This window comes from Impatiens glandulifera, chromosome 1, assembly GCF_907164915.1.
Source record: "Impatiens glandulifera chromosome 1, dImpGla2.1, whole genome shotgun sequence".
In the NCBI taxonomy this organism is placed as follows: domain Eukaryota; kingdom Viridiplantae; phylum Streptophyta; class Magnoliopsida; order Ericales; family Balsaminaceae; genus Impatiens; species Impatiens glandulifera.
The window spans coordinates 145485606-145557694 of record NC_061862.1 but is presented as its reverse complement, the minus strand read 5'-3'; the positions used below and the strand labels follow the sequence as shown (position 1 = coordinate 145557694).

Here is a 72089-nt window from a genome sequence, read left to right as displayed (position 1 = left end):
CAAACCGATTTCTTATAACCTGTCAAATCAAACTGACATTCAACCAACAACAAAAAGATGAAGATTTTACAAAACAAAAATAAACGACAGATCCGTTAAATGGATATTAATATGCAAACCTCCAATCAAACCAAACCTATCCAATGTGTTGCAAAATAATGAACTTTTAAAAAAATGTTACAAAAAGTTAAATCATATCCTTTTTTTACTCATGTGTAACAATCTTTTGTACAAGAAATTAACACCTGATTGATCTTAATCTTATGGAGTAAGTAATTTACAGCGCCATTCTATTCTATCTACCCCAAAACTTATCCCCATTTAATTTTCTGTCTCATCAAAAAATTACTTTAACCCTAAACATATTTACACCTACCAAAAAAAATGTAAGTTTTTTTTTCAGCGATTAGTTTCCTTACTATATGATCTGTACTGGGCTTTCAGGTTCCTCAAGAACTCAAGTGTCTCTGCATAAGAAGGATCACTCCGGCTGAGTGGCTTACACGAGTTAACATGATCCGTCGAATCCAATACCTGTTTCCCATATGATCACAGCCAAACAAATTACTACTAATTAAGAATGTTTTGTCCTTCCAAATTTGTTAATCTAATTACTTACCACAAGCTGGCCGAAGCCTGGATATGCAGACTCAATCGCTACGATTTCCATTCGGAAGGCCCAACCTCCATAACCCTCAACAATTGGAGTTACCTTGGTCTGTGAAGAAACAGTTATTTGGTTAAAAACTATATAGAACCAATAAGAATTACATCGTTAAAAAATATCTGTAACTGCTTGTCTACCTCACAGAAACTAAGAACTTCCAGACCCCTTTTGTGTAGGCGGGCGAATGAAATCATTAAGTTCTATTAGTCTAGGTGACCCACTTCTTAGCTCTCCTATCTATCCAATGGTCAAGAATGGTAAAACATTAATAACAAATGAAAACATATCATTAACATGGGGTTTTCTTATGGTAAAAGAATTTTCAGATACTAACCGTGGGAGCAGGACGAAGTACAAGGCCCATTTTCCAGGGCATGTCTGCTAGTCTGCTACCGAAATGTGGGCAGCTGTAGAAAATCTAAAAGAAAAAAATTTACCCATTTCAGAGTGAAGCAGAGAAGAGAAAGGAAATTTTGTATTCTCTGTAGAATGAAACGTACAACTCCAACAGTGTTGTTGACAATGTTTTCCTTGTTCTCTACTTTTGCTTGGTATAGAATCTGCTTCACAACCAGCCCTCCCATGCTGCAATGGTTAATGAGATAAGGGTGCTCAAAATCACATGAAATTGTTTAATAATCAAAGGAAGTTATGCCCATAAAAGGTTTTGAGCAACTAGATTATAAAAATGTAAAAGAAACCCAAAATAGAAAAAGATGAAATCAGAAACCTGTGAGTCACAAAAACAACAGGACGGTCTCCAATGCCTGCATCGACCAGCTTCTCCAAAAGCATGGAGCTCACTTCCTGGACAAGTGAATATGTCACTAAAATTCACATATGGTAGTTTTGTGGAATATGAATCAATTAAGTTTCAGTAAGAGAAGCAATTTAGTAACAGAAATGTCGCATTGTTAATGACGGAAACTATTCCAATCATTAAAGAAAAAAGTTTTCTTTGAAACCCCACACAAGTTCAAGGTTCATTTAAAATGAATATCTTACAGAAGTTCAAGGTTCGATATACATTTTTGGCCATTGTATGTTCAAAGTCGTTATTTCTTTCACGAATTTCATGAACTTATTTCAACAATTTCTACAATAAAAAGTAGAAACATTCTGTTCAGTAGCAACTGTTTCATTTCCTAATAAAGTTACAAGCCAAGAAGGTGACATGAAACCTTAAATAAGTTATGCACATCATTTCAAGACAATTTTAGCTAATTTCTTTGCACATCAAGCCTATGTGTTATCACATTTATGATCCGAAAAATCAACATTTGTTATGTTACCAGAAATCAGAATGATTTATAAAATCATCTGGATCATTATCTAGAAAATAACCTTTATACCAAAAGAAACAAACAATAATCTGGATTATGATTCAAAAAAAGCACACTTTAATCAAGATGATGATAAAAAAAATAATTTGTATAATGATATAGGAAACAATCTTATGCCAAACGGAAAAAGAAATAATTATTCAATTTTAGTTTGATGTTTTCTAATTGAAACATGATTGTGCAGAGATTGTGATAAAAGGCTCATCATTTTTCTTAGTTCCATTATAAACAAGCCATGGACTTTTTAATGCTGTGAACACATAAGTTCTTGTGCAATATGCCACCAAATGTAGAAACAAAGAAGACAACAATAAATACTTGATAAGAAAGTAATGCTGAATTCAGGAACTTATTGGCACAAACCTGCATAGGAAGCGTAGCTCCAGACCATTGTGTAAGATTTGTCTGCAATATAACATGTAAAAATAAGTTCTTTCCCAAGGATTTGTATCAAAGGTAAAATATCCAATATCTTTCAAAAGAAAAATATGAGGTAATGCACGATTAGGCCTCAATATTAGAAAATCCCAAGTTATGAATCAATAATACCTTACACTTGGACTTTGTTTGATGAGAGAATCAAAATAACCCCTTATCCCATCCAAATCATCAACTAAAATACCAAATTACCCGTACTTTATTTTTTTGTAACATTTTAAATATTATATACGATATTTTAGTCATTTAACCCAAATAATTCACTTTTTCATCTAACAAGATTTTTTTCTAAAAATAAGATAAAAATAGATTACTTCAAAACATCTACATCAAACAAGCTCTTAATCACCAATTGCACCAATTTCAAGGCGACATTATATTGGAAATGGATAAACCAGACCAAGAATCCATAAAAAATAACAAACCTTATATTTGAGACTAAATATCCGGGCATGAGGAATATCAGCTGAGATCCATTTGAACCTATAAGTGTGTGACCTCATAGGACCCGATTATAATAGTTATAGGTTTAACCCCTTTAATTGTAGTTGGCTTCTAGCAAAGCACTACGACTCCTAAAATAATCGGATTAAATTATATCTGTTAATTTGTCCTATCCAAGTTTAGTCATTGCACATTAAATTAAAGGACACCATTCCTTCATCCAAAACAAAAATAGTGGGATTGAGTTTTGACTAGAACTCGACCCATCCACCTAATAACCTAATAACCCATTTTTTCCGAAATCCCCAAACTAATCCTATAACCTTCTATATAAACCATCCTAGCCTTCATAAATAAAGGATGTGGAGATCATAACTTCTTACTTACCTACTTCTATAGAGAGAGAACCTGAAAGAGCAAGGTAACCGCTCCCAACCAAGAAGAGGACGCCTCCAACGAAGCTCTTCGATGACTGAAATATTTTTTTCACTTCTTCGAGCTTCTCCATTGTTTCTATTATTAATATAAGGCATCTTTAACCTCCTTTTTTCATTATAAACAGATTGTTCAACATTGCTTAGGTTAGTATTTGGATCCCTCAAATCTGACCTTTTAACGATCTATAAAAACACAATAAAATAATAAAACAAGAAGACACGGATTTATAGTGGTTCACTCAAAAAAGTTATATCCATTTCTAGATACCCCCTTATTTCACTATGAAGAAGAATAATGAACACAAAGTTTTTTTACTTCACACTATTTATCTCTCTAGAATTATGTCTTATCTTGTAAAACTCTTAATAATAACATATTTATAGGGTAAATATTCATGTAATAAAATCTAAATAACCCAAACATAAACTAAATAAACTCTAATTAATTTTTATAGAGTTTATTATAAGTGTAGGCTCCATAACACATCAATGATAGTTTCTGTAACTACGTTGGCTACATCATTTTTATCATCACTGTTTCTCTTCGGTACTTTGTAATTCCTCTTTAAGTGACCCTGTTTACCACAGTTTCAATAGTCAAATTTTCTCCCACACTTGGATTAACTTCTCATGTTCCTCGACATAAAATTGTTCTTACCTCAGTTGAAATTTCTATCATTACCTCTGCTACTGTTTTCAACATTTAGAGTAGAACTTTTAAACGTTTCACCAAAATCAATTTTACGAATCTCTTCAGCAAAAAAATCTATCTCTAACTTCAATCAACTTCAATTTAGTATTTTCAACTAAATTACTAATTTTTTTCCCTCATAGGTTCTCAACTATTTGGTAGAGATGCCAATAAAATTAGGGCACTAACTTCGTCCCCAAAATCAATTTCAACATACAATGATTGATTAATAGTTGTATTGAATTCGTTCAAATGAATAGTGACAGAGGTACCATCAACCATTATTAAGTAAAAGAGAATTTTCATTTAATATACCTTTTTGTTAGTAGATAGTTTCTCATACATATATCAGAGAGAGTTTTCATCATACCCATGGTGATCTTCTCATTTTCTATATTGTGAGCAACATTCTTGGCTAGCGTAAATCGGACAACTCCCAAAACATGTCTATTAAAGAATTTGCATTCAGTTTCATCCATTTTTTATGGTTTCTCACTCAAAGGAACATGAAGCTTCTTTATATATAGATAATCTTAAATTTGCATCATCTAAAACAAATAATTTGTTCCATTGAATCTTCCAATGTCATGTCCTATACTATTTTCATCTACTATCATTTCAAATACTCTAATCTAGCCTAGCAGCTCTGATACCGATTGTTAGGATTTAGATTCCCAAAATCTAATCTACTTGAAACTATCTATAAAAACGGAAGAAAATAAGAACACAAAAGACAGATTTATAGTGGTTCACTCAAAAGAAATAAGTACACTTCTAGTTGTCACATGATTTCACTATGAAGAAAAAGAAATATAATATTTTTTGCCTCACACTATTTATCTCTCTAGAATTGAATTTTTTTTCTATAAAACTCTTAATAATAAAATATTTATATGATAAATATTCAAGTAATAAAACATAAATAACTTTTGATCGGGCCCAAGTTTAAACCCAATAAACTATAATTAATTTTTGTAGGGTTTATTATAAGTGTAGACTTCACAACTCAACAATTTATCAATGTCTAGTTCATTTGAATAATTCTTTCAAAGCTTCGGTCTGGTTTATATAAATGATATGATTATACGTTGAATGGTGATATACTAGTTTGGTTAACCATTATCTAGTAGAACAAGGCTTAGAATAGTTTCGAATGAGGCTAATCTTGAATAGAAGTAGGACAGAGCTTTAAATTCACCGATCAATGTTAGTCGAATTGTCTTGTTGGTCACTAGAGGCTAATTGGTGAACTCGGAGTATATGCGTTGTTAGAATATGTAGACCAGATTATAGAATAATAAAGATGAAAGATGAGAGAAAATAGTTCTTGTTATTAGATCATTTAATTACAATGGTTGGTTCCTCTTTTATAAAGAAATCATAGGCTCTCTTGAATCTATACATTGATAAGATAAGGATAAGATAAAAAGAATATAAAAAATCCAAATTTGAGTTTGAAAAGAGATCCTTTTGACCAACCGTTGGATAAGGTCTGAAACCTTTTAAAACTTTTTGATCAATACTCCTTATCTTAGCCGATTGTTGGAGTGAAGGCTATGTTCGAAGCATCCATGAGTACCACCGCATTACAAACCTTATCAAGAAAAAATCTTTCGGGGAAAAACCTTGATAAGGAAAAAGGGTGTGGTCTTCACGAATTAGGAAAGCAGATCAAGTTATCGAGAGATCTACTAGCCCAAGTTTGTTGTAATTGTTGTTGTAAATCTTGAGACTGGCGGCCTTGGTAGATATGTCAGCCAATTGATCTTTGCTCCTTGTAAAACATGGCAAAGTTACTCATTATTCAATCTAATCTCTTAATTTGTTACATTCAACCTCTATATGATGTGTTCTCTCATGAAAGACTGAATTTGTTGCTATATGGATTGTCGCTTGATTATCATAATACATAGTGATTAGAGTTGATGATTTTATACCAAATTATTTATTAACTTCCTCGTAGCACGTATTTAGCTTCAACACTTGAACAACACACCACCTTCTATTTCTTTGACTTCCAAGTAACCAGATTGCCTCCTATGAAAGTGCAATAGCACGTGGTTGATTTTCTATGAATTGTGTCTCTAGCATAATTTGCATTATAATACCCAACAATTTAAGCATTTTCATTCTTTCCCATCCAAATTCCTCGACTTGGTGAGCCTTTGAGATACCGAAGAATCCTTTCAAACATGTTCCAATGCCTTATGTTGATCCTCCTTCATGTGTTGGCTAACTTGGTTCACATCAAAACATATGTCAATTCTAATTCTAGTGATTTTCAAGTAAATGATAAGTCTCTGTTATCTAAAATAAGAGTTATATTTAGTAAAATGTCATCTTTGATGAAAATTCTATAATTAACTCTATTTTGAAATCTATAGAAAAAAAATAATATTGTTGATAAATATGTGGAGTTAGAAATTTTTCTATAAAAAGAGAAAGAATACCACGTTGAGGCTCAACTACTAGAGCTTGAACAATTAGATTCTCAGTCGTCTCAAGTTATTAATTTGAGTGTAGTTGAAGGTTGGTTAAGGAGGATTAGAGTTAGACCACCTCAGAGATACGGCTATGAGGATATAGTTGGTTACGCACTATAAATTAATGTGAAGGAGGTGGATACGTTAGAACCATCCACCTACAAAGAAGTTGTATCTAGTTATGAAGTTACACGGTAATTTGCAGTAATGAGAGATGAGATAGAATCACTTCACAAATATCATACTTGGGAGTTAGTCTCATTATCTTTAGGGAGAGAGATTATTAGTTACAAATGAGTTTTCAAGAAGAAAGAAGGGATACCAGTTATTGATGGAGGAAATTTTAAGACTTGAGCTCTAATAAGGGGGTTCATTCAAAGAGGGAGTAAACTATAACAAGATTTTTCACTAGTGGTCAAACATACTTCCATCAGAGTGTTGCTAGAAATAGTGACACATCAAAATTTGGAGCTTGAACAACTTAATGTGAAAAAACTTTTCTAATTGGAGAATTAGAGAAGGAGATATACATGACTCAACTACATGGTTTCCTAGTTTCAAGAAAAGAAAAATACGTTTGTAAGTTAAAGACCGAGCGCTATATAAACTCATGTCATAACCCTAGTTTATTATGTCATTATTTCTCTTTTGGTATCATTTTTCCTCTAGGTGTATGTAGCTAAATTTTATATTGGTGAACCACGTTAAATATGTGTTATTTCTTTATTGTTTATATCATCTCTCACATTTTGTTCTAACCATTATTAACCAAAAATTAAATTTTGAATCATCCAAATAAAAATAACTAAATTTTAAGTACTTTAAATGCAAGTTGATTTGGTAAAATGTAAAACTAATTGAGAAAACTCTAATATTGACGTAATTTAATTATTTTTTAAGCATTAAAGTTGTCTTTTGTATGTTGAAACTATATTATAAAGTTTTCTTTGATCAACATGAGCATACGCAAAATAACCACAAATTCTCAAGTAAGAATAATTAGAGGGAATACCATACCATACTTCTTGCGGAGTTTGTTTATTAATTGTAGTCAATGGAGAACGGTGATGGTGAAATAAGCTAAAGTTGCAGCTTTAGTCCAAAAATACTTGGATAAATCAATATTAAGGAGCATATTGCACCTTCTCCATCAAAGTTGTACTTTTCATCTCCGTCACACAAGGCATTATGTAGTGCCTTACAGTTCCTTAAGTCCAAAATAGAGCATTAAACTCTTCATAATAGAACTTTAAGACCATTATTAGTAACCAAAAGTTTTATTGCTTTTCCCATTTGTTTCTCAAACATAGTCTTCCACTCTTTAAACTTAGAGAACACATCACTCTTTTGCTTCAAGAAGAAAGCCCAAAATTTTTAGAGAAATCATCGATAATCGTCAGCATATAATAAGAAACTCGCATAGAAGACACCCTAGACGGTCCCCAAAGAATATAGTGAAAATAATAAAGTATTCCTTTAGTATTTGGGATGCCTTTAGAGAACTTGACTCATTTCTACCTACCAAGGACATAATGCTCACAAAACTTTAATTTGGTAATATGTTGCTCATCAAGAAGTCTTTGTTTCTATAATATCATTCTCACTCATATGACAAAGTCGCATATTCCACAATTTAGTGACATCGTCATCATCATATAATGAAGAGGTGACGACAATAACACCGCCCAAAATGGTAGAGCCTTTCAAAACATATAGCATATTAGATTTTTTTTCACCCTTCATCACAACTCAAACTTTTTCTCAAGATATCTTCAACCCTTTTAAATTAGATTTCTCTTCAAATCAGGAACATGTCTCACATCACCAAATGTCTAAGTATCTTTATCAAACATCTAGATTTTTATTGTTCATATACTCACGACCTTACAATATGAGCTATTTCTCATCAATACAACACCTTTGGAAACTGTATCATATGTTGAAAATAATCATGATTGGAACAAATGATACATACAGCCATAATTGAATATTCAATCATCTTGCAATCTTGCATCGCAAACAGAAGTCATGAGGAGTTCACTATTTTTGGCTTACGCAATACTAGTTTGTCCGAACTCTTCTGTTTGTTTTTCAATTATAATACATCATTTAGAAAATGTTATGAAGGTTAATGCATTTCAATATTGAGTTAGAGCTCTCAAGTGCAACCCCTGATTTTAAGACCTTTAAATTAAATTTAGGCTTTTCTAATTCGAGGTGAATTGATCAAATTCACATTGATAGAAAGCTTTTAAATGACCTTAAGATTAATTCCAAATCTTCAAATCCGAAAATTACGCATTATATGAGAGCTGAAAAACTCAATTGTATATGAAATTAATTTTTTTTGTAACTTGAATTACAATATAATTGATAACTTACAACGGATTGGAAATAACTTGTACGAAGTATTTGAAGCTTTTGGGTGGATTGAATTAGCTTCTAACCCTTTCCATCAAAATTTTTATAAAAATCGAAGTTTAAAACTTTAGCTTTAATGGAGGATTTCTATTTATGAATAATTGTTCTTCCTCATTTTTTCCTTGTCCTTTAGAATGACCATGAGTTCCCTTTTATAGCCGATCTTAGCCTCGCAAGTGGCTAAGGTGGTTGTATTTGGGGACAAAATCATTTATGGCTCGTATTTTCCTCAACCGGATTTTATCTTTTCTGGCAAGTTGAAGGCCTAGGTTTGTAAGGGATCACCAAATCATTTCGACTTTTAAATTATCAGATATGGTCAAGTGGAGGAAAAGGTGGAAAAAAATAATTTCTGCCATATATGCTTGCTTCCTTGCTTTATTTGCTTGATGTTGAGGTGAGGAAGAAGACAGCTTAGGCATGTTTGGTTTGGATTATGCCATGTTTATGATTTATTTTATTTATTATTTTTTTTTAAACAAATATAAATTATGTTGATGAATACATTATCATAAAAGTATTATTTTTAATCTCAAAGACCACCCAATTTTCACTTAAAACAATTAAGAAATCTTGCTAACTTTTTACATTTCAAATAATAAATTAATAAAAAAAAATTACTTTTCTCTCTAAAATATGAAATGATGGCCAAAGTGGTAACACATTTCTATTTCTAATTCCTTTTTTAAAATATAATAGAAAAGGTAGATGAAAATTGTAGGTCATATATATAATGATATAGTATATAAATACAGGCCACTAGGATGCTAAAGGGAAATTGTAAGGGAACGTCCTAAATTTAGGACGAATGAAACTTCCTTTGCAAAATCAGGAAAAGTGTGATTTTAAGTACAAACAATAAATATGATTGATGTAAATATGACTAAAATTTTAAATGAGCTCTCAAATTTTTGATTGTCCAAATTTAATATTTTCTACTTTCAAATAAGTTGGCCCAAACGAGTTATGGCCCAAAATGTCATTTGATGATTTGTCTAATTAAATTTGGACTTTTTATTTTCTTATTTATATTATAATGAAAAAAACGAAACCCTAGATATAAACCACCCTTATAAATAACAAGTTACAAATACCTAGCCGCTGCATTGAACAACTTTGTCAACACAAGTTGATTATTCCGAGAAAGGGCGAGACTTGTGCACATCAAATCTGGCGACAACATCAAGGAGGAATATGAGTTGAAAAAAATGTTCCAATGAATACGAATAGTCTTAACCGGTGTTTTGTCAGGTCAATGAAACTATGTGTGAAATCAAATGGGGTATGTGAGAAATGTTAATATAGTCCTTAATTCGTGCTCTTATAACATTGATGTTAGAAAAAAAAATGTCTTTATAAATGTATATGATAATTGTTTTACCAATTGAGTAAGAAACAATATCAACAGCTATTTTTGTTCTCATCATATCAGGTTGAATCCATCTTTTCAAGAGTGGAAGAAGAGAACTTTCATGAAAAAGAAAGTAAGTTTTCTATGTTCCTTGTACTATAATATTTATACTTTCATATTATTAATTATACAATAACAATGTTTTTCAATTTTGTTTAACAGAAAACTATTTACTACATATAGACTTATTACTATAAGTTCTCAAGTTTGATTCTCATTGAATATATCATAAAGGGAGGATGAATCCGTTCTAAGAGATTACTAGTAGATGCGGGTAATCTCTTTCATTTGTTAGTAGATGAGGTGTATCGATATATTGTAGCTTCATCTATCATAGTCCAAATCCTTCGACTGAAACAACTATCCACATTGATGGGCATTGGTGTTTCATTGGATAATCTAATGAATGTTTATAGTTAAGAATTCCGCGAATGGATAGAATCTTAGTAGTCGGCGACGGGGCAGCAGAGTATTGTTGAATAATCGCATCCCACCTTCTTTCACTCTCACAGTCTAAAGGATCGTCACTCTTAATGTCCATTGTAATAGAATACCTTTAAGTGTGCTCAAGATTTAGAGAAGAGAATGTGAAAATGAGAGACAAAAGTAAAATGTAATGTTAGGTAGTTTATAAGTTTATTTTGTCATGATTTGTAATTTAGACTATGATAATACAAAAGTTATTGTTCTTTGGTACAAGAGATCATATATGAGATAAGGTTTTGAAAGTTTACTAAGAAAAATGTGATAATACAAATCTAAGATGACCAAAAACAAAAGGCTATAGATTGGAGTTCCTTTTTATTATTATTATTATTTTATTTTTTGTATTAATAATTCGTTGCAATATATCACTTATTTAAGAAATTGAAAAGATATAAGATTGTGATAATAAATAAATGTGGTTACGAAGATTTATTGGAAAAATGGAATGACAACAACTAATCTTGGTTAAAATGAGGGTTTAAATTTGATGATATTAAAATATATGTAAGAAAATTATTTCACCATTTCAAATTATGTTTTGTTTTAAGAAAAATTATAAATCAAAATTATCTCTTATACTAAATTTAGGGGTAAAACAAGTTTGTAGCTACACTAGGGATTACAATGGGTACTCGCATACACGATATTGTGGCTACCTGATGGTCAAGTTCGAATATTTTAAATCGGGTTCGGGGATAAGAAGTGAAAAATGTTACCTGATCGGGTTCGGGGTAACAAATAAGGAGCGTTGAAAATCCAATCCGATACCCGAATATATTAATATTAAAAATATATATATTGATAAAATTTAAATGACTTTTCAAATCACATTTTAACCATCATTACAATAAATATATTATTTATTTTCTCCTTACCTAAAATCACAAATATTGACATTTGTAATAAGTGTTTCCCTCTCATGAATCTTCACTCTTCATTTTTCATCTCTTTCAACCTTACTTTTATCTTCAACATTCTCTATTTTTTTTTCTAACTTTAAGTCTCCAATAACAAAAAATTTATTATATTTTTTAACATCTACCACATAACTATACAAGTAAGTTCCATTTGTGTTTTTAAAATTTCGATATTACTATTTTTAATGTTATTTATTATTTAATAAAATTATGTTTGTTTTTCAACTTTTATAATCTTATACTTATTTATTAACTTAAATCTACCACATAACTATATAAGTTCCATTTGTGTTTTTAAAATTTCGATATTACTATTTTTAATGTTATTTATTATTTAATAAAATTATGTTTGTTTTTCAACTTTTATAATCTTATACTTATTTATTAACTTAAATCTTTAATCTTTATTTCATAGTTTCTTCTTTCATTTTGTAACAACAAAGTTGACATCTTCTGTAACTTTTACGAGGCTATTCAAGAAGGGTGTGTTTTTTTGTTGAGAAAATTATGTTAATGTTTTTTTTTAATATTTGAAGTATGTGTTTAATTAAGTATTATGTTCTAAAGTTTATTTATATTTTATTATGAGAAATGATTAGGTGAGGGAATTTGGTGAGGGAATTTGGTGAGAGAATGACTTGGCATAATCTTATTCGCTGAAAAAATCAAATAATTTCTCTATTTTCTCTCTTTCCTCCCACTTTGATGCCAAGTCATTCCCTCACCAAATTCCCTAACCATATTCCCTCTCTCTATCACTCCTCTTTTATTATAGTATGGAAGAATTTATATTATATAGTGGATAATTAATTGTCTATTGTTTAAGGATAAAATATTTATTTATATTTTTTGGTTAATTAATTTTTTTAGTAAAATATTAGTTAAAATATTAGATTTATAATTATTTTATATTATTTTAGTTTAAATGTGTTAATTAAATATAATATTTTGTATATTTAGAAAATAACAAATATAATTTCACACTTTAAATACGTTCGAGTTCGAGTTGTAAAATAAAAATTAGATATGGGGATGAATATTTCACTATCCGACAGGTAATTAAGGTACCCGTTGTCATCCATGTACACTAGACTTTAAAATCTCGGAGTTTAATTTAGGTTTACTCATTATATATATATATATATATATATATATATATATATATATATATATATATATATATATATATATATATATATATATATATAACATCCTCCTAAAACTAACTATTTTAAAGTATTGATATTTTTATATTATAATTTAAAAAAATATCTTTTCAATTTAAATTAATAATTAAGATCATATTTTTCAAAAATAATTTTAAAAATATTCAATTAAATTAATAAATATTATATGATCAAGGATAATAAAATAAACCAAAAAAAACATACAATTAGTATAGTAAAATGATTAAAGAAAAGTACCATAAATAAAAAAAATATATTAGTTAGTTTGACAAGATAAATATATTAAAATTTGTAGTACATAAACAAATATTTTATCTTCTTTTGAATGCATTTATAATATTTATTATACAATCTTATAATTTATCTTTTAAAATTAACGTTCAAGTAAAAATGACAATAAAACGAATAGAAAATCACATAATAGGAAAAGAATAATAAAATCGATAAAAAAAATATAATAGTCACATACACTAATTGTTATATTTTATTTTTTGGAAAAATTAAACATGTCAATGTTTAAAATACTTAGACACCTAATTTACCTAGAAGAATCATGCTTATGAAGAATAATGTATTCTCATATTTAACATTATATATAAAAGATAAACTCTAAATTTTAAAAGAAACATAAATACATAAGTTATTTTTCCTACCAAATACATACATGTAAGCATCAATAAGCACCAAAAAAAAATCTATCTAATTTATAAAATTAAAATAATTATTTTAATTTATTTTCGAATAAATAAAATTAAAATAATTAACTCTAATACTAAAAGTTAATTAAAACAGTTAATTAGATAAATTATTGTGATAATTAAAGCCTAATTAATTAAGAAAATGTCCAAAAAAAATGATTTGGGATAAATGTTGTACTTATTTTATCTTAAAATAATTTTAGAAAAAATCAAGAAAATAAAATAAATAATTTAAGATTAAATGAAATACCCATTTCATCTCTAAAAAAATATTTATTTAACCCTAAAATATACCCAAAAAATTGAAAAAATATTTATCATGTTTATTTTAATAGTTTGTGTATTTTAAAATATCAAAATTAAAGCGAAAGGGGTAAAAGAAAAATTAATTTAACAAACCTTAAAGTTTTCAAATAAAAATAAAATCGTAATCGGGTGTAGCCGAAACCTTGGAAGAAAGCTACAGCTGAAACCGCGTATGTCGGATGAGCGCTAGATTTTTATCCAACGCCCTAGATGCGTCCGGGTAGCACGCTGCAGGAAAAGGAGTGCACACACGCAAAACAATCGATCGTCTAATGCGGACTTTAGCTCTGTCATCCATTATGCGATAGAACCACCAAAACGCTGACAGAACGCCAACAGACCGCTCCGCGTCCGTGTTCTTGCTCGAAACTCATTTGTAAATTCCCAATAAGTTTTTCATCAAATACAAGACAAAAACAAATTCATAATTGTGCATCATCTTAAGTAAAAACTACTAGTATGACCTCTATTCGCATTAGACGATGCATCATTAACTACATTTATCAACATTTTTTTACACTTGAGACCACATTGAGCAAAGACAAAGTAATATCAAATAGTGTGGTCCCCAACGAGTATCTCCAGGTCTTACCAAACTAGTTTAATATTTTTCCCTCTCAGCAAAGGTTTCTCCACATTCTAATTTAGCAACAATCTTATCATGTTGAAGTTTTTTAAGTTAGTTGATCTCTTCTTTTACAAGTTGTTCCAGATATATTCACAAACATTGTGACACGTCAAAAAAATCCACTCACAATGACGTTGTCATGAGAAACAACAATAAGAACTAATTGAAGTTGGTGAGAGAAACATTGCATATGGATTTTCTTGTGATATTAGAGATTTTAACCCCTTGAATTCACCGCGCATATTTGAGATCTCATCATATCCTTGTCCTCTCAATTTAGACAATAACAAACCATGTTGCACAAATAAAGCATCAATATCATTTTTTAAAAGACTTAGTAGTAGTGTCAGACACATGCACAATAGAAAGAAATCGCTCAAACACACACCCTCTTTCATTTACACATTTCAAAACAATTCTCATATGTTCCTTCATCGAACTATCTCGAGCCTCATCAACCATAAAAGAAAAGAATTTATCTCCAATATCATTTATTATATCAAATATGATTTGTGAAGCACAAGCATGTGTTAAAGCTTTTTGAATTCTTAGAGAAGTCATCTGATTGTTTCCAAGAGCATTTTGTTTTACAACTTTAAAAATATTTTCATTTCGTTGACTGTATCACTCAATCAATTCAAGAAAATTACATTTATTTAATGAAATACTTGACTCATCATCAGGGACAGATCCAGGAATTTGCATTGGGGTGGGCTTAAATTTTGTGTGATAAATTATATATCAAAAGATGACGTTATACTATAATAATTAAATAAGTTAAAATCTATCGAATTTTAAAACATAAAATTCATCTAGAATAAAATGTATATTTACATCCTTAGATAAATCTCGTTCAATATAAAATGTAAAGAGTCTGCAAAAAAATCATGCTCTATTTTATTGCGAAGTTCCGTCTTCACATTTTCATTGCTGAAAATGTTTGTTCCGTAGTAGTAAAAGTTGTAACGTTAAAACTAAATAAACATTTTATTAAACAGTTATAATGAAAATTATAAAAAAAAATAAAAAAAATATATGATATTAACTTGTAATATTAATTCAACATCATAAAATAAATCAGTCATAAATTAAGAAGATGGATATTATGGAAGAGAATTAAAAAAATGATAATATTTGTAAAGAATTATTACTGTTTTATTATTACCGTTTTTATCATTCTCATTTTGTATTTACCTCATAACTTTAGGGACTTATTTGTTTATTTTGTTAGTACTTATAATGAGAAAGCTCTCAAATAGAGGGCGTGAATTTTCTAATTTCTCAAAATCTAATCTTCAAAGCTCTCAACTATTTTTTTTAACTCTCAAAACTTAATCTCTAAAATTTTCAACTATTCTCTATTTCTTATTTCTGTTCATTACATAAATTAAGAATATGAATATTAGGGAAGAGAACTAGGAAAAAAATATGATATTCTATCACTTTTCAACTTAAAATAATAAATATAAAAATTTTAAATAAAAATAATTAAATGATGAAGAATTAGTAATATATTAAATTAGTGAAATAAAATTATGTCTAATAAAATCCCAAATAAAATGGAAGGATAATTAATAATATAAAATTAAGTTTATATATATATATATATATATATATGGTATACGCATTGGAAATTAAAGGAATTTTACTCCATGGAGTTTGGATTTTTATTATTATTACATATATAGATAAAAAAAAGTTATTGGTGGACTTAAGCCCACCTCAGCCCAGTGTATGTACGTTCCAGCTCATCATGTACTCGAAAAAGGAATCAATTTTCAATAGAAAGCGTGTCACATCTAACATGGTTGTTAAACGAGTGTGATAATTAATTTTTATATCACAACTATGTGCCCATAAAATATTTCTCACGGTATGCCTTTGATCTTGAAAAATTGTATTCTAGCTTTGTTATGATAACTATTTACTGTTCTCATATGGATATTGAATCTTTCTAATGCTTTTTTCCAGTTATTGAATCTATCTCTTATAAAGACATTATCTACACTTTATTTAAATGTTTGAAAAGGTAACACCAAAAACAAAATGCCGCATCTTTTGATATGCTATATTATAACCATGTGTATTTTTATACCAACTTGCCTGAAAACTTCTTTCCTAATTACCAAATGTTGTTTTTGGATATAAATGGTCATTTAATTGACATGGCCCTCGAAGAACATATTCTCTTCGAGCTTGATCTTAAATAGCAACATCAAAATTCTTAATAGATGTTCTTAATCTCGGATCACTGATAATATTACCTAAATTTAATTCTACACGGGATTGATTTTCTACTTGTTCAATAACATTATGTTCATTAGTAAGCTCATTAGATTATGAGGGAGACTCAGGTTAAGAATGAGAGGCAGAAGTACAAATCCGTTTATAAAACCTCTTCATATCCTATGTAAAAGAGTAGGAAAATAGAATGAAATTTTAAAAAATCATTTTCTCAAATTTGTTGCATATTATCAACTATCAAACAAGACCGTTTTTTTGACCATAGAGTAGTTAAATTAAAACAGAAAAAAAAACCCTTTTCAAATTCTTAAGCCCTAAATCACTAATTGAAATTGATTACCACTTACCCAAAAACCAAAACCCTAAATGGCTAAATCCCTAATCCAATGTTATTGCTCAACTATTTAAATACGAAATACCTTAAGAGAATAAGGCCTAATATTACATTCGCCGTCTTAGATTACGGATAGCTGAAGGATGAAGTGGTGAATAAGATCACTAGATGGGTAGTTGCTGAGTGTTGAACTGGTGAGTGGTGAAGAGTCCCTAAACTCACAAACTAAAATTTTCACTAAGAACTAAAGAGTAGAAGAAGATTGACGCAACTAATATAGTTTAGGCATTTTTAGGCTTTTTAGTTTAAGATTTAGTTTAGGCTTTTTTTTAATTAATGAGCTTAAAGAATTTGTTGAGTTTACTCAACTAATATATTATATATAATATTATATATAACTTCTGTTTGGGATGCGTGGGGTGGAGTCCACCACATCCCAACCTTTCCATCCGCCCTGATCGTATGTGACAAGACATTAATTGTTTTTATATGGGATATTATTATAACTTTTATGTTGAGTTCGCTTTATACGAGTATTGTGAGAGTCCAAAATTTCTTCTAAGATCTCGTTTTTTGGCTTATTTATAGTGGGATTTTGACGGACCGCATATGTATGAAAAAATATTGTATCATGATTAATCACTATTGGAAATGCTTTAGGGAGGTTGAAACAACATCTCATATTCTTCTGCATTGACGTGGGGTGGGAGTATTTAGTCTTCTTTGGAGCATTACTTGAATTCAGTGGGTGATGATTGTGTTTCTCAATAGTTGTTGGGAGGTTTAAATCGAGCCAGCAGATATAATTATTATCTTTTGGTGAACTTTGGTTAGAAAGTAATCATCGTAATTGTATTTCATTGATGCATATAATTCGTTCTAGAAAGTTCATAGGGTTCATTGGGGGACTTCATCGTCCTTCTTAAAACTTTTGTGTACGTTAAATTTTTAATTTTCTTTTGTTGCAAGTGGTTATGATATTTCTTATATTTTAATTTTTTTCTAATGTCATTTTTGTTTAGTTGTATTTAAAAATTCTATATTTTAATATTGCATAAAGTTTAAAAAATAATAATAATATATTTTGAACACGGTATCTTAAGTACAAAGCTTATTGAAGCTTGGGCAACAAGTTGGAAGCTTGGGCAAGCAAAGGAAAAAAAAATGAGTTTGACTTTAATTAATGAAAATCTCAATCAAACAAACAGCCATTAATTAATACAAGTGTGATATATAATCCATGAAGAACATATCCCCTCAAGGCTGGCATGGCAAATGTCCGGAGACCCGAACCGGACCCGAACCGAATCGGACCCGAAGTTGCCCCGAAAAATCGGGTTCATGATTTACCCGAATTTGATGGTTCCGACCCGATGGGTACCCGAACTGACCTGGACCCGAATTTCAAATTAGAAGTTCAGAATTTTTTTATATTTTTTTAATCTATCTAATTTTATCCAATTCATAATTTTATATTTTATTTTCAACTAACTAAGTCGTATAATAATCTGATTTTAATATTTTGATGTGAAAAGGGTGAAATAAAGGAAGGAGAAAACAAAAGTAAATTTCTCTATAATTTAAGAGCAGCTATTTGTTTTCTATATATTAGGGCATATGAATCCATTATATTTAGATTATTATATTTATAAAATGAAATAAATTTATAAAAAAATAAAATCAAACAAGTCCTAACTTAAAATTAATTAACAGGTTTATTTTTCTTAAACCCAAACACATTGATAAGTGATAACACATCCGCCATGGATAGAATCTGCCATTGACAGATCACATGATCATCCGATCTCTCTCAGCTTTGCGATCTCTTTCAGTTTTGAAATCTCAGCTTTGCGATCTCTCTCAGCTTTGAAATCTCAGATAGTCGATCTCTCTCAGCTTTGGAATGTCAGATCGGGTCTCGGTTCGGGTCTCGGTTCTTTGATCGGGTACCCGGAACCGATCGGTTCCGACCCGAAATAACCCGAAAACGAACTGCAAAATAAATACCCAAACCGATCGGTTCGGTTCCTTCGGGTACCCGAACTGTCGGTTCCATTCTGCCATGCAGGCTCAAGCAACCAAAGGCATCAGAGGTCAAAGATTATTAAATAATAATCATAATAATATTTAGCAAGACAAATTATGAATGAAATCTGACATTATTGGCTTTGCAAAGTTAATTTGAAGACAAAATATAAACATTAAAAAGATAAGAAAATAGAGATTAGTTATTTCACATAACAAAAATAATAGTAATATCAACAATTTATAAAATTCTTACGATATCTCAATTTTATACAAAATTTTGACTAAGGGATCGAATTTGATGAAAAATCGAGTAACCAAGTTTTGATCAATTTATTATTTTTGATACTTTTTAGGTTGACGGTTTAAAAGATAAAAATCCAATATTGGTATGTTTTGACATATTTTAAAATATTATTTAATTAAGAGTGATAAATTATTATAGGTTAAATTTTTTTTGTTAGTTAATGTTCAAATCTTGACCCAACAAACATTTATTATTTGTCTTTTATATATGTATTTTTTCTTTAATTCATTTTGATTTACCTACCCAGTAGTTTAACTTTATTTAATTAAATAGATGTTTTATATTTTAAGGATTGATAAACAAATTTACTCAAATTAAGTATATATTTTTTATTTTGTTAATCATTTAACGAATAAACCAACCAAACCAAACCGGTTTCTCTTATAACCTGCCAAATCGAACTGACATTCAATCAACAACAGACGAATGAAATTTTACAAAACAAAAATAAACGACAGAACCTTTAATTGGATATTAATATGCAAACCTCCAATCAAACCAAACCTATCCAATGTCTTGCAAAATAATGAACTTTTAAAAAAATGTTACAAAAAGTTAAATCATATCCTTTTTTTACTCATGTGTAACAATCTTTTGTACAAGAAATTAACACCTGGTTGATCTTAATCTTATGGAGTAAGTAATTTACAGCGCCATTCTATTCTATCTACCCCAAAACTTATCCCCATTTAATTTTCTGTCTCATCAAAAAATTACTTTAACCCTAAACATATTTACACCTACCAAAAAAATTTTAAGTTTTTTTTTCAGCGATTAGCTTCCTTACTATATGATCTGTACTGGGCTTTCAGGTTCCTCAAGAAATCAAGTGTCTCTGCATAAGAAGGATCACTCCGGCTGAGTGGCTTACACGAGTTAACATGATCCGTCGAATCCAATACCTGTTTCCCATATGATCACAACCAAACAAATTACTACTAATTAAGAATGTTTTGTCCTTCCAAATTTGTTAATCTAATTACTTACCACAAGCTGGCCGAAGCCTGGATATGCAGACTCAATCGCTACGATTTCCATTCGGAAGGCCCAACCTCCATAACCCTCAACAATTGGAGTTACCTTGGTCTGTGAAGAAACAGTTATTTGGTTAAAAACTATATAGAACCAATAAGAATTACATCGTTAAAAAATATCTGTAACTGCTTGTCTACCTCACAGAAACTAAGAACTTCCAGACCCCTTTTGTGTAGGCGGCGAATGAAATCATTAAGTTCTATTAGTCTAGGTGACCCACTTCTTAGTTCTCCTATCTATCCAATGGTCAAGAACGGTAAAACATTAATAACAAATGAAAACATATCATAAACACGGGGTTTTCTTATGGTAAAAGATTTTTCAGATACTAACCGTGGGAGCAGGACGAAGTACAAGGCCCATTTTCCAGGGCATGTCTGCTAGTCTGCTACCGAAATGTGGGCAGCTGTAGAAAATCTAAAAGAAAAAAATTTACCCATTTCAGAGTGAAGCAGAGAAGAGAAAGGAAATTTTGTATTCTCTGTAGAATGAAACGTACGACTCCAACAGTGTTGTTGACAATGTTTTCCTTGTTCTCTACTTTTGCTTGGTATAGAATCTGCTTCACAACCAGCCCTCCCATGCTGCAATGGTTAATGAGATAAGGGTGCTCAAAATCACATGAAATAGTTTAATAATCAAAGGAAGTTATGCCCATAAAAGGTTTTGAGCAACTAGATTATAAAAATGTAAAAGAAACCCAAAATAGAAAAAGATGAAATCAGAAACCTGTGAGTCACAAAAACAACAGGACGGTCTCCAATGCCTGCATCGACCAGCTTCTCCAAAAGCATGGAGCTCACTTCCTGGACAAGTGAATATGTCACTAAAATTCACATATGGTAGTTTTGTGGAATATGAATCAATTAAGTTTCAGTAAGAGAAGCAATTTAGTAACAGAAATGTCACATTGTTAATGACGGAAACTATTCCAATCATTAAAGAAAAAAGTTTTCTTTGAGACCCCACACAAGTTCAAGGTTCATTTAAAATGAATATCTTACAGAAGTTCAAGGTTCGATATACATTTTTGGCCATTGTATGTTCAAAGTCGTTATTTCTTTCACGTATTTCATGAACTTATTTCAACAATTTCTACAATAAAAAGTAGAAACATTCTGTTCAGTAGCAACTGTTTCATTTCCTAATAAAGTTACAAGCCAAGAAGGTGACATGAAACCTTAAATAAGTTATGCACATCATTTCAAGACAATTTTAGCTAATTTCTTTGCACATCAAGTATGTGTTATCACATTTATGATCCGAAAAATCAACATTTGTTATGTTACCAGAAATCAGAATGATTTATAAAATCATCTGGATCATTATCTAGAAAATAACCTTTATACCAAATGAAACAAACAATCACACAATAATCTGGATCATGATGCAAAAAATCACACTATAATCCAGATGATGATAAAAAAAATATTTGTATAATGATATAGGAAACAATCTTATGCCAAATGGAAAAGAAATAATGATTCAACTTTAGTTTGATGTTTTCTAATTGAAACATGATTGTGCAGAGATTGTGATAAAAGGTTTATCATTTTTCTTAGTTCCAATATAAACAGGCCATGGACTTTTTAATGCTGTGGACACATAAGTTCTTGTGCAATATGCCACCAAATGTAGAAACAAAGAAGACAGCAATAAATACTTGATAAGAAAGTAATGCTGAGCTCAGGAACTTATTGGCACAAACCTGCATAGGAAGCGTAGCTCCAGACCATTGTGTAAGATTTGTCTGCAATATAACATGTAAAAATAAGTTCTTTCCCAAGGATTTGTACCAAAGGTAAAATATCCAATATCTTTCGAAAGAAAAATATGAGGTAATGCACGATTAGGCCTCAATATTAGAAAATCCCAAGTTATGAATCAATAATACCTTACACTTGGACATTGTTTGATGAGAGAATCAAAAGAACCCCTTATCCCATCCAAATCATCAACTAAAATACCAAATTACCCGTACTTTATTTTTTTGTAACATTTTATTTATTATATACAATATTTTAGTCATTTAACCCAAATAATTCACTTTTTCATCTAACAAGATTTTTTCAAAAATAAAATAAAAATAGATTACTTCAAAAAGTCTACATCAAACAAGCTCTTAATCACCAATTGCACCAATTTCAAGGCGACATTATATTGGAAATGGATAAACCAGACCAAGAATCCATAAAAAATAACAAACCTTATATTTGAGACTAAATATCCGGGCATGAGGAATATCAGCTGAGATCCATTCTCCAGGCCAGAATGTACCTTGCTTCCCTGCCTCTTCATCAATCTTCTCTACTAATCCAGATTTAGTCGAGGTTTTATCCTCAGACAGGCGCCACGTTTTAAATGGTCCCCCGCGCAGCCCATGAACAAAAACAACATCCAGGGCTGGAACGTCTCTATTGGAGCAGTTTTGATGTACATCTTCAGAAGTTGATGAGACACCATTCTCATCTGCTCCTTTAGAAGATATATCGTTATTCTTGACCGAATTATCATCATTATCTCTTTCAGTACACTTCCAGTGGGGTAGTTCAGGATTGATTAAAAATATCATGTCTGAATAACGAGGACAATTGCGATTTTCATTTGAAATTGCACTACTCATAGTCTGGTCAGCACAGAGTGTATTTAACAAGGTTGATCTGGCATAACTTTGGATTTTAACATCATGGCATCCAGGTATCCTCCCACAAGCACACTCTTCCAACCACTTTTGCCAATCTTCATCTGCTAAAATTGCTTTGTGAACTTTTGGGAGGAAAGAAAGAACAGAGAGTAAACGTGCTGCATGCCTCCTGATGTGAGCTGCAGATGGGATTCGTACACTAGAGGTATCATTAGAATCTAATGATGTATTTCCACCAGGTGCGGTTGAGACCTTTTCTGACATTTCTCGGGCTCGTGATGCATCATAGGCTTCAGCTGCTGCAAGTTGTTCATAATCGTCTTGCAGTAAAAAGTGTCTTAGCAAACATAAGACACCGTTATCGAATATCTTGTTTTGACAGAGTGGATCATCAGCGCATAGTTCTGTAAGTGCTTTAATACCCTTAAATGCTGCTGAAGCAGAATCTGCAGCATCGATTTTGGGCAGGCTTTCTTTCTTCAAATTCTTAAATGTTCCCAAGAACGGTTCTAGAGCGAGAAGATTTAACAGAGGGAATGTGTCTTCATTTTCAGTCTCGGTTCCTAACTGATGTACTGCTAGGTTGACAACTGCGTTTGCTAACTCTTTGGAAACTTGTTGAGCATAAAGAATATTGGCCTGGTCCACTTGAGTCTGCAACAGTTCATAAAATTGAGTTGAAAATATTAGGCATTCTACATATACTGCAAGGGAATGATACAAAAATATCATTATCCTAGAAATAAGTGTAAGGTTGCGTTTGATAAAACTGAAAATTAAGTGTTAATGGTGTATACACTCTCAAAAAAAAAAATCAATAATCCAAGAGAAAATAACTAAATTTTAAGAGCTTAGTATGTAAGTCGATTTGATAAATTGGAATTAGAACATACTTACAAAATATTTTACCCTTAGACGTAATTTGATCAATTTCTAGGGATAAAGTTTTCTTTGGACGATCTTATAAAAATTATAGAGTTATGTCATTCATAACTTATCACATTATGCTATATTAGCTTAATTTGAGTTGAATCTAAATAATTAAGTGATTTTAAATAACGATTATCAATTTATAACAATAGGAACAAAATAATTCCAATCGATTATGCATATTCTGTAGATATATTTCAAATAAGCACTTAATAATTAGATTAAGTGATAAGTCACGATCAAAAACCGCCTAAAACAAAAGTGAAAAAGGAAATCTACAAACCTTCACTTTGTCATTGGACTTTGTCTTTTCTTTGATTGACTTCTTACAGGTATCTAGAACATCAGCTAGCAAAAGAGCCAACCAGGCTTGAGAGATTGGCACAGAAGATGGTCCATAATCTTCTAAAATGGAAGAAAGAATTTTTGTTGCTGAAATTCGAATAGCATCTGAGGAAGAATGCTCAAAAATCCAAGGAAGAAGAATACCAGACCATTTCTGACTTTCTTCAATTGATAAATGCCTACGATTACTACAAAGCAATTCTAAGCCCCTAGCAATGGCTTCCTGTATGGGCTTATCCTTTTTAGTCCTTTTAGCAGTTTCTCTCATCAGATGAAGTCCCTTCTCCAATACCATTGCCTGAGCCTTGGGGCTTCTTTCAATAGAAACCAAAAAGGCAGACAAAGCTACTTGAGCCAAAGGAATATCTTCACTCTTGGTTGCTTGAGAAACGGTAGAAAGAAGGCTATAAGTCCAATCATCAACAGAATCATTCAGGGGTAAATTGTAATCCTCCAAGAGTGATCTTGCAACTAAACTCCCATGCCATTTAACTGATCGTTCAGCTGTTGTTAATGCAGACATGACAGCAAGACCATCACCATCTAGCTCCTGAATGTGGGATCTATTCAAATCTGATGCCATGGCCCAATTTGCTAATGCCCATGCAGCAAAAGGAACAGCAACATGTTGACAAAGCAAATCATCCCAGAGGCCAGGAACAACATTTGATGTCGCGTTTTTATTTCTATGTTTTAATGAGCCTCCATTTGCTTTGTTTAATAAGAGGCTTTTGGAATCAGTATTTGCTTCCGCTTCCATTATTGCAGAATTTCTAGAAAACCCTAATACTGTTGTACCTCCTAAAACCTTAATGCCAATCCCCTTTATTCCTTCTCCACCATCATCATCATCCTCTTCACTTTCAGGAGGATCATTCAAATGCATTCCTCCTTCCTCAATGACTTCAATTGCTGATGCAATATCTCTCATTTCAGCATCCTTTGGAAGCAATGACTTAAATGGTGCCTTTTCTATGCCATCACAATTGGCAGTGATGACATCCATAAGGGCAGCAACAAGCATGCTCCTACCTTTCAAAGAATCAGAAACATCGAATGAAGAAGTACGTCTTGATTGCTGCTTCCACAAAAATGCAAATAAATCAATGAAAAAATAGTACCTATCTAAGAAGATTCTTTGACAACAACAAATGCCCAAAAATATCAAGAATAAAGTAAACAATGAACATCTTCAACTATAAAAAAAAATGGAATCAACTTACCTTCTTCGATCGTTGAGGTTGAGACGAGAATATAAACCTTAAAAGATAAGGAACAGCATGAGGTCTCCCGAAAACAATTTCCTGAACATTCTGATCCGCTATTAAATACGCCAATGCCCTAGCAGCCTCAGCTTGAGCCGCACAATGATGATCACCAGCCACGGAAACAGTCTCAAGTAACCAATCCACCACCGCTCCTCCTCCAGCACCAACAAGAGCTTCCCTCCTGGCAGCATTAGCCGCCGCAATATCCGCTAAAAAAGCCGCAACCCTAAACTCAAATCCAGAACGCACCTCATTATTCGCAGACGAAAGAACTGATTGAAGCGATTTCCATAACACAGATGCCGCTACGCCAGTCTGTTTCATCCTATAAAGAATCCTCTTAATCGATTCATTAGACCGTTCAACCGCTTCCTCAACCTCAGCGTAAATACGATTCGTTCTCTGACTAGATTTAACGTCGGAATCAATGTCAAGTAAGAGATAAGATGCGACTACGGCTGAAACAACGGTGAATGAGAGAGCGGCAATGGATGTTCTAGAGGAGACGAATGAATGAGAAAGAGAAGCATCGTGACGACGAACCACAGGAGGAGGTATTTTCTGCGGATTATTAAGTTCTGCGGTGAATTGAGAAGAATTTCGAGGGATGCGAGATGAGTAAGCGCGTATACAGCGACGAGCACCGTGACAAAGACGAAGCATAATTCGATGGTTCGATCAGCAGAATCGAAGTATTGTTGAGAATGTTGGCGTAGATTCGTTGATTTTGCGGAATCAAAAAGGGGGAAAAGAATGATAGATTTGGAGAGAAGGAAATCGGTTAGTTCTATCTTTCCGGTGAGGAAGAACAGCGGAGGTAATCTCTCCGGAAAGATACCGAACCCGAAACAAGAACCAGTTTTCTTTTCCTATATATATTTCGATTTTGACTCTTTAATTTTATTTTAAATCCAAATTTATTTTTCTTTAATTTTAATTTGGAATAGATTGAGAATATTAGGGTAGACTTAATATCAATTATTAGTTATAAGTCAAAATGTATAAAATACTATTTTTTTTAAATATTTCAAATATATATATATATATATATAATAAATATTTTATTTTATTTTATTTAATTCAGAATAGAATTGACATATTGTTTTCTCTCAGAAATTCCTATCAATCATTTTTTAATTTATTTATGTTTCTCTTCTTTAATCTTTAATTGATTTAAAATTAAGACTGGATAATATATACTGAATTTTAAATACTTAATAATTTAAATATTAAAAAATTAAATTAACAAACAAAAACATTTAAAATTTAAATATTTAATATTTTAATTAATTTAATAATATTTAAAACTAATATTTGAATATATATATATATATAAGAGATAATAAAATATATATATTCAATATTTCAATTAATTTAATAATATTTAAAACTAATATCTAAGTATAAACTTTCTTTCGTCTGAAATAAATATATATATTTTATTATTCTTTTTATATATTTATTTAAGAGAAAAAAAAGTTTATTTAGTAATAAGAAAAAATTGGAAAATTACAACTTTATATTTGTATATATAAATAAATATAAGAGATAATATATATATATATATATTTTTTTTTAATTTTATAATTAGTTTAGATATAATCCTATTTTTATTCGATAATCTTTGACTTGTAATAAATAATTAAATTAATTATGATAAAGAAAATAAAAGGAGAGAAAAAATGAAAAAAAAAGTAATATAAATTTATAATATATAACAGTAATTTTATTAAATTTAAAAGAATATTTTATTTTTAAAATAGTGCGTTAAGTTTTTTTCCCCTTTTAAAATAAGCTTTATATTTGAACTTATTATTTTTAATTTTTTTTGGGAAGAAACGACAAAGTCATTTCATTAAAAAAAATCCAAAAGGAAAAAAAACCTACATGAATTCATGAATTAAAACAAAACAAACTTTTACTTTAATTTAAAAAAAACGAAATAACAAATCAAAAGAGTAAACACAAAATGAATTACAACTTTTCAAGCAAACAAACAATAATAGTTTTATAATCTAGTCTTGAAGTTGCTAGAGTGAGTGACTTCATAGTAGTTAATACCCCAATTTTGACATAAACACCAATTTTGCTCATTTTTGGGAATTGGCCTTCAAGTCCAAACAAAGAAATTACAATCAAACTTTATGCTATTCCAAACATCATAAACACTACCTCTCACCCTCGTGAATACTCTTGAATTTATTTCTATCCAAATATGGTAAACTGTAGAAGCAAAACCACATTTAAACATATTTGAATGAAAAGGATTACCTTTAGCTTTCAAGATGACCATCTCCTTGATATCAATCCAATCTGAGGGGAAAAAACTAACTCCATAGCTTTTGTAAATCGTCTCCATAACTCGAGTGTAAACAGGCAGCCACCAAATAAACGATCAATCGTCTCTTCATTGTCATCACAAAATAAGCATTTAGAATCCGGGATATTCATAAACCGCTTAAGTCGATCCCTAGTTGAAAGTCTCTTCCTAAACAACAACCATAACACAAATTGTTGTCTCAGAATGATTTTAGAGGACCAAACAGCATGAGTCCAACCCACAACGTTTCCCCTCTCACGAATAGACTCCCAAGCTAGATTAGAATTGAACTTTCCGTCTCTTTCCACCTTCCAAAGCCGCGAGTCGATATTGTCACTAAAGTGTATTGTTTGCATGAAGCTAAGAATCCTAACACCTTCTGGAATACACCTCAAAAGAGTATTATAATCTTCATCCCAAATGTCACGAACCGATGAATTAAGATAGTCCCTTCGAATACGCATCCCACAAAATTCTGTCTCAAGAATGATAGGCAGATTTTCAAACCATGGGTCATACCAAAACAAGGTTCCCCGACCATTTCCTAATCGGATATCAAATAAAGATATAGCGATGTCTTTAAACTTGAGAATCTTCTTTAGTGACCATGTCATTTCCAGTTTAATCTTTGAAGTCCATATACTTTTTTCATTCTTCATAAACCTTGAATGCACCCACCTGACCCACAACGAGTCTTGTTTCTTTTTTAACGCCCAAAAATGCCTTATCGTAAGAGCCTTGTTCCATTCAATGCAATTTTTCATCCCTATCCATCCTTCTTCTTTCGACTTCCACACATCATCCCACTTCACTTTCTTTCCGGCTCTTCCTTGATTCCCCCAAATAAAGTTTCTCATAAGACAATCAAGAGCCTTCATTACCTTCTTCGGGAGAATGATTTGTTGTGCCCAATACCCTATGATTCTCATAATGACTTTCGTAACTAGCTCAGTCCGACCCGCGTATGAGAGTCTTTTTGTTGCCCAACCATTCATTGAATTCTTGACTTTTTCGATAAGCGACCTACAATGTGAAATATGAAGTTGCTTAGTCGATAATGGTATCCCCAAATAACGAACCGGTAAAGTGCCCTCTTGAATCCCCATAATGTCAAAAATACTAGCTTTTGTTTCTTCCTTCACACCACCGTAGAAAACCAAACTTTTTCCTTCATTAATAACCAAACATGTAACACTAGAAAAGATTGTTAATGCTTCCTTAATAGTTTTAATAGAGTCAACATCAGCATGTGCCATAATAAAGAGGTCGTCTGCAAAGCAAATGTGTGTAATATCTTCCTCCCTGCATTGTGAATGGTTGATGTACGGAAGATTCTTTCGGAGCATTTTTAAGACGCTCTCAAAGATCCCCATGATGAGAGCAAAAAGGTAAGAAGAGAGGGGATCTCTTTGTCTTACTCCGTTTTCACCATTGAAATACCCATCATGAACTCCGTTAACACTTATAATGAAATGAGGAGTTGAGATACACTGCCAAATCCAATCAATAACAATAATCGGAAACCCTGAAGCACTCAGAAAATCATGAATAATAGGTCATTTAATTGAGTCAAAGGCTTTCAGAATATCAACTTTAAAATCTACCCGAGGAGAGATGGATTTCCTACCATAGCTCTTTAAAAGCCCCTACATAAGAATGATATTATGCGATATATTTCTACCCGGTATAAAAGCAGATTGACTTAAACTAATAAGATCAGGCATAACTGTTTTAATTCGTTTAGAAATAATTTTTGAAATAATCTTGTAAATCACGCGAAATAGGTCTAAAGTCACGAATTCCCTCGAGTACAAGGCACTTCAGGATCAAATTGAGAACCGTAACATTCCATTGCTTAAGCATCCTCCTATTCTGAAAAAAATTCAAGAACGCATTCGCTAACCTCATGCCTGATCACATCCCAATTTTCCTTAAAAAACCTCGCATTGAATCCATCGGGACCTGAACTCTTATCCCACTCATACTGAACAAAGCCTATTTAATTTCCTTCTTACTGACTACTTCAATTATCCGACAACTTTCCTCCATGGTGACTTTCTTAGTTAAAATCTGATGAAGAAAGTGGATATGACTTGTGCTTTCCTTTCTAGTTCCAATAAGATCTCTATAAAACTGGATGGCTTCATCATGAACTAGTTGCTGCCCTTGAACAATTACCCCATCACTTGTCTTGATTCTATTAACCCGATTTCTCAAGTTTCTTGTAGAGCACTTTCTATAAAAAAAATGAGGTGTTGTTATCTCCAAGAGATAACCAATTTTGTCTCGACTTTTGTTTTATATGGCTCTCTTCAAGAGAACTAAGAGCACGGAATTTAGTTATCGCTTCCTTTTCCTCTTGAACCAGACTTTGAGAAACTTCGTCACCAAGCATTCTTTTCTGTAAATCCTCAAGAATCAATCTAGATTCAGAAACTCTAGTCGAGATGTTGCTGAATTTTCTTGAAGACGGTTTTTCAGCATTTTCAGTTTCTCACTTACTTGAAACATTTTTGATTCACTCACTTGTTTAGACCACACCTCTTTCAGAATAATCTTGAATTTATCACTCACCATCCAAAAATTGAAGAACTTAAACGACCTCTTAATTCTCTCCTCCTTATCCCAAAACAGCATGATAGGACAATGATCTGAAATCCCTGGATTAAGAACTTGAATTCTACTCTTAGGAAACCTCAACGTCCAATCCTCGTTAATTAATCCTCTATCAATTCTACTTTTCCTCATATCCTCATTCCCTCGCATAGACGACCAAGTAAATGCATTACCAACATTGGTTGGTTCAATACAACCAATATCTCTAATGCAATCATTAAAATCAATCATTGCCTGTGAAGTATCAGCTTCCGGACTTCTTTCATAACCAAATTTGACAACATTAAAGTCTCCTGATATAGCCCACGAATTAGTTTCATCAACCCAGCTATTCAAGTCCCTCCACAACTATTTTCTAACACTTTTAGAATTGCTGCCATAAACCATTGCCAACCGAATATTCACCATCGTAACCTTGCAAGTAACCTTGCAAGTAACCTCTATCATAACAACTGATCACTCAAAAACAGTCTCTTGACATCCACCAAATTAGTATTTCAACAAACCCAAATTCTGTCGGTATTTGCATTAGAATTATATATAAGATCTCAACTTTCATCAACAAAAAGCAACCTAATCCTATCCACATTTCTTAACTTGACTTTTGTTTCCAAAATCCCAACAATCCTGATATTGTGCTTCCTAATGAATTCCTTGACCTCCTTACATTTTAGAGGGTCTTCTATGTTGTAACTATCATGAGTATGAATAGGAAATAGGCTCTATGCTGCTTTCATTCTCAAGTCGAGCTTTCTTTTTCCTTTCCCCTTCATCAAGAAAACACAACCTTAGACTTTAGGAATAGACTTAAAATCAATTATTAAATCTTAATAAATAAATTTAAAATATCTTTAACTAACTAAATATATTTTTACTATTATTTTCAGTTTTTAATTAGTTATAATTTTTTCTTTTCTTTTTATTTTTTATTTAATTATTTATTTTTTAAATTAATATAATTATTCTTTTTTTTCAACAATAATATTAATTATTATTTTTATTTAACAATAATACCATAATATTTTATATATAATTTTAAGACTATAATAATATTATAATTAAAATAATAAATATTTATTATTTATTTAAAATATATTTTTTAATATTTAAATATATATATATATAATTAATCAATTTAAACATTAATAATAACAAACGGAATTGTTTAAATGTATTAGTTAAATACTTATTTTTTTAATTTATGATACTATTATTTAACAAAAAAATTAATTGTATTATTTTTCTTAAATTATTAAATTTTATATTAAATAAAAAATTTAAATAAAATAAATCGAATAAAATAAAATAGAAAATAAATATTTAAATATATATATATATATATATATATATATATATATATATATATATATAATTTACTCTATTAATTTTTGAGCAGTGAAACATGACATTTTTAACAAGAATGCTTAGGAAATAATGGTCACCTTTTAACTTTTAACTTTTAAATTGATTGAAAATTTAATATAAGTGAATTTTCAAATTTTCAATCTAATTAAACATATCATTTCTTACACATTTTCATAAATAAAAAATATATTTTAAATCAAACTATATACTTTAAATAATAATTTAAAATCTCAAAAACATATCTACCCGATTTCATTATATATAATTTATCTATTTGATCTAGTTTTCCATGGATACCTACAAATTCAATCTACATTATCGATAACTCTCAAGTTCTTGATTTGGACAGATTTCTCAAATATCCAATTCTATGACTTTTTTTCATCAATTTCATTTGTGTCGATTTGTAATAACAAAAAAAAATACTTAGAATTGGAGAAGATAGGTAAAAAGGAATGAAAATCTTGAATATTGTATAAAATAATTTTAATATATGAGTTATTTTAAGTATGAATAAGATATGAGTTTTGGATTAATTATTAATCTCTACTCATTTTTTAACTCAAAACTGGTTATTTTTATTCCATATCTCCATTTCTGAACCCAATTTTAATTACATGTCTTCAATCATGTGCGGAATATCATGATTTCGGATAACCATCGACTCCTAGTTTGCCTCAACTAATCGAACTTTTGCGTGTGAAGATTAGATGCGCATTATTCTTTATTTTAATTTGTTAAAAACTAGTTTTTAATATCTTAATTTATAATTTTAAAATAATATTGAGGCAACAAAATTGTTTTCTATTTTTTTATATGAACTCTTCGTATGAGTATGAGATTAAAATAAATAATTAGTTTAAAACTGATATAGTATAATCAAATTCTAAACTATTTCAAACAAAATCTAAATTATAGAAATAAATAAATGAATGAGTTAAATACCCTAATTTATAATTTTAAAATAATATTGAGCAAACAAATTATTTTCTAAATTTTTTTATTAACTAATTCAACGAGTTTAAAATAAACAATTAGTTTAAAACCTATATTATATCCATCAAATTTCAAAATAATTGAATTCCAGACTATTTAAATGAATGAATGGGTAAAATAGAATCATATATATCTACATTTAATTTTACTTTTATGTATTATGATGAAGTCATATATATCTACATCATAATACATAACTTCATCATTTTATTCAAGTTTGGAATAAAATTTTGATTTTTACTATTTCATGATATTGTATTCTTCAATGTTGTTTTTTCCCTTAATTATTTGATATATAAATCTTTTAATAGATAATTTGTAAGTTTTTTACTTTGTCCAAACCGTCTCATTCTTTCTCAAACCGAACATTTTAATTTTCATCAAATAATTTTCAAATTAAAACTCATGTTGTTCTTTACCTCTTGTTTAAGAATAGTAACATCTAAACATGTTTTAGGATTTATAATATAAAAATAAATTTGACAAGTCACAACAAATTGATTTAATAATTATACGTTTAAAATTAACTATTTAATTCAAAACGTGATTATGTTTAATAAAATATTTAGTTTATAACTGAAATAAATTATTAAGTGAAATATTTATAAGAAATCAAAAATAAAATAAAAGAACAATATTATATTAGTTAAAAAAAAGTCAAATAATATATTTAGGTAGTAGAAAAGTAAAAAAAAGTTAGATATCTTAAATGAAGAGTGATAGAGATAGGGAATTTGGTGAGAGAATTTGTTAGAGGAATGACTTGCCATCACTTTCATTGGTTAGAAAATGTAAAAGTGGGAGGAAAGAGAGAAATTATTTGATTTTTTCAGCCAATAAACCGTAATGAGATTTCTTGAGAGTATTATTCCTAATATTGAAAATATTTTACTTACAATTTATATTTTCTTGGGAATAATTTTTTTTTTATCATTATTTTTTAGTGTGCCTTTCTCCTCTCATTCTTTCTTTCACGTTTATAAGATTAATATTCATTTTAATGAAAAGTTGATATTTAAAAAAATCATTTTCCTTATCCAACTTAAAAAAATAACTCTAATTAGTTTATGTTGTTATTTATTAGTTAAAATTTAAATCAAAACTCAACAAATTACTTACGAATAATATTAATTCTTATATACAAATTTTAAGTTCTATTATTATTATTATCACGCGATTGACTTATGACCATTGAGTTGTGTTTAATTTATTTTATAAATAAATCTTATATATATTTATTTTAAATAACCTCATAAATTATTTCTACACAATTTTTGTAATCTTTTAATCGCAATCAGACTGAATAATGTTTTTTAAGGTACATAGCAAAATAGTAAAAAAAAAAACACATTTTGTTAGGTATGCTTGGACTTCTCTAAGCAGAAAGCAACAATATATGTTTCCGGCGGCTATTCATTCGATACAAAATTAGATGTTATCATTAGGATATATATTGAAACGTGACCAAATAAAACTATATATTTAATTGTTGTATTAAACATATTTGATATGTAATATTACACATGTTCCCTTCGCTATGACATATAATAAGAAATATTGGTCAAGTCAATGAGACTAAAAAAATAAGCATTTTGATTAGTCATCTAATTAAAGTGATCCTTATCCCATCTTGAAATCAAATATTTATGTTATTTTTTATATTATCATATGTTAATATTTAATCAAGTTAATTACTTTCTAACTTTGAAGAGATACTTTATACTTTATAGCACGATACTAACCTTATCAACATATTAAAATATATTACTTAACCCATTCAGATAATTTAAGCACGAAAATCGTGTCTAAAAGAATAAAATTCAAGAGTTTGATTTCAACCGAGAATAGTCTAACTAGCCTAGGGTTCAACCAAAAAAATAGCATATTGGAATATACCATTCCACCTATATATATCCAACTAATTATATTGTGTATGTTATATTTAATCACACATTTAGTAACTTCCAAACTTGTTTTCATTTTGGCCCCTTATGTTTTGAAATAAATCATTTTACTACATATTTGATTAAAATTTCATTTTTTTAACACGTGAGATTAAGATAGCAGAACATTTGAAATTGAGTTATTTTGTAATGAAATTTCACGAAATTATAGACATTTTGTAGACGAAAGAGTTGTCAAAATTGACTTTGTCCATAGAGGAAAGCGATGCTTTTTTAATCTTTTGTTAAATTTTGTATCAGACCCAGAATTTTAACTTGGAGTGGACTTAAATTTAATGTAATAAATAATATAAATATATATGTATAAAAAATACTATAATGTTTAAATAAGTTGAGCTCTACAAGATTTTATAACATAAAACTCATCTATAATAGAATCTACATTTATATCTTTAGCTAAATCTTGTTATAGAGTGTCAAGCCGTCGGTAAGAAAATCATCTTCTATTTTATTGCAAAGTTCCGTCTTCACATTCTTCATTGCTGAAAATGAACGCTCATGAGTAGCGGTAGAAACAGGTAATGTTAAAACAAGATGAATCAATCTAGTCAACATAACATAAACTTTTGAATACTTTCACTAGATTGATTTTGGATTGTAGAGGCCGCAGATGGAGAACTTTCACTAGTTTGACGATCTTTTTTTTTTAAAGAATGAAGATATCAACGACGTCTTTCCTTTCTTTGCAGCAGATCCGTGTTTCATTTTTTATATACCTATACACAATTTTTAAAATGGAATATTTTATCAAATAATTATAATGTAAGATCGAAAACATTAAAAAATCCAAGTAAATATTTAATCGAATAGTTAAAAATTTAGAGTACAATGAAAATGTAGAAAAAAGTAATACTAACATGATAAATTCTCAAAATTCTACATTAAATCAAACATACATAAATTAATTATAAATATGATATATATAATTAAATTGACGATTATATTACTTAAAAACATGAAAACATGAGAATTAGAAAAACAATATATTAAAAAAAAGGAATTTTACCTCTTATATAATATGTTTGTTTGCAAAAAAGTTGTGAAACATATTAAAAAAAAATTAATAATAAAACTACGGAAGAATGATGATATATAAAATAATTGAAATATATATACTAATATACTACATATACTTGGAAAGGATATGGATATTTAATTTTATTTTATTAATATATTATATATAATATTATATTATATAATATAATATAATATATAATAAAAAAAATGATTTTTAAAAATAATTAATAAATAATTTTTTTTCCGAAGGTGGGTTTAAGTCCACTTCATCCCATAGTAAATTCATTAGAGCAAGTGAGTTTTAGTGTTGAAATGAGTTAACTTATTCTATATAAAATTCATCCAATCTATTAAGTATCCCTAGAAAATGGGTTATTTAGAAATATGCAAAACTTAGGGTGTCAAAATAAATAAATAAATAGAAGTTTGAGGGTGAATATCAAAGCTTTGAAATTGTTTAGGTCTTATTTTATAGATTTTTGTCATAAATATATTCAAATGTTGGGATTTGTCGAGAATGGAGAAACAAGTGGTTTGGAAAATATTAAAAATTAGGTTTTGACCTTTTCCTAACCTTCAATTCTGACCTACAAATATTCTTAATTACATGTGATAGCTAAGGCTGAGTTTTTCACTTCAAACTTCAAATTCTTATCCAAATATGATGAGTTTCCAAGCATATTCATTAGTTTTCTAACCTATAAATACCAACCCTTGCAAGAAAGGTTTTGCTCATTCAATTCTTTCTTTAACTATATCTTCAAAGCTTTATCTAGCTAGTTTATTCTTAGTACTAATAATCCAAAACATATAATACAAATTTGAATAGAGAAACATGCAAACTCCAAAATCACACCTTCAACCCCCTACTTATGGAAACCTAATTACTGTTTTGAGTATCGATGGAGGTGGCATTCGAGGAATCATTCCTGGTACAATCCTTAAGTTTCTCGAATCCGAACTTCAGGTAACTTATATTATTTGCGAGTTTTGTTTCTTTACAAAATTCTTGGTTGGGACATTGGAACAATTAGTAATATCACAAAAGCTTAACTAAATATAACATATGCTTTAATTTGTTCAAAAGAAAATTTCTTAATTATTAATATTGTTGATGGTGCAGAAACTCGACGGTGAACATGCAAGACTTGCAGATTACTTCGACGTAATTGCTGGGACTAGCACCGGAGGTTTGGTGACAGCTATGTTAACTGCACCAGATGAAAACAATCGTCCATTGTTTGCTGCAAAGGATATTAACAATTTCTATCTCGAGCATAGCCCAAAAATCTTTCCTCAAGATAGGTAAAAATGATAAGATGATAGATAACATATACATATTTTTTATGTGTATAAATATTATGCAATTTAACTAACAAAGTTTGTGGCTTTTGATTCTTGGGCACAAATAGGTCATACTTTCCTGGTCTTAAAAAGTTGATGAAAGCCTTTTCGGGGCCAAAATATAATGGAGAATATCTTCATAGCATCATTAGAGAAAAGCTTGGAAGCACAAGATTGCATCAAACACTTACTAATGTGGCAATACCAGCTTTTGATATCAAGGAACTTCAACCAACTATTTTTTCAACCTATGAGGTATAATAAACTTATAAATGAATGAACTTCTTTATTTAATATCGTTTTTTAACATTTAAAGCTAATATGAGAAATGTGTGACATATAATTCAGGTCAAGCATACTCCTGGAATGAATGCATTACTTTCGGATATATGCATCTCAACATCAGCAGCTCCAACGTATCTCCCCACATATCATTTCCAGAATAAGGACCATTCCGGGAAGGTTAGAGACTTTAACTTGACAGATGGTGGTGTTGCTGCAAATAATCCGGTATTATTCTCATTCATCATCCTCTACTCGCAATTAATTGCATGTGTATCAACTGGCTATATCGTTACTCAAGTTTGTTTTATTTATATCTTCTTCGAGTAGACTCTTGTTGCGATTGGAGAGTTGACGAAACAAATCATGAAGGGATCGACAGATTTTTCTACCATAAGACAAATGGATTACTCGAGGCTTTTGGTGATATCTTTGGGGACGGGTTCAGCTAAATACGAGGGGAAATATAATGCAAAAGATGCAGCTAAATGGGGTGCGCTCAATTGGATCTCACATGGTGGCTCCACCCCTATTATTGACGTTTACTCTCAAGCCAGCGCGGATATGGTTGATTTTCATCTCAATATTATTTTTCAAACCCTTGATTCTGAAAAGAATTATATTCGAATTCAGGTATTTGTTGGTTCAAATTCACATCATGTTTATTATAACAATCAATTAACTCCTTATAATTGTTTTATTGATCACCAAACACATGTATATATTTATATGGTACATGCAGGATGATGATTTAAATGATGGACCATTAAGCTCAGTAGATGTAGCCACAAAACAAAATCTCGAAAATCTTGTAAAGGTTGGGGAGAAATTGTTGAAGAAACCTGTCTCGAGAATGAATATGCAGACCGGTATAAGTGAACCTACTATTGACAATGAGACAAACGAACAAGCTCTCGTTAGGTATATATATGCACCACTAAATGGTCTCAATATATTCTTACAACTAATCCATAAAACCTCTATTAGTGAAATAATTATTGATATTATTTTTACAGATTTGCGAAGTTGCTATCGGAGGAGAAGAAACTTCGAAAGATTAGATCATCACAAAACTGATGGATTCACTGCCAAGAAAGAAGATTAATTGAAGAAGTTGTGCACTTGTTGGTTGTTGATGTTGTAGTATTTAAATTTAAAAGATTGTTTAATTAATTATTTATGTTGATAATAAGGTCTTTAATTAGTGATCATAACGATTCTTTAATTGTTATTCTTTGGTGTAAAAATGATTTAATATGTATGTACCAAGTAATTGTTAAGTACTTCCACAATATTATATTAATTAAATGTCTTTTGCTAAACTATTTTTATTCATTGCATTCATTTGGATATTATCCATGAGCTAAGAGAAGTGTATTCTTTTAATTGAAAATATTATATTTTGTATTAATGGAGCATCAAAGTGACATGGTGTATCACTACAGAATTGTTTTTTGACATGGTCACATGGAGGTAGTAAATATAGTCATATATAAAAAAACTTATAAATGAAATTGAATATACATTGAAACAAAAAGAGCAAAAATATCATTTGATTGGAAAACTCTGGTTATTAATGATATTAAAATTACAGTCAGTTGATAGATAGTTATTAATGATACTAAAGTTACAGCTAGTTCAAAATCAATTAAGTTCTTGAACAACTTTTAACATATGGTTGACAAAAACATATATCTATTAATCATAACCCTAGTAAAAATTGGGACATTGAAGAAAGAAAACGAAGCATTCGTAATTGAGAAGGAGGCGTGGAACTTGAAGAATTCTGTTGTGACGAATTGTGGTAGTCCTTAACTACCCTCGAAAAAGTGTGGGAAGATGGCCTTACAAATAAAACGACACAAAACCTGTCGGTTCTCCGATCTTTTGATCTCTCGGTCTGCAAAAGATTTTTGAGGTATGTGTGCGGAATGTTTGTGATTGAGCCTGATGTTTTATTGTTACATTTATTTATTTTAGAAGGGTGTAATGATTGTTTGTTTATTGAGTTAATTTTCTTTTAAATAATTTATAAAGAACTATTTTTGTATGAGTTTTGGTTACAATTTTCACAATCAAATATATTAACAAAAATTATGTTAACCTTTAAAAAAATTCTAAAAACATACGCAACAGTAAGTCTGCTAAATTGTCGCTATTTTGCCATTAAAACTACTTAACCGAACCTAGGAGTCTCAGTTTTAACGAATGGAGAACTACTGGCTTGAGTCGTTCCGGTTTGGTTCGAATGTGTTTCTCTCTATTTGCTTAGGTAATTAGTTCCTTTGGGTTGCAATGCTTGTTTTTGTTGGGTAGGTCAAAGTGTGACTAGTATAATTATTCCAAATAAAAACATAAATGTGGATTAATGTGCAATTAAGTTCAATAAATAAATAAATGTTAGGTATTCTTGCATATCTATTTCTTTCTCCAAGCATAAAGGAACAATATTTCTGGCGGCTTATTGTTTAATTATAACATTATTTCCAATTCATTGCATAAAAGTAAGATGTTACTTTGGCATGTATTTGAAACGTGACCAATATAAACTATATATTTAATAGTTCTATAATAAACATATTTTATATGTAATATTATTACACATGTTCCATTTCCTAACACATATAATAACAAATATTGGTCAAGTCAACCTTGAAATGAGACCATATTGAAAAAAAAGGTATTATAACTCATCTTTAAAAGTGATCCTTAATTTTATGTGAATTATTTTCCAAGGTTGCCAATATTGATTTTCTTAATTCATGGGAATTTGTGTGATTTTTAAAGTTATATTTTGATAATTTATAATAAAAAAAAATATCATAACTTGCTCTAAATAATAATTTTTTTTAATGGGTTTCATCATATGGTTACTTTTTTTTTGTTACTAAATTAATTAATCAAATATATATATTCTTAAAAAGGTAATCATTATCCAATCTTAACTCAATTGCTCGTGGAACATTGACCATCTTTGAAATCAAATATTTATGTATATTATATTATAACTTAATTGTAGATTATCATATGCTAATAATTATTTAATCATATATATGTTACTTCCCAACTTTGAAAAGATACTTAACATTGCATATTAATTAAATAGTTAATTTATACACGAGTGAATGGAATGATCTTATCTCATAAGATATGTCCAACTATTATTTAATTATGTCATCATATCTAATCACCTCTTTACAAACTTCCAAACTAGTTTCCTTTTAGTCCCTTAAGTTTTGAAATAACTTATTTACAAAAATTCATTTTTGACATGTGAAATTCCTTTCATAAAATAAATCATGATTATAGTTTGAAAATAACCGATAAAAATACATTTGAATTTTGAATGATGTGTTGAAATCTCATTGTGAATACTTGGTGTAATTCAATTTTGTTTAATGTTTATTGTCAAGAAAAAAAGTAGATAAAGAACGTTCACGAAATTAGTAAAATTTGCATAAATTTACAAACTTGAAGTTTGATAACAACTTCACATTAATGTACATATTTTATCAAAGTTGTAAGTTTAAATAGGTTTAACCTAAAATACATCATGTCACTAAAATATGGGATTTTTTTTGTTTTCAAATAATAAGGGAAACTGAGTCAAAATAAATAAAAGTTTTGAGGGTGAATCTCGAAAACATTCAATAATTTAAGGGCTTATTTACTGATATTCTTATAAATATAAAAAATGGGTTTTGACCTTTTCCTAACCTTCAATTCTGACCTACAATTATTACATGTGATGGAAAAGGGTGAGTTTTCTTTACTTAAACTTTCAATTCTTATCTAAATGGACCAGTCCAAATTAGGCCGTCAATGCCTATGAACATAATATAATGAGTTTAATTCCAAGCAGATGCATGCATGAGTTTTTTAATTCACAATTGTAAACATATAAATAGAAACCCTAGCAAGAAAGGTTTAATTAGCTCATTCAATCTTTTAACTACATCTTCAAAGCTCTCTCTAGCTAGTTGATTTCTTTGTACCATCTTTCTCACACACATCCAAGATATATTGCAAACACTTGATCAAAAAAGAAACATATATGGAAACTCCAAAATCATTCCTTCAGCCACCAACTTTTGGTAACCTAATAACTGTTTTGAGTATTGATGGAGGTGGCATACGAGGAATAATTCCCGGGACAATCCTTCAGTTTCTCGAGTCTGAGCTTCAGGTATTCTATTATTTCGTTTTCGTTGAAAAGAAAATTGAGAAAAGATGTCTCTAGAATTTTGGTGTTTTTCTTAACATGAATTGTGATAAAAGGAAGTGAAAAACAATAAAGGGTTACAAAAGATGGTATATATATATTTCAATATTTCTTAAGATGTTATATTGTGTTGTTGATGGTGTAGAAACTCGACGGTAAGCATGCAAGACTTGCAGATTACTTCGACGTAATTGCTGGGACTAGCACAGGAGGTTTGGTGACAGCCATGCTAACTGCACCCGATGAAAACAATCGTCCATTGTTTGCGGCAAAGGATATTAACAATTTCTATCTCGAGCATAGCCCAAAAATCTTTCCTCAAGACAGGTAAATTGCATGTTAAGACAATAAGATATACATCTAGCTTTTCTTCCTTTTTTTCTCTTTTTTTTGACATAGTATGTTGCTTTGTGATTCTTGGGCACAAATAGTTCCTATTTTCCTGGTATTAAAAAGATGATGAAAGCCTTTTGGGGGCCAAAATATAATGGAGAATATCTTCATAGCATCATTAGAGAAAAACTTGGAAGTACAAGATTGCACCAAACACTTACTAATGTGGCAATTCCAGCTTTTGATATCAAGGAACTTCAACCAACTATTTTTTCAACTTATGAGGTCCAAGATCTCTACCTTATAAACCTATAAATGAACTTCTTTATTTATTCTCGTTTTGTAATGTATAACGCTAATATGAGAAAAAAACATGTAACATATAAATTCAGGTGAAACATACCCCTGGCATGAATGCTTTACTTTCGGATATATGCATCTCAACGTCAGCAGCTCCGACGTATCTCCCCACGTACCATTTCCAAAACAAGGACCATTCCGGGAAGGTTAGAGACTTTAACTTGACAGATGGTGGTGTTGCTGCAAATAATCCGGTATTATTCTCATTCATCATCCTCTACTCGCAATTAATTGCATGTGTACCAACTGGCTATGTCGTTACTCAAGTTTGTTTTATTTATATCTTCTTCGAATAGACTCTAGTTGCGATTGGAGAGTTGACGAAACAAATCATGAAGGGATCATCAGATTTTTCTACCATAACCCAAATGGATTACTCGAGGCTTTTGGTGATATCTTTGGGGACTGGTTCAGCTAAATACGAAGGGAAATATAATGCAAAAGATGCAGCAAAATGGGGTGCGCTCAATTGGATCTCACATGGTGGCTCCACCCCTATTATTGACGTTTATTCTCAAGCAAGTGCTGATATGGTTGATTTTCATCTCAATATTATTTTTCAAACCCTTGATTCCGAAAAGAATTACATACGAATTCAGGTATTTGTTGTTCAAATTCACCTCATTTTATTGTAGCATTCAATTAATTTAATTATGGGTGTGTTATCCTTATATTTATATATTTTGTTGATCCACTAAAAGGAATTATTTAAAGCTTATCTAAATAGTATACATGTATATATGGTACATGCAGGATGATAATTTAAGCGATGGACCAATAAGCTCAGTAGACATAGCCACGAAACAAAACCTCGAAAATCTTGTCAAGGTTGGAGAGAAATTGTTGAAGAAACCTGTTTCGAGAATGAATATGCAGACCGGTGTAATCGAACCTACTTTTGATAATGAGACCAACGAACAAGCTCTGATTAGGTATGCACCACTAAATGGACTCAATATTTTCATATATATCGATATTACAAACTAGTTCGGGTCTCTAATAATCAATGAAAAAAATATCTTTGCAGATTTGCTAAGTTGCTCTCGGATGAGAAGAAACTCAGAGAGACTAGATCATCGTCAAACTGATGCATTGGCTGCCATGAAAGAAAGCTAGAGATATTTGCAGAAGTTGTTGTTTTTGATTGTTTAATGATTATTTTTATGTTTGATAATAAGGCCCGGAATTGGGGACCCAACTAGCTTATAAGCCTTTAAAATTATTGTAAATGTTGATGCTTTATTAATGTAAGTAATGATTGTTAAGTGCCACAATATATATTAATTCATTTTATTGTATCCATAAAGCATTCATTTGGATATTATGCAAGAGATAATTAAACAAGTGTATTTTCATTTTATCAAGGTAACATGGGAAGTAAATAATAATGTCATACAACTAAAACTGATGAAAAAATGAAACTTTTTCTTGTATATATGTTCTAAATTGCTTGGCAAATATTTGGATAAGTTAGATATTATTCTTCAGTTTTACCAATGTGTTCTTCAACATATTAGTCCCTTGATTTGAAAGTTTAAACGATATATTTCGAAAATGGAACCCAATTCTTTTTTAAGTTGGAGGGGAAACTATCCATACGGAAAACAAATATATGTCAAAGGGTGGTAGGTTGTTATGATAAACAATATTTCACTTGCGTTTTTGGTAGATTATCATTTATTATTTAAATTCTACTCAATGTGGTGTCTAAGTGAATGGTCAAGGGAGGCTCTTAATGCATATTTTTCTATGGGAACCCTCAACCACATAAGCTCGAATAATTTGTTTGGTAGAAAATTGACCGAGAAGAATGGACAACTTTCTACTCAACATGAGATTCAAACAAAGATTGTGCTCATACTAATGGAAAATGATTAAAGATCGATAATGAGGAATATTATATTTGGCACATTGTTATGAGGTGCTTGATAACAATGTTGCGTATTCTTTTCTGTGGGATTATGTTACGGTCCACAGATAAGAAACAACACCCTCCACGGTCCTATGGAACACTTGGGTTAGAGACTCGGTCGGGAACTCTATTTTCATAGCATAACAATATTTTAATTCTGTTTTTCTATTCCCACAAAACTGATTGTTGACTAAGTTCCTAAAAGTTGTTGTAACAGAATTGTAACCGACTACTCTTGGGTAATTCAGCCGCTATAAATGAGCGGTAACCTCGAATTCTCTTCTCATATTATTTCCGCTGCGCTTGATTATAGAATTCCACCCTCTGTCCCATCAATCAAGAACTCATTTCTTGAATTAAAGAACTCGGAAAGCTAAGTTATAGTTTCAAGCTTAACAGATTCCTTTGGTGTTGGGTTTGTTTGGGTTCCCAACTATGAAAAAGATTCAATAGTGGTTCAAGTTCATTTTTAATTCATTAAGAGTAATATAATATTTTAAAGGGTTATGTTATAACCTAATAACTCTAGTAGGTTAAGAAGAAGAATTCAAAAAAAATTAAAAGAGATAAAGAAAGAGAAAATCGAGTAGCTGGTTTTCGCCTATAGTCGCACAGGTTCATCAAACTAACGATCGGATATTCAAACGGAGTTCGATTGCTCTGAGATTTTGTCGAGAGGTTGGTAACTCATTCCTCTACATTTTCAACGGTCAGATTAAGGTTTGGACGTCTCAAAGTTTGGTTTTCTGGGGCTTAAAGTTTATGCCTAATTTGAGTTTTTTATTTGACTAGTTTGGGACCAAAAAGTTTGTATCTTTTTGGTTATGCCCTTTTAACTTTCTGCGGTATTAAAAGGTTGTTATACCTTGATTGTATTCTCGATCTGATTATAGTGAAACTTGAATAGGACGTAAAGTCCCGTGGTTTTTACTCCTTGATTTGAGGAGATTTTCCATGTAAATATTGTGTGTTCATTATGTTATTTATTTCCTCTTTTACTTGTGCTCTATTTGCTCCTAAGTTTTTCAATCAAGTAGGGAATCAAATATACGTTTTTCCCAATAAGTGGTATCAGAGCTTGGTTAGTTGTTTTGGACTTGATTGAAATATAGAGATAAACACAAGTATGATGATATTGCTAAATGGTTCAAATTTAGAAAAGAAAGATGGATAATTTATTATTTGTTAAGGCCTTACACTTATCCAATTTTGATAGTGAGAAACCTGCATCCAAATCTGATGAGGAATGAAATTTTGAGCATGAACAGGTATGTGGTTTTATTCGTCAGTTTGTTGAAGAGAATGTTTACAACCACATCCAATATGAGAATAATGCACAATATTTATGGAATAAACTTGAAAACTTATATGCTTCAAAGACCGGAAGTAATAAATTATTCTTGCTTCAGAAATTAATTCATTTGAGATATAATGATAGCGCTTATATGGCTGATCATTTAAATGAGTTTCAGGGTGTTCTTGATCAGATGTCAGACATGAGAATTAAGTTTGAAGATAATGTTCAAAGACTTTGATTATTGACCACTCTACCCGATTCGTGAGAAACGTTTAAGGTTTTTCTTTGTAATTATGTTGATAATGGCGCAGTAACTCTTAGATGACTAAAGGTGGCGTCATGAATGGGGAATTGAGTAGAAAATTTCAAAGGTCTTTGATAAATTAAAATGTGTTGATTACTGAAAATAGGGGGAGACATAATAACTGGGTGGAAAAGACAATGTAAGACATAATAGTCGAAGTAAGTTCAGATCAATGTACAAGTCATTTGAATGTTATCATTGTGGTAAAAGGGGGCACATTAAGAAAGATTATTTTAAGCTGAAACGCGAAATGAACGAATCTAATCAAAATAAAAATGTTGGTGAAGATCGTGTGTCAATAGCGACTTCAAATGATATCGTCACTATCCACGTCGAGGATACAATTAATTGTATATATAATGAGTTGAGTTGGGTGTTTGACACCGGAGCTTCCTTGCATGTTACACGAAAAAAAGAATATTTATGTCTTATACTTTAGGTGATTTTGGAGTATTGAAGATGAGTAATGACAACTTAAGTATGATTATTGGTATTGGTGATGCTTGCTTGGATTCTAGTAATGGATCGAAATTATTACTTAAGGATGTTCGACATGCTCCAAATATTAGACTGAATTTAATATCAATTGGAAAACTTGTTCGACATGATCCTTCTATGTAAGTATGCTAGAATGCTACTTTGGAGCAGTAATCTACAATATTTGTAAATAAATAAATTCAAGAATTCACAGTGAAAAAAGTAGAACTACTGAAGATATTTGGGGAGATATAACTTCAAATGGAAATGCACTCATTCAATTCTGGAGAAGAATCGAAAATAATGAAGAGAATAGAAAGCTCTGTCATATATGAGATATTTTGTTTGAAAAAGTCACAAGTAGAATCAAGGTAAAAATGTTATAGGCGCTAATTGATTGTTATTGATGTCTGAAATTCAGTTCTTGTTTCACTGTCAAATCTAGAAATTGTCTAGATCTGATATTAAACTTTTGTATTTTTTTCCCTCTTTTGAGTTTTTTTTAATGAAATGGAACTAAATTGTTTTTCAAAAAAAAAAAAATAGTTTCAACTGCTGCTAATAATAATTATCAATAGAAATTGATAACAGCAATAAACTCATAATTGTTACAATGACAATTAACAATATTAAATATTTGTTAATTATTATTTAAGGAATTAATGTTAATTAAAAATTAACCAAATTCATTTTCATTTGGATTAAATTTTACCTTAATTTGCATTTGAGTTTGGCGTGAATTTCATTTAGATTAAATTTTATCTTGTGTGAATTTCATTTGGATTATATTTTACCATAATTCAAATTTGAATTTGGTGTGAATTTCCTTTTGATTTAATTTTCCCAAAATTTAATTTATATTTACTTAATGAAATTAGTTACTTCCAACAATTGTTGGAGATCTTATCTCGTAACAATTACACATAAATATTATATTAATACAAAAAATGATAATATAAAAAATATAATATATTATTAAATAAATGAAGAAAAATTGTTTCGAGCCCTGTAAAATCACAATTCCCTTAAAACAGTTTCATCGTCTCTCGTTTGTGTTGGAGAGTTTCGTCGACGACTATTTCTCAATATATAATGGAACCTGTAATAGTTTAGCACAAAAATACCACTACAACATCGAATTAGACAAAAATACATGAATCACAATCACCGGGTTTCACATAAAAATGGTCAAGTCAAGAAACTCAAAGAACCCTCACAAAGATAAGAAAAGACTTTTGGAATTCTAGAGTGAAAAATGATAAGATGGTATGTGGAAAGGAATTAAAGTGAAGGGATATATAGCTGGAAATTAACCCTAAATCCATTCATCAATTCTTTAATTCTACGATCACTAATTCATCCAATAAATGGTTAGCATTGTTTGCCTCTTTATTACATTGACATTTCCTCTTTATTAGGAGAATGAAAGTTACATAGGTTATTTCAATTAATATTTTGTAGTTACAATAGTAATTAACAATATTTGTTAATTGCCTCATTCAAGACATTAATGTTAATTATAACAATTAACGAATTCATTTTCATTTGGATTAAATTTCACCTTAATTCACATTTGAATTTTGTGTGAATTTCATTTGTATTAAATTTCACATTAATTCACATTTGAATTCAAATTCAATGTGAATTTCATTTAGATTAAATTTCACCATTAATTCACATTTGAATTTGGTGTGAATTTCATTTACCCAAATTCTCATTTCTATTTAATTAATGAAATTAGTTTAATTCCATCAATTCCCCACATTAATGGAAATTGGAAGAATAACCCGGTGAAATGTTCAATAGTTGAACCCTACTTAGGATCGGTAGGTGTAACCCTTTGAACATTCCCTTATGAAAGTATATATAACTTTACTAGTCGATTAGTAGACTCGACGTCCTTGCACATTCTGCATTTGTGTAAACGATTACACAATTTTACATAAAATTCTTCTTGATACATGTCAGTTCTCATGATTGTGTTCGTTTTGGCAATGAACACTTGTTTGGTTTAGTGAGAGGGTCTAGAATTGAGCCGTGCAATTTTTTCGAAGCGATCCCACTTTACTCTAACATAGGTGATCTCTTTGTTCACAAAGAATCATTAAAATTATGTGTGCTTATCCTTTTCCGAAATACTATTTTATCATAGAATTTTTCACCCATAGTAATCTATCAAGTCTAGTACAATTAAGTTATCCTATTGAACCTAGTTCTTGGAATCTCCAGTCATCATAGGTTGAGTTTTCCTTCATACTAACTTATTGTAGGATTAAGTCTTATTCCTTATGAGGACTTTAACACCAACTCTTTATTTAACTCTTTGGTTAGCGGATTTACAATATTTTATGTTAGGATCGGGGACGCCCTTGGAGGACCGGGGTGTTTCCGGTTTCAGGAAGGGTGGTCGCTTACACAACACACACAACACTTTGGTGATAGTCCGGTTAGAGACTATGACCGTTCTCAACACTACACAAACTGTCACAGACTCTAGAACCGGGTTCAAGGGAGGAAATGTCTGTTTCAGCCTGAAGCAACGTATGCGACTTAGATGATGTTTTAGAAGGAGTCGGTTTTAAAGATATGAGTGGACAGGTTTTCGGAGTAAGATTGATTTTAGTTAGGTTAATTGAGTAAGCAGTAAAATGAAGGAAATGACACGAGACAAGGTTTTTTATGGATGTTCGGAGCAAACTCTCCTACGTCACCCCTTCTTCTCAGGTTATGAGAAGGATCTCCACTAACTTTCAAAGTTACAGCAATTACTATGCCGGTCGAGCCCAACTCGCTACTCGCCGGTTACACCAACTCACTCTTGATGTAATACAATAACACAACACAAAAACACACAGAAAGCTTCCGGTTTATGACACACCGGTTTTGGATCGTTCGTAATATTTCTTTATCTCTCTAGAATTTTCGTAACTTGTGTGCCGTCAATTTTATGCTTGCTGCTATGTCTGTCATTAATGAGGTTGCTTCGTCTTCCTTTTATAGTAGATGAGATCCCAACGGTCACATTATTCTCTCACCGTGGGATTGGTTGATCAGCATCACGCCGGTGTAGAAAGGTTACTTGCACGTTTCACCTTCCTCAACACTTGGCAAGCATGCAAGGATTCCTCAGGAAAATGTGACGTTGCCGGTTTGCAGATTCGGACACGTGTCAGACATGCACCTTCCGGTTGTCAACATCGGATCAGTAAATCATCATTGCTTTCCTCGCATGCTTCCGATCGGATCTTATCTTCTTTTATTCCTTCGAGACATGTCTATTTCGTCATCATACGTCATCTCTGCAGATTGTAGTTTCCGGTTTTGTTTCTTTCATAATATAGTCCGGCTGGAATGTGAACTTTGTTTTTGTTGGTCGGTCTCCTGAGAGAGTAAAAACCGGTTCCTCTGATCTTGACTTGATCACTTGGAACTGATTTTCTTTGAAGTGTTTCAGCAACCGGTTCATGAGGCTCCAGCCGATTCATACGATTTGATCTACTCATGCACATGAAAGTTAACAGTTGTTTAGTTTTTCTAACCGGTTCCAAAAATTAACTTTACTTAATTTTTCTTATCAATTTCTCCCTTTTTGATTATTTAGAATAAATATTCAAAACTTGTAATGTATGGCCGGTTTGAAAATTAACTTACTTAATTTTTCTTATCAATTTCTCCCTTTTTGATTATTTAGAATAAATATTCAAAACTTGTAATGTATGGCCGGTTTGAAAATTAACTTACTTAATTTTTCTTATCAATTTCTCCCTTTTTGATTATTTAGAATAAATATTCAAAACTTGTAATGTATGGCCGGTTGAAAATTTTGTTTTAGCAATATCTCCCTTATTGAGTATTTTTTAGAGAATTTTCAAAAACATGTGTTTGAGTTTTTCAAAAGATATGTAAATACTAATAAATCCAAAACATAAAACAACTGAGTTCTGAAACCAAATAAAACATAAATTGTTCTTAAGAGAAGTAGAAGTAAACTAAGGCTTGGATGATCCCCCTTTTTAAGTTCTTTTTCCAGTCGCCTTAGTTCTTCCTCTTCCCTTTCCTGGCTCTTCTTGCAGCGTCAATTTGCAGTCCGGCCCACACACTTGAGATGCCGGGAGTTCTTTTGCCGAATCCAAAACCGGTACAGACTGGTTTTGGTGGTCGAGACGTTTGAGCAACAGTCGGTCTGGAGCTTGGAGTTGCGGTTGAACTTTCGAGTGCCCTCTTCTTGCGCCGGTTAAGTTCTTCGATGTTCTCTTCTTCTTCTTCTTCATCAAGAGGTTGCACGTTCAGCCCGACTGGTTCGGTCACTCGTTGACTGTTTTGTTCTGCCCGCTTCAACACCTCTGCAAGCGCTTTCCTCTTGCCCTTGTTTCTTGTCTTCATGGCGTGCGAAGGTTGAGCCGGTATGGGTTCATGGATAGTTGCTTGTTCTTCCTTATTGCACTTCTGGGCGAGCTCATGATCTTTCTCCTCAAGTTCTTTCCTTGACCGTTCCCTTTCCCTTTCTTCATCTTGTAGTTTCTTTGCGGTTTCGGCGTCAGAATTGATTTGCTCTTGAGTTTTGCTCACTTGGAGTTTGGACAATTCCCCAATTTGAACAGTCATGGCCTGCAGCATATCGACTAAGGGAGCGGTTGCCGTTTGAATGGATTCTGCGATCAAAGATTTGACGGAGGTTTGCACAGCTTCATCTATCATGGATCTTATCGAGGCTTGAACGGTGTTGGCCATTTCGGTTTGAACGGTTCCCCGGATGGTATTCGATAGGTTGGCTTCAGTCGTTGCAATCTTCTCGTCGGTTGTGGTGCTGTAGTTCCCAAGGCACGACTCAAGCGTATCGATTACCACTTGCTTTAACTGCTCAAGTTCCGGAGCCTTATCATTCTGAGGAGGATCTCGTCCCCGGTTTTCTGTTGTCCTGGATGTCTCCCCGGCAGCAAAGAAGGGTTTGCTTTGATATAGGTCGGCATTGATTAATTGGTGCCTGCAGTTGCTTCTCCATTGTGCATCGAGCCGGTCAAGATTTTTAAGGATCTTTTCTCGTACTGGATGGAACCGTTCAGTCATTCTTACTTCAATCGGATTTAGCGCTGCTCCTTCTGCTTCCTTTAATGCATCCTCTACCGCTTGTAACCGAGCGTATTCGAGAATTACCTCAGTTTTGCTGAATGCGGGTTGGACAAGGTTGGTATTTGCCAGCTTGAGGGCCGTTTCTTCCAATTGTACCAGTTTCTCCCAGTCTTTGTTACCGCTCATCCCTAGGATCATATCTGACAGCTTTGTCTCACAGCGAAGCTGCACCCATAGAAGGTATGGTGATATCAGCTCACTAGCATCTCGGTTCATGTCCCAAATGAGTCTATCGAACATATCTTCCTCTTCTTCTGCGGAGAAAGTGACCTTGCCTTCGGTTATGATCTCGGGTTGGGAGCCGGTTATAACCTCTTTGCCTTTGTTAACCTGAACTGGCCCTTCAGGTGGGATTGTTGAAGCAGCTGGCCCATCTTGGGCCGATTGGGTCGTTGTATCTTTTGGAGCAGACTTGTTTCCTGCGGAACCGGATGGTTCCTGTTCTTTAGTATTATCCTCCTGAGTTAGAGGGGTGATGTTCGCGGTTTTGGCCGTTTCTTTGACCGATTGAATTTCACTTTGATCGGGTATCTCACCCTGATCAGCTGACTTAAGACGACTTGACACATCGTCTTCGGTTTCCTTAGCAATATTTTGGACTACGTTCACAATGATTTCCGAGGTGTTTAAGCCTACGTCGGCTATTACCTCGTCGATCTTCTTGCTTGGTGATTTGGAGTTTTCAGAGTTAATACTTACCTCTGCTTCCTCCTTCGATGCTGACTCGGTTTTGTGGCTCCCCGAGGGTTCGGTATGCCTTGGAGATAGAGAGTCAACAGAGATGGGGCGAACGGTGTTGATGGGAATGGGCTGGAAGACGTCTCCGGTTCTCTTTGGTGATTTGTCCGAGGAGAGGGTTTTCTCGGAGTCAGCTGGTTTGCTAGAGATCTTCTTTGCGGAAGACTTCTTCCTTCCCTTCTTCTCTTGTGAGGCTTCGGCTTAAACCGCCTTCCTCTTCGGTTTTTCTTGCTTGGAATACTCTTCAGCCGGAGCGGAAGAACTGGTCCCTTTTGAGGACTTCGTTCTGGAAGACTTCGGCTTAACCGCTTTGTCGGTCTTCTCACTCATTGACTCTGAGTTGAGAATGTTGTTTGGTGGGAGCGGTTCACTTTCACCAAGTTCCAACTTAAGGAACTTGAGAATTTTGACGATCTGCATTGCGAAGGCCTGAACCCAACCATCCTTCTGTATCACCATTTCACAGAATTCTTCGAAGATGACGGCTCCCCAATCTATCTTGTCACCGCGGACAATAGCCATCATCATCTTAAGCTTAAGTTTCGTCAGGTTATCGAAGTTACCTCCTCTACCCTGAATCGAACGAGAGATGATGTTCAGCAGCCACCTGAACTCCGGTTTCAGTTTGTTCTTCCGGCTTGAGTGAATCACCAGTTCCTGATCTTTAGCGGATATCACCAACCGGACCGCATTAGACTCTACATCGGTTAGGTCGGTTTTGAAGTCCAATCCGGTGTTAGGCAAACCGAGGGCTTCAGAGAATAGCTCCTCCGTGATAAGAACTTCTTTGCGTTGACGGTGGTGGAGACTTTCCTCTTCGTCAAAGTTGTCGTCGCCAGAAACTCCATGACCGCTATCGGATACACGATGAACGGACCGGACAAGAACGCCTCCAACCCCAAATCTCTTAAAGATTGAAGCACAGCCTTGTGTTTATCCCCAGCGTTTTCGTCGATGTTGTTGAAATCGACCTGCAACATCCATTGAAAAGGTGCTTTACCTAGAGCCATGGTAGATTTGTGAAGAAAGGATGAAGAACAGTGATGATCGGAAGTTAGAAAGCCTTTGAAGATTTGAGAGTTTTAGAGAGAGAAAGCGTGTGTTGAAAGTGAACTGATCTGAACTTATATAGGAGAACGGTTTCGAGCGGTTGGAAGATGAACCGTCAATTGATAGTGTTTTGGCACCAATTTTCCCTCCAAAAGTTACTGCAGTAACTTTCGGCGGTAAATGCGGAGAAAACAATGGGTGGTAAATTTTGTGCGGTAAAACCGTGGGCGTTAAATTTTTCAAAATTTTCATTTTGCTTGAGATTTCGGTTTACTGGAAGCGTTGTTAACCGGAAGTTTCGTTTAACATGGAGTCTTATGTTTATTGATTTCGAAACCGGAAAGAGAGATATGGAAAAAACCGGAGACTTTAAAATTGAAAATTTTTATAAATGAATCTTAAATATGATGTTAAGCGGTTTTCGGTCGTACAACAAAATGACCTAAAACCGGAAAGAAATACAAATAACTTAGTTTTGATTGAACCAATCCCCTTCCACCATTCTGTCGAACCACTTGGTCACGGTATTGTCGGGTGTCCGTTCCTCAATCCTCGATATCCATCTTTCTATCATGGATAGAGATAGAGTGTTGGCCGGTCCGACTAGAACACCGGGTCCAAGGTGGCGGCGCTGAGCCTTCAGAAGTCGAGTGATTTGGGGAGCGAAACCGGTCCTTCCCCTTGAAGCGGTTATGAGCAGCTTCAAGTTGTTGAAGAGGTAGGTTGCCCAGTTAATTGATGAGTTGCGGATGATGGCTATCATGATGTCGAAAGCCTCCCGGATGTAGTTCTGGTTTGGCATTCGGCCCATGATAGACCGCTGAACCAAGTCATGCAAAACTTGGTAGTGAGAAACCAATTTTTCTTTCTTCCCGTGGTCTTTGACCGGTATGATGGAAGAGGAGAAGATATGGGTGAAGTCTTCCTTAGCCGGAAGGAATGGCGTTGGAAAGTCAGAGAAACCTTCGGTTGGAAGGTGGAAAAAGGTGGCAAATTGATCTTCGGTAAGCCGAAGAAATTGTCCGTCAATGATGGTGCGGATGCTACCATCGTCTAGAATATGCCCATTGTTGAAAAACTCGCATACCTCCTCTACGAGGATGGTGTCTGAGCCTTCAAGGAATCCCTGAAGCCCCGATTCTATGACCGGTTGGAAAATGCAGTCCTAATATCGACTGTCTTTTACGTCTTCGAAGTTGACGATGAGAGTATTTCTCAGCTCAGCAGACATTGTTGAGGAAGAGTGAGAATGAAAAGTCGAAGGGGTTTCTTTTTTTGAATTCTTCAGGCTTTTAAGAGAGAGGGATTGAAGGAGGCGTGTTTTGAAGATGGAGGATTGAATCCCTTTTTATAGCTTGAACGGTTGGATGCATTAAATGAGGATATTTTTGAAAAATCTGACCGTTTATGACTGGTCATTAATGATATGTAAATTTTCAAGAGGATGAAAGCATGTCTGGTCAAATCAGATCAGACGTGCTTCTTGAAAAATGGAGATTTCTGTTTTCAAGAGTGATTTGATTCGATTTGATACGGCGCATTAAATGTTGATCATTTATGATTTTAGATTTTTAGACTAAGATGGAAAAAGATGATCTTCATTAGTTCATGGTACCAAACCGGTAGTACAACAAAATTACCAGTTTGGGAAAGAAACAGAGAGGTAAGTTAAACATTTGATGACTCGGCCGCTTGATTCCTCTTTGCCTTAGCTGCTTCTCATCGGTCGATCAGCTCTTGTACTCTCTCTTTAGTGAGCACATGCTTTGGATGGAGAGTTACGAAGAGTCCAGAGTGGATGTCCAGACTGGCACAAAAACCGCTTAGCTGAGGAGCGTAACCGGTTTTGTTTGAAAGGAGCATCTTCTTCAGGTTGCAGAAGATGATCCAGGACCAATTAACCGGTGTCCCAACCGTAACAGCGATCATCATCTCGAAAAGCCTTTGGTTGTAGTAATAGCTTTTCTCTCTGCCCAAGATGGACTTTCCCAGAATCTCACAAAGAAGCTGGTACTTGTGAGATAGTTGGCTTTTAGCACCCTAGGGTCTAACCGGGATGTCAGAGTTGGAGAACCGATGACACATTTCTTCCATGGTCACCGGAGAGTAGGTTAAATCGGTTACCCCTTCGATGGACAAACCGCAGTATTCAGCGAAATCCGTCTCGCTGAATAGAAATGACTGACCGTAAACTTGTGCAACGATTATGTCTCGATGCACTTCCTTTGCGGTCTGGAAGAATTCTTCGACTACTAGGTAGTCGAGAATGAATCTGTTTTCGAGGAATTCTCTTAGGCCGCTTCTTTCAACGGCTAAGAACATTTCTCTAACCTCATGATCTTTGTATTGATAGATTGAGTTGAAATCAGCCAATACAATTTTCTTTGCTAAAGAGTTGGAGTTCATGTTCTTGAGAGAGTTTTAAGCTCAAGACTGTTTTTGTGAATAGTGATTTTTGTGAAGATTTGTGAAGGTTTAAGGGTGGTTTATATAGCCAGGGGTTCGGCTAGATTAGTAGGTTAAGCATGCTCGATGATGTCATCAATTAGTTAATAGGCTTTAACTTGTTGAAGTGTATAATGTTTATTTCCAAAGCAAAAACTAATTATTACCAAGATATTCATGATGACAAAAATCTGTTGACAAGATGTGAGTCTCCCTCTCTTGATGATGGACACATGTCGTCATCTCGATTGCGGTAGACTGTTTTTTTTTTATTACAGGCTTCATTTTTCAAGATATGCATGAGAACTCAGTTAGTTATCCCAGATTAACCGGAAAAGTTCATTCCATCAGAACCAGAGTGCATTTGTACTGAGCGGTTTTTCATGACCGATTTTAAGTTGGATATTTTGTTCCGATTGTGAAGAAATGTTGAGTCACGTCAACATTTGTTCAACTTTGGATTGAGTATATCCACTTCAACCAGGTCATTTCAACCGTATAGTAAGTATACACGTGATTTTGACGTTATGAAGTAATCAGGCATAACCGGAGACTTCCTCCCGGTTAGCATTCTTGAGTTTTTCAATGGCCTATTTGAATATGGTTTGAGAAGCGAGAGCTTCTCCCTGAACACATATCCCGGTTTTTCAGTGTTACGCATGTAAGCAATATGCATGCATAATCATAATATAAGTTGATTAACATTAGTGATTCCCAGAATATTTCTAAAGTGATAAAACTTAGCTTCCTGTAGCGGTTTTGTAAAGATGTCCGCTACTTGTTGCTCGGTCGAGATATATTCCAACCGGATGTGTTTCTCCTGAACATGCTCCCGGATGAAATGATGTCTTATATCAATGTGTGCTTTGTTCTTGAGTGCAACACCGGATTGTATGTAATCGCTATAGCGCTGGTGTTGTCACAGAATATTGGAGATTCCTTGGCTTCTACACCGAAGTCCCTTAGTTGTTGTTGGATTCAGAGGAGTTGTGCACAACAGATTCCGGCTGCTATGTACTCTGCCTCTGCGGTTGATGTTGCAACTGAGGTTTGTTTCTTGCTGCTCCAGGTAACTAACCGGTCACCTAGGAATTGGCAGGTTCCACTTGTACTATTTCTATCGATCTTGCACCCTGCGTAATCAGCGTCTGAATAGCTTATGAGGTTGAAGCTTGAGTCTTTTGGATACCAAAGTCCCACTTCTTGAGTTCCCTTCAGATATTTTAAAATTCTTTTGGCCGCAGTATAATGTGATTGCTTTGGATTGGCTTGGAATCTTCCGCATACCCCAACCGCAAACAAAATGTCAGGTCGGCTGGCTGTTAGATAGAGCAATGATCCAATCATTCCTCGATATGCTGTGATGTCAACGGCTTGACCATCCTCATCTTTGTCTAACTTTACAGAAGGACTCAGTGGCGTAGCCGCTTCAGCGCATGTATCCATTCCAAATTTCTTCAATAGTTCGGCTGTATACTTCGATTGTCTTATGAAGGTTCCGGCTTCAATCTTCTTAACCTGAAGTCCTAGGAAGAAACTCAGTTCTCCCATCATGCTCATTTGAAATCTTTCGAGTTGTCACCGAAAGTTATGATTGCTCCAGTTTCATATTTGATGTCTGTTAGTAGCTCTTCGTTGTCGGTCATATGTCTTGAACAACCGCTGTCCAGATACCATTCCGAGTTCTTTAGCCGATTGCTTCTCCTAACCTGCAAAAGAGAATTATTTACACCTTTTTGGTACCCACATTCAGTTGGGTCCATGGTTGATTAGTCCCTTTGGGATCCAGACTTGAATGAGTCGGATCACTTTCCCGGTATCTGTTCTTATAATGTTTGGCTTAACTTCTTGACTGTTGCTTAAGAATGCCTTATGTTGTGATGAATTTCTTTGAGGCCGAGTTTTGTTTGTTTTGTTTGGTTTCCGGTTGGCTTTCCTTCTCTCAGGATGAAGCCAGTTTTCCGAATTAGTCGGACTTACATACTTAAGTTCTTCTTCCGGTTTTAAGTCATTTTCGGTTGTTGAACTCTTGACAAATCTTATGAATGGAAGATTGTCTTTTGTGAGTTTCATCCCGTTAGATTGTTTTGATTCGTTTTGTTTGTTTGGTTCGTAACCGATACCAAACCTACATTTAGGGTGTCTTTTATAATTACACATTTGTTTCACGGCTTGACGAGATCTCTCCCACGCAGCCGTAACATACAGTGCTCGTTCATCGGTTTCAGTTATCGGTTGAACTGTCTTCTCATTATCTGAGAATAGTTCATCCGGTTCATATATTTCGGTTTCACATGTTTTATTAGTGGTACTATTTGACTCTACAGTTTTAGATTCTACCGGAGTCGGTATGCATGTAGATATGTTTCTGAACTCAGCGACCATTTCGTTGAGTGCAGAAATCAAATCTTCTTTAGTAAACTCGTCAGAAGAGAAATCAAATACCTCTTCGTCGTTTGCCATGAAACAGGTTACTCTTTCTTCACTGTCTTCGTTGTCGGAGTACGCCCACTCGCTTCCACCGTCGGATACGATGAGTGCCTTCTGAATCTCCTTCCCTTCGTCAGCATGCTGATCATTGTTTCTCCGGTAGTCGTTCCGTTGGTTGTCATTTCTCCGGTAGTTGTTCCCTTGGTAGTTGTTTCCCTGGTACCGGTTGCCTTGATAGTTGTTGCTTTGATAGTTTCCTTCCAGTTTTCTATCGTCTCTCCTTGGTTTTCTGCATTCTGACCTGAAATGTCCAAAATCGTCACAGTTATAGCATCTTTTATTTGATTTATCTACATAATTATAATTAAAATCGTTGTTAGATGGTGGCTGGCTCTTCTTCATGAATCTCCCAAATTTCTGAGCTAGCATCGCCATCACATCTTCACTGATCTGATCAGCGCTTTTGACTGGAGCCGGAACGGTTGATACTTGGACCGTCGGTTCCACCGATGTAACCAAAGCTCTGGTTGCGGTTGATGTGGATGCTTCATCTTCGATCCGAGACTTAATCTCGAACTCGTAGGCTTTTAGATCCTCAAACACATCATGCAACTTCATTTGCCCGAGGGTGCTTGATTCCCTCATCACCATTGTTTTGATATCCCATGTGCTCGGCAGTGATCTTAAGGCTTTGATGATTACTTCTCGGTTGTCATACTTCTTTCCGAGTGTTTGAAGCTCGTTGACCACACTGGTGAACCGGTTACTAAATTCCTTCATGTTTTCCCCCGGTTTCATCCTGATGTTTTCATATTTCTGTGTAGCCATCAAGATTTTGTTCTCCTTTGTTCTTTCGTTTCCCTCATGGATCTGAATGATCGTTTCCCAGGCTTCCTTTGCATTATCGCAGTCTGAGATCTTGTTCAAGGTGTTATCATCTATAGCCTTATAGATGTGCCTCATGCAATGGTTGTCCAGGTTACTCCGTCTTCGATCTTCATTTGTCCATTGGTCTAACTCCTTGTTGATCTTGATCGGTCCCTCTTTCAGGACTCGGCTCATTTCATCATCTAACGTGATCAGATGTAAATACATCTGTTTCTTCCAACTGCTAAATGCTTCACTGTTTAGCATTGGTGGCTTGTCGTTGTGGGTCATGCTTCCCATCTTCTCGGTTGCTTGAGTGCTAAGAACCTCGCTTTGATACCACTTGTTAGGATCGGGGACGCCCTTGGAGGACCGGGGTGTTTCCGGTTTCAGGAAGGGTGACCGCTTACACAACACACACAACACTTTGGTGATAGTCCGGTTAGAGACTATGACCATTCTCAGCACTACACAAACTGTCACAGACTCTTGAACCGGGTTCAAGGGCGGAAATGTCTGTTTCAGCCTGAAGCAACGTATGCGACTTAGATGATGTTTTAGAAGGAGTCGGTTTTAAAGATATGAGTGGACCGGTTTTCGGAGTAAGATTGATTTTGGTTAGGTTAATTGAGTAAGTAGTAAAATGAAGGAAATGACACGAGACAAGGTTTTTTATGGATGTTCGGAGCAAACTCTCCTACGTCACCCCTTCTTCTCAGGTTATGAGAAGGATCTCCACTAACTTTCAAAGTTACAGCAATTACTATGCCGGTCGAGCCCAACTCGCTACTCACCGGTTACACCAACTCACTCTTGATGTAATACAATAACACAACACAAAAACACACAGAAAGATTCTGGTTTATGACACACCGGTTTTGGATCGTTCGTAATATTTCTTTATCTCTCTAGAATTTTCGTAACTTGTGTGCCGTCAATTTTATGCTTGCTGCTATGTCTGTCATTAATGAGGTCGCTTCGTCTTCCTTTTATAGTAGATGAGATCCCAACGGTCACATTATTCTCTCACAGTGGGATTGGTTGATCAGCATCACGCCGGTGCAGGAAGGTTACTTGCACGTTTCACCTTCCTCAACACTTGGCAAGCATGCAAGGATTCCTCAGGAAAATGTGACGTTGCCGGTTTGCAGATTCTAACACGTGTCAGGCATGCACCTTCCGGTTGTCAACATCGGATCAGTAAATCATCATTGCTTTCCTCGCATGCTTCCGATCGGATCTTATCTTCTTTTATTCCTTTGAGACACGTCTATTTCGTCATCATACGTCATCTCTGCAGATTGTAGTTTCCGGTTTGTTATTTCATAATATAGTCCGGCTGGAATGTGAACTTTGTTTTTGCTGGCCGGTCTCCTGTGAGTGTAAAAACCGGTTCCTCTGATCTTGACTTGATCACTTGGAACTGATTTTCTTTGAAGTGTTTCAGCAACCGGTTCATGAGGCTCCAGCCGATTCATACGATTTGATCTACTCATGCACATGAAAGTTAACAGTTGTTTAGTTTTTCTAGCCGGTTCCAAAATTTAACTTTATTTAATTTTTCTTATCAATTTCTCCCTTTTTGATTATTTAGAATAAATATTCAAAACTTGTAATGTATGGCCGGTTTGAAAATTAACTTACTTAATTTTTCTTATCGTTTTATTTTATTTTAAGTAATCAATTAAGATAATTCAAGTAGAGAATAATTGTCTAATGGTATTATGTCTACGACGTATATGTCTAGACTTACCATTATACATATGACTCTTAGCGTCGTCCGATCGCATATTGACTATCATAGTGAATAAAAATTGACGGTACTTGCTTAAACCACGTTGAAACATATTCTAAAATAGACGTAGTCATTCAGCTTCTTCATCACACTTGTCAAGAGCTATAAATCCATATTACATCGTGGATCTGACAATAATAGTTTGTTTAGAAAATTTCCATGATATAACTGCACCTCCAAGTTAAAATACATATCCACTCGTTGATTTAGAGTCTTTCTTATCTGAAATTTAATTAGCATTAGTGTATCCTTCGATGAGTGCATGATGTCTCGTGTAGTGCAAACTATAATCACGAGTATCTCTCAAATATTTAAGTAATCATACAATGCATTGTGTTTATTACTCAGATTACTCATGTATCTACTTAGTTTGCTTACTACATAGGCTACATCTGGTATTGTACAACTCATTAAGTGCATTAGACTCACAATTATTCAAAAATATTCTAATTGAGAAACACTCTCTTCACGATTTTTAGATAAATGTTGACTCGAATCTATCAGAGTCTTAGCCAAAGCATACCATCCTTGTTAAAATTTTCAAGGATCTTATCCACATAATGTGATTGACTTATAACTATCTCTTTCAATGTTCTAATCACTTTGATTCCAAGAATCACGTCAGCCAATCTCATATATTTCATGTCAAATTTTGAATTTAACATATCTTTAAAGAATTTAACAATTTTATCATTACTTCTAATGATAAGTATGTCATGTACATAAATACATAAAATAACGTAACCATTTTTTGTGTCTTTATTATAAATACATTTGTCACATTCATTGATCTTGAATCCACTTGAGATCATAGCATGCTCAAATTTCTCATGTCATTGTTTTGGAGCTTGTTTTAAGTCATACAAAGACTTAACCAATTTACAAACTTTATTTTCTTTCCCTCGAGAAGAAAATTCTTGAGGTTGATCTATATAAATTTCTTCTTTCAAGTCTCCATTTAAGAAAGTTGTTTTTACGTCCATTTGATTAACTTTTAGATTGCGCAAAGAAACAATCACTAAAATCAATCGAACATAAGTTATTCTTCTAACCAAAGAATATGTATCAAAATAATCAATGATCTTCTCGTTGGCGATATCCTTTTACCATCAAGTCTTGCCTTATATTTATCAATTGATCCATCGGCTTTCATTTTTCTTTTGAAAATCCATCGACAACCTAGTGGTTTATTTCCCAGATGTAGATCCACTAGTTCCTACGTATGGTTTTGCAAGATATATTTTATCTCACTATTAATTGTCTCTTTCTATTGAGGCCCTTTAGACGAGGTAATTGCCTCATTATACATGTGTGGTTCATTTTCCATCATTAAGGTAATAAAATCTTAACCAAATAATTTTTCTGTTCTAACTCGTTTACTTCATCTAAGTTTAACATAAAATTAATTTTCTTTTTCTTGTTCATCTAATTCAAGAAATCTTTTTAGAGAAGGCGGCTCTTCATTAAACTTATAAGAAAGTACATGTTCAAAGAACGGTGTATTTCTCGATTATATTATTGTATTCTTATGAATATTCATAATATTTGATTTAAACACAAGAAAATGATAAGTACTACTATTATGTGCATATTTAATAAATATACAATCAACATTTTTTGGTACAATTTTTATATTTTTAGGTAATGGTATGATTACCTTAGCTAGACACCCCCACATTCGTGAGTATTCATATGATAATTTTTTTCATGCCATAACTCATATGGACTCTTATCTAACTTCTTTTGTGAAACCTTAGGTAATTAGCCGTCAAAATAACTTCTCTCCACATGTTCTATGGTAGACTAGGACTTAATATAAGTGAATTCATTATTATTTTTAATGTTCTATTTTTCCTCTCAGTTGTACTGTTTTGTTGAGGATAATTAGGTGTTGTCGTCTCATGGATTATACTATGTTGAGCACATATCCCGGTAAAAGGTGATTCATATTTACCTCCTCTATCACTTAACACCTTGATCTTTTTACCAAGTTGGTTTTCAACCTCATTTTTATAAAGAATGAATTTAATTATGGCTTCATCTTTACTTTTATGAATATACACATATCAATATTTTGTGTTATTATCAATAAAAGTAATGAAGTATTGCCTCTACCACATGTTGGTGTTCATTTTAAATCACACACGTCCGTATACATTAAATCAAGTGGTCTATTATTTCTTTCGACGTTTCGAAAAGATGATATCATCAATTTCGCTTCAGCACAAATTTCACACTTGTGATTCTTATTTATTTTGAATTTAGGTATACTCTTAAACATTATTAATAGATTAATCAAATCATAATTAATATGGCCCAGCCTATCATGCCATAAAATGGAAGACTCTAACAAATGAATAAAAGAGTTATTTTTTCATTCATACTTGGCTTAACTGTCATTACATTGAGGTTAAAAAGCCCATCAGTAACATAAACTTTACTCACAAACATTCCACCATTGGATAAAATAATTTTATCCGACTCAATCACAATTCTAAAATCATGCTTACTTAAAAGATAATTGGATATCAAATTTTTTCGGATCTCCGAAACATACAACACATTAGTCAAAGTTATGTTTTTCCCTGAAGACAACCTTAACATCACTTTTCCTTCACCTTGTATGTCGAAAGTTGTAGAATTTCCCCTTAACAACTTTTCACAATTCTTCACTTCTTCAAGGCTTGCAAATACTTCTTTGTTGAATCAAACATGTCTTGTAGCTCATGTCTCAACCCACCATTCTCCTGGATTATACCCCACCATGTTAACCTTAAATATTACTACAGATAGATCCATGTTCAACAATCCTTGAGTTAAGTTAGCCTCTCAAACTCTTCTCAACTTCTTGCAATCGGAAGATCTATGTCCCATGCCATTTCAATTGAAACACTTTCCCGTAAACTTCTTAGAAATTCCACCTTTAGGATGAAGATTTCGGTTTTTGACAAAAGAATTGTGTTTTTTCTTGTCTTTACTATGTTCCACCACATTTTCTTTAGCCACATGTTGACTAAAGTATTTATTAGAGGCGCTTCTATTTTCCTCTTCAATGTGTAGACGAATCGTCAATTCTTCTACGTTCATCTCCTTTTGCTTGTGCTCAAGGTAGTCTTGAAATCGTTCCAAGACGGTGGTTGTCACTTGGAAATTTTTTCCCCAAATTCAAGCCCTCAGCATGAATTTTGTGCAAAATAACTTGGATCTCTTGAAATTTTTTAATGATCGGTCTTGAATCTACCATTTTGTAGTCCAAAAATCGACCAACCATAAACTTTTTTGCACCCGCATATTTGGTTTGTATTTACGTTCAAGAGATTGGCATAGTTCTTTGGCCGTATTCTTTTTACTATACACATTGTACAATGAATACGACAACACATTCAATACGTAATTTCTACATAATAAATCTAAATGGTTCTAAGGATCAATGGCCAAAGTCGCTTGCATATCAACTTTTCGATGCACCTTTGCAGCCGATGATGAAGCCACATTTGGCTCATCAATCGTAGGAGTGAGAGGATCCTCCGTGAGGAATTGTGTGAGACTCGAAGTCGTGAGATAGAAAAACATTTTCTGCTGCCATCTCTTAAGTTTGAGTCGTCAAACATTTCTGACTTATCCAAATGGTTAGCGGGAACCGGCATCCTCATGTTAGAAGTATGTGTTTCGGTAGTCATTTTTAAAACAAAACCAGAAACGTATAAAAATCTAAGATAAATAATATTATAACTGTTTTAAGATTGTTGGAGATCTTATCTCGTAGAAATGACACATAAATATTATATTAATACAACAAAATGAATAGAAAAAATACAATAGATTATTAAATAAAATGAAGAATTTTTTTATTGAAATTTATAAGGTCACTAGTATAATAAATAATTGTGCAAATCTCATATTTAATATAAGACAAAATAATGTGATCTAATGTGAAATTAAGTTTATGACTTATGGGTGTATTTTTGTCATGATTATAAAGTGAAGATACCTAAGTGACATTTTTAATTTTATGAAGGGGCTAAATTAGAAATGACCTAACTATAATAACTAACTAAAGGTTGGTTATATGTAACGGTAATGGTCCCCATTTGAAGTACGGACAATTCTCCTTTGTGTCCCCATCAATAGAGATAAACCTATTGACGTACTCATCAAATGGAAGAACCATTCCATATAAGGAAAGTTTAAGGAAAGAGATTAAGAATCATTTCATCCATGCAAAGTCTAAGAAAGAGAAGATTCATGATTCATCAAATTAAGGTACGCTTCTGCCGCATTCAGATTTTAATTTTTCACACATTATATTAGAATCTAATTAGAATAATTCTAATACTGTGAAATCACAGTTCCCGTCTCCCATTTGTGTTGGAGAGTTTCATCGGTGCCTGTCTCCTAGGGTATAACGAAACCTGCAATAATTTAGCATAGAAAACCATTATAACAACGAACTAAATAAAAATATCTAAATCACAATCACCAAGTTTGACACGGAAATGGTCGAGTCAAGAAATTCGAAGAACACTCACAAAAATAATGAAAGACTTATAGAATTCTAGAGTGAGGAATTATAAGATGGTGTGTGGAAAAAAAAGTAGAGTGAATGGATATATATAGCTAGAAATTAAACCCTAAAATCAATCATCAATTCTTTAATTCAACGACCACTAATCCACCCATCCAATGGTTAGTCTTGCTTGCATCTTCATTACATTGACTTTTTCTCTTCATTAGAATAATGCAAGTTACATACAAGTTAACTATACAAGTTAACTATATTATAACAATTTGTGCGCGATGCACACGGGTAAGAATAAAAACAAAATAAATTAACAAATTATAATAATATGTATTCAATATTTAAAATTCTTAATAAATCACGAATAATATATTAAAATAAAAATAGAACGCTCTCATTCACATTTTATTCATTTCGGTAAAACAACTTATTTTCTCACATGTTTCATCACACATTTTTTCCGAATGAATCTCTCATCTCGTGACTTTACACTTTCACTTCGTCAATCAAATATTTGATTCATATTTTTTTTAAATAGCATCGTGACCTCACACTTTGGTCAATCAAATATTTGATTCATATTTGTTTAAGCATTTTCAAATGATACCGGCTTATTATCCCTCGGCAAACCACATCTCAATCACACTTGTTAAAAGTTGTACTTATTTTGTTAAGTTGTAAGTTCGAAACATACAAATAACATTTTAAATTTTATTTTTAACCGTTTTAAGTTTATGGACGGGTCAACCCACAATCCGACCCAAATATTCATTTACTCTCACATATATATCCAAATTAACCACAGCTCTCGACCCGACAATCCGGACAATTTAAAAATTAAGCATCATTATATATATATATATATATAGATTAGTTAGTTAAAAATTTAAACTTTTATTGTTAAAATATCTTGCATTCATCAAATTTGGTGTTGAATCTTAAATATAAAGTGTTTTTGGCCTAGTTTGTTAAAGAGTTGTACTTATTTTGTTATGTTGCAAGTTCGAAACATAAAAATAGCATTTTTAATTTTATTTTTAACCGTTTTAAGTTTATGGGCGGGTCAACCCACAATCCGACCCAAGTATCCATTTACTCTCACATATATATCCAAATTAACCACAGCTCTCGACCCGACAATCCGGACACTTTAAAAATTAAGCATCATTATATATATAGATTAGTTAGTTAAAAATTTGAACTTTTATTGTTAAAATGTCTCGCGTTCATCAAATTTGGTGTTGAATCTTAAATATAAAGTGTTGTTGGCCTAGTTGGTTAAAGAGTTGTACTTGTTTTTGTTAGGTTGCAAGTTCGAACCATACCTATAGCATTTTTAATTTTATTTTTAACCGTTTTAAGTTTATGGACGGGTCAACCCACAATCCGACCCAAGTATCCATTTACTCTCACATATATATTCAAATTAACCACAGCTCTCGACCCGACAATTCGGACACTTTAAAAATTAAGCATCATTATATATATAAATTAGTATTTTGTAGTTACAATATAATTAATAATATTTATTAATTGATTCATTTAATGCATTAATGTTAACTATAATAATTAATAAATTTATTTTTATTTAAATTAAATTTCACCTTGTGAATTTTATTTAGATTAAATTTCACCATTAATTCACGTTTGAATCTGATATGAATTAATTTAAATTAAATTTTACATTTAAATTTAGTGTGAATTTCATATACTCAAATTCTCATTCATTTAATTAATAAAATTAGTTTAATTTTAACAAATTTTACTTAAGAAATTAAAGGTCTCATATTCGATCTTTAGTTAAAAACGACCTAGAATTGAAAAGGTTTCTTCTATTATAACTTCCTAACAAAAAGAAAAATTAGATCTCACTAAAATCACTGTAGGCAGCAAATGTTCGTTTTAGTTTGTACAGTTTGTATAGTGAATTGTCCATTTCAAATTCAAATTGATAACTGCAATCAAGATTTTGAGCATTAATTTATATTATTATTATTCTTGAAATAAATGAATACTTTTTTTTCAATCCAAAATATAGTAATAATCAAGTGTCAATAAATTTAAATGTATTAACAATATGTTTTTATATCTAAATTTTGGCCAATAATATCTAAAATTTTGCATTTATATTTCTAGCTTAAAATAGTTATAACTTTAAATTTATTAAAATATGTTTTTTAAATAGTAAACTTGTATTAACAAGCAATTAATATATTATAAATGTCATAATATTTCAAGCATTAACATGTACATACATTAAAGCTTGTTTGATCTTTGGGTGTTTATTGATTTAAAAAAAAATATATTGTTTGATGAGAAAATGGGTTTATAAAAAATATTTGGGTTATCTTATTAATAAGTCCTTTTGTGTTTAAAAAATATTAAATTTAACAAAATAATGTAAATAATTTTAATATTTGTTAATTAATTAAATGATTTAATTGTTGAAAAGATTAATAATGTGAAAAGAAATCTAAAACACTACTTACTTCTTAAACGAACTCTAAAAAAAAATTATAAATAAAATTTGAAACTTACAAAAGAAAAAACATGAAAAATATGAGAAACTAAAGAAAAGTGTGGACTTAAATAATCAATCTTTTCATGTTTAACTTTAATTTATTAGAAACATTGTTCTCATAATTTATTTTGTATTATCTAATTATCAATTTAGTTGAGTATATATTTATCAAGTATATAAGTATATATGCAACTTTTATAATAACAGATAAATAAAAAAAATGTCTTAAACTAGTAGAAGAAATTACACTAAAATTCAAAGTAACATAAATAAATATTAACTTCACAAATGTTACTCTACAAAATAAAGAACATATTAAAAGACCTCCAAATATTTCAAATAGACTCCTTATTATCTCTTAAATATTTCTCATTAATATACATGCATAAAATTAATTAAACAATAATATATATTTCTTCCAACTTAAGCCGCACAATCATTAAAATTAAAAATAGCAAACTTATTAATATCTATATATTAACAAGACGTGCAATTTATAAACAAATCATGCATTAGATTAGATGCATGGATTAGAACTTAGAAGTATAAAATTAAAATTGTAAATTAACCAATAATATCACATCTTATATATTTTTGATTATTAAATTTATTAATTAAAATATTAAAATATTCTCACTTTTTTTATTTATAAAATTAATTTAAATTTTAAATACAACAAATATTATAATAATTTAACTAATTAAAAACCTAAATAATCTACTTTTTTATATAAAAAAAAAATTCAAAAAAATCCAATAAAATTCTTAAATAACTCAACATCAAACAATCAAACAAGATCTAAGAAATAATGTTGAACTTACCAATATAATAATACTATACATTCATGTCTCATCATTTGAAACGTAAAAAACATTTGTTTTGATAAAAAAAATCTAATTTTATATTAATTATAAATGGTCAAAATGGACTGATTGTTCATTTAGTTAAATTTTGAAGACACTTTAACATTACATATTTGTGACACGAGTCTTATTACCTAATTAATCAATCCACTCAATTAAAAGATGGTTATCTATAGAGCCAACTATTATTACTTAAACTTATAAGATAACCTAGCTAGCTAATAATATTAGTCTTATAATAAATGTCACATCATAATTAATCAAATAATTGTGACGTGACGCCTTTAATAACTTCAAATACTCTCATTATAGTTGGCCGAGTCACTAGTTTCCCTTCTCCGTTTTTGGCCAAAGAATTACTATTAACAGAAAAACTTATGTCGATTATCGGTAAGATTCTATTAAAGAACTCATGGATTAATGATAATACTGTATTGATAATAAAGTTACTATTTAAGTGCACAATTCTTTTAGTGATAAATACATTCAATTGTTGGGATTTGTCAATAATGGAGAAACAAATGGTTTGGCAAATATTAAAATTAGTTTTTTTAGACCTCTTCCTAACATTCAATTATGGCCTAGAATTCTCACTTGTGACGGCTAAGGGAGATTTTTTTTTTTTTTTTGCACTTGACAATAATTATAATATTAATCTTATCTAAAATGATTAATAGATCCCATTTGTCATGAAGATTAAATCATTGATTGCCTACTTGAGTTTCCAAGAAGATTCATTGGTTTTCTCTTGTTAATAATCTTAAACCTATAAATAGTAACTCTTGCAATAAGGGTTTTACTCATTAGATTCTTAACTTTATCTACAAATCTCTCTATATATAGCTAGTTGATTTTCTTGGTATTCTTTATCCATAGAATATTGATTGATTGCTCACATTTGAATAGATAGAAAAACATGCAAACTCCAAAGTCATACCTTCATCCTCCTACTTACGGAAACCTAATAACGGTTTTGAGTATCGATGGAGGTGGCATACGAGGAATCATCCCCGGGACAATTCTTAAGTTTCTTGAGTCTGAACTTCAGGTAACTATATTATTAGTTAGTTTTGTTTCATTAAAAAAATCCCTAGGTGAATAATTTGTTTCTAAATTGTTAATGATTTTGATGTAGAAACTCGACGGTGGGCATGTAAGGCTTGCAGATTACTTCGATGTAATTGCTGGAACTAGCACCGGAGGTCTAGTGACAGCCATGCTAACTGCACCCGATGAAAATAATCGTCCATTGTTTGCTGCAAAGGATATTAATAATTTTTATCTTGAGCACTGCCCTAAAATCTTTCCTCAAGACAGGTAAAATGTGCATGGATGCAAGATATAAGATTTGTCATTATTATTGTTAATCAATTAACTAACAAAATTTGGTGAATTTGTCATTCTTGGCCACAAGCAGATCTTATTTTTGTGGTCTTAAAAAGATGATGAGATCCTTTTATGGGCCAAAATATGATGGAGCTTATCTTCATAGAATCATTAGAGAAAAGCTTGGAAACTTAAGATTACACCAAACACTTACTAATGTGGCAATACCAGCTTTTGATATCAAGGAACTCCAACCAACTATTTTTTCAACATATGAGGTCCAAGATCTCTACCTTATAAACCTATAAATGAACTTCTTTAATTAATCTCATTTGATAAATTTAAAGCTAATATGAAAAAAAGTGTGACATATAAATTCAGGTAAAGCATAGCCCTGTCATGAATGCATTACTTTCGGATATATGCATCTCAACATCAGCAGCTCCGACATATCTCCCCACATACCATTTCCAAAACAAGGACCATTCCGGGAAGATTAGAGACTTCAACTTGACAGATGGTGGTGTCGCTGCAAATAACCCGGTATTATCACCATGCATCTATTTCCCTTATGTCCCACGCTTTGTATACCATAAGAATATTGTTTTACTCATGATTGTTTTAGTTATATTTTTTTTCGTAGACCCTAGTTGCAATCGGGGAGGTGACAAAACAGATCATGAAGGGATCAACCGATTTTTCTACTATAAGCCAAATGGATTATTCGAAACTTTTGGTAATATCTTTGGGGACAGGTTCAGCTAAATGTGAGGGGAAATATAATGCCAAAGATGCAGCTAAATGGGGTGCAATCAAATGGATCTCCCATGATGGATCAATCCCTATTATTGATGTCTACACTCAAGCTAGTGCTGATATGGTTGATATTCATCTTAATATTATTTTTCAAACTCTTGATTCCAAAAAGAATTACCTACGTATTCAGGTATTATAATTAACCATCTCATCTATCCACCAAAATGAGTTTGTTTGATGCTTATCTAATTAGTAAACATTTATGGTTGAACCAGGATGACAATTTAACAAATGGACCATTAAGTTCAGTTGACATAGCTACCAAGCAAAACCTCCAAAATCTTGTCAAAGTCGGGGATAAATTGTTGAAGAAACCTGTCTCAAGAGTAAATATACAAAACGGAATAATTGAACCTACGTCGGATAATGAGACCAACGAACAAGCTCTCGTTAGGTATGTACCATGAAATGGGTAATTCGACCTATTTTTTTCAAACTAATAAGAAAACTTTGACATCAATTAATAATTTACAGATTTGCAAAGTTGCTCTCCCAAGAGAAGAGACTTAGAACGAAGAGATCGTCCCAAAATTGATGCATAATTGACATATATCAATAAGGAGAACAAATAAATAAAATATGGTTTTTATATATGCTATATATGCATATTGGTAATTGTAATATTGTTAAGTCTCGTATTAATCTTTTAATTATTTATTTTTGAATAACAAGGAACCCCCTACCTACCTAGCATATATCACCTCTTGTGATCATAACTATTCTTTATTTGTAAAATGAGTGCAATATTGTAATATTGCTAATTGACAATATTAATTCATTATTTTTCTTAAGTAATTCTTTAGTTGATCATGCAATTTATGCTTCTTTTTTTTCTAATGAATCATTGCCAAAGTACTCTTTAAGTCTTTCTTAATTGAACTCATAAATATTGTTAGTTAGATTCATTCAAAGTAGTGATACCAAATTATCTTTCACAAATTAAGAATAATTTAACCCGATTATCATAATGGAAGTTATTGCGAATAAATTGGTCACATATGAAATTATTTTATAACAAAACATGTGTAGGATAGTTTCATCAATAATTGTATGCTTGCAACCATCAAACTAGTAGGCATTTATTTAATATG

At 32.0% G+C, this 72089-nt stretch overlaps 6 protein-coding genes across 6 annotated transcripts; 3 read left to right on the top strand and 3 right to left on the bottom strand.

The window, feature by feature from the left end:
* Positions 1-180: 180 nt before the first annotated feature.
* On the bottom strand, positions 181-4032 carry LOC124909606. The gene is made up of 11 exons (XM_047450274.1): positions 3988-4032; positions 3839-3904; positions 3280-3512; positions 2874-2931; positions 2374-2415; positions 1398-1474; positions 1168-1252; positions 1002-1085; positions 805-904; positions 620-718; positions 181-534 (listed from the first exon to the last, which is right to left on the bottom strand). The coding sequence occupies exons 1-9, from the start codon at positions 4030-4032 to the stop codon at positions 815-817; spliced, it is 780 nt and encodes a 259-aa protein (XP_047306230.1). The 3' UTR covers positions 181-534; positions 620-718; positions 805-814.
* Positions 4033-20096: 16064 nt separating this feature from the next.
* Positions 20097-26522, bottom strand: LOC124920028. Its single transcript, XM_047460418.1, has 10 exons — positions 25645-26522; positions 24360-25499; positions 22709-23800; positions 22211-22252; positions 21232-21308; positions 21002-21086; positions 20836-20919; positions 20640-20738; positions 20455-20553; positions 20097-20369 (listed from the first exon to the last, which is right to left on the bottom strand). The coding sequence occupies exons 1-10, from the start codon at positions 26350-26352 to the stop codon at positions 20235-20237; spliced, it is 3561 nt and encodes a 1186-aa protein (XP_047316374.1). The 5' UTR covers positions 26353-26522; the 3' UTR covers positions 20097-20234.
* A 1447-nt stretch (positions 26523-27969) lies between these two features.
* On the bottom strand, positions 27970-31033 carry LOC124909598. Its single transcript, XM_047450266.1, has 5 exons — positions 30988-31033; positions 30512-30918; positions 30301-30410; positions 30025-30245; positions 27970-29534 (listed from the first exon to the last, which is right to left on the bottom strand). The coding sequence occupies exons 1-5, from the start codon at positions 31031-31033 to the stop codon at positions 27970-27972; spliced, it is 2349 nt and encodes a 782-aa protein (XP_047306222.1).
* Positions 31034-36772: 5739 nt separating this feature from the next.
* Positions 36773-38670, top strand: LOC124909592 (patatin-like protein 2). Its single transcript, XM_047450259.1, has 7 exons — positions 36773-36934; positions 37091-37272; positions 37380-37566; positions 37660-37821; positions 37924-38226; positions 38336-38514; positions 38610-38670. The coding sequence occupies exons 1-7, from the start codon at positions 36803-36805 to the stop codon at positions 38668-38670; spliced, it is 1206 nt and encodes a 401-aa protein (XP_047306215.1). The 5' UTR covers positions 36773-36802.
* Positions 38671-41589: 2919 nt separating this feature from the next.
* LOC124909585 (patatin-like protein 2) lies at positions 41590-43495 on the top strand. Its single transcript, XM_047450251.1, has 6 exons — positions 41590-41779; positions 41961-42142; positions 42247-42433; positions 42541-42702; positions 42805-43107; positions 43262-43495. The coding sequence occupies exons 1-6, from the start codon at positions 41648-41650 to the stop codon at positions 43493-43495; spliced, it is 1200 nt and encodes a 399-aa protein (XP_047306207.1). The 5' UTR covers positions 41590-41647.
* Positions 43496-69772: 26277 nt separating this feature from the next.
* On the top strand, positions 69773-71405 carry LOC124909576 (patatin-like protein 2). Its single transcript, XM_047450246.1, has 6 exons — positions 69773-69904; positions 69992-70173; positions 70274-70460; positions 70564-70725; positions 70826-71128; positions 71214-71405. Exons 1-6 carry the CDS (start codon positions 69773-69775, stop codon positions 71403-71405), a joined length of 1158 nt encoding a protein of 385 aa, XP_047306202.1.
* Positions 71406-72089: the final 684 nt, after the last annotated feature.

Coding starts and splice junctions, on each gene's coding strand:
- LOC124909606 (XM_047450274.1), bottom strand. CDS start 4,032: ATGTTGAAAACAGTAGCAGAGGTAATGATAGAAATTTCAACTGAG. Junction 2,416..2,873: donor TATTTAGTCTCAAATATAAG/GTTTGTTATTTT, acceptor GTTATATTGCAG/ACAAATCTTACACAATGGTC. Junction 1,086..1,167: donor TCAACAACACTGTTGGAGTT/GTACGTTTCATT, acceptor TTTTTCTTTTAG/ATTTTCTACAGCTGCCCACA.
- LOC124920028 (XM_047460418.1), bottom strand. CDS start 26,352: ATGCTTCGTCTTTGTCACGGTGCTCGTCGCTGTATACGCGCTTACTCA. Junction 25,500..25,644: donor AACCTCAACGATCGAAGAAG/GTAAGTTGATTC, acceptor TTGTGGAAGCAG/CAATCAAGACGTACTTCTTC. Junction 20,739..20,835: donor TACTTCGTCCTGCTCCCACG/GTTAGTATCTGA, acceptor ACCATTGGATAG/ATAGGAGAACTAAGAAGTGG.
- LOC124909598 (XM_047450266.1), bottom strand. CDS start 31,033: ATGGTGAATATTCGGTTGGCAATGGTTTATGGCAGCAATTCTAAAA. Junction 30,919..30,987: donor TTATGGCAGCAATTCTAAAA/GTGTTAGAAAAT, acceptor GGGCTATATCAG/GAGACTTTAATGTTGTCAAA. Junction 29,535..30,024: donor TCGGATAATTGAAGTAGTCA/GTAAGAAGGAAA, acceptor TGAGTGCTTCAG/GGTTTCCGATTATTGTTATT.
- LOC124909592 (XM_047450259.1), top strand. CDS start 36,803: ATGCAAACTCCAAAATCACACCTTCAACCCCCTACTTATGGAAACCTA. Junction 37,567..37,659: donor CTATTTTTTCAACCTATGAG/GTATAATAAACT, acceptor CATATAATTCAG/GTCAAGCATACTCCTGGAAT. Junction 38,227..38,335: donor AGAATTATATTCGAATTCAG/GTATTTGTTGGT, acceptor TGGTACATGCAG/GATGATGATTTAAATGATGG.
- LOC124909585 (XM_047450251.1), top strand. CDS start 41,648: ATGGAAACTCCAAAATCATTCCTTCAGCCACCAACTTTTGGTAACCTA. Junction 42,434..42,540: donor CTATTTTTTCAACTTATGAG/GTCCAAGATCTC, acceptor ATATAAATTCAG/GTGAAACATACCCCTGGCAT. Junction 42,703..42,804: donor GTGTTGCTGCAAATAATCCG/GTATTATTCTCA, acceptor TTCTTCGAATAG/ACTCTAGTTGCGATTGGAGA.
- LOC124909576 (XM_047450246.1), top strand. CDS start 69,773: ATGCAAACTCCAAAGTCATACCTTCATCCTCCTACTTACGGAAACCTA. Junction 70,726..70,825: donor GTGTCGCTGCAAATAACCCG/GTATTATCACCA, acceptor TTTTTTTCGTAG/ACCCTAGTTGCAATCGGGGA. Junction 71,129..71,213: donor AGAATTACCTACGTATTCAG/GTATTATAATTA, acceptor TGGTTGAACCAG/GATGACAATTTAACAAATGG.